This window comes from Neltuma alba, unplaced genomic scaffold, assembly GCF_004799145.2.
Source record: "Neltuma alba isolate B1F8T4 unplaced genomic scaffold, ASM479914v2 tig00010802_pilon, whole genome shotgun sequence".
Lineage (NCBI taxonomy): Eukaryota > Viridiplantae > Streptophyta > Magnoliopsida > Fabales > Fabaceae > Neltuma > Neltuma alba.
In genome coordinates this window covers 24,094-85,978 of record NW_021635616.1, presented here as the reverse complement: position 1 = coordinate 85,978, position 61,885 = coordinate 24,094, and the positions used below count along the sequence as shown (strand labels likewise).

General features: G+C 37.5%; 6 protein-coding genes and 1 long non-coding RNA gene across 9 annotated transcripts; 4 read left to right on the top strand and 3 right to left on the bottom strand.

The window, feature by feature from the left end:
• Window positions 1–1,587: 1,587 nt before the first annotated feature.
• Window positions 1,588–4,656, top strand: LOC114759163 (protein indeterminate-domain 12). The gene is made up of 3 exons (XM_028948264.1): window positions 1,588–1,914; window positions 2,008–2,404; window positions 3,682–4,656. Exons 1-3 carry the CDS (start codon window positions 1,746–1,748, stop codon window positions 4,466–4,468), a joined length of 1,353 nt encoding a protein of 450 aa, XP_028804097.1. The 5' UTR covers window positions 1,588–1,745; the 3' UTR covers window positions 4,469–4,656.
• A 4,061-nt stretch (window positions 4,657–8,717) lies between these two features.
• LOC114759224 (transmembrane emp24 domain-containing protein p24beta3-like) lies at window positions 8,718–9,883 on the top strand. Its single transcript, XM_028948354.1, has 4 exons — window positions 8,718–8,939; window positions 9,047–9,233; window positions 9,336–9,443; window positions 9,582–9,883. Exons 1-4 carry the CDS (start codon window positions 8,718–8,720, stop codon window positions 9,713–9,715), a joined length of 651 nt encoding a protein of 216 aa, XP_028804187.1. The 3' UTR covers window positions 9,716–9,883.
• A 6,683-nt stretch (window positions 9,884–16,566) lies between these two features.
• Window positions 16,567–34,680, top strand: LOC114759250 (protein SPIRRIG-like). The gene is given in 21 exon segments (XM_028948395.1): window positions 16,567–17,423; window positions 18,416–18,485; window positions 18,590–18,675; window positions 19,775–19,910; window positions 20,009–20,065; window positions 20,420–20,599; window positions 20,946–21,137; window positions 21,266–21,331; window positions 22,161–22,275; window positions 22,536–23,710; window positions 23,967–24,603; window positions 24,606–24,650; window positions 24,738–24,840; window positions 24,937–26,048; window positions 26,129–27,779; window positions 27,944–30,979; window positions 31,183–31,416; window positions 31,418–31,489; window positions 31,852–32,158; window positions 32,249–32,395; window positions 32,977–34,680. Coding segments are annotated over 21 exon segments (10,758 nt in total). The 5' UTR covers window positions 16,567–17,265; the 3' UTR covers window positions 34,156–34,680.
• A 6,756-nt stretch (window positions 34,681–41,436) lies between these two features.
• Window positions 41,437–41,966, bottom strand: LOC114759260 (uncharacterized). The gene is made up of 2 exons (XR_003741896.1): window positions 41,910–41,966; window positions 41,437–41,795 (listed from the first exon to the last, which is right to left on the bottom strand). It is a non-coding gene; the product is annotated as an uncharacterized LOC114759260 (long non-coding RNA).
• Window positions 41,967–46,249: 4,283 nt separating this feature from the next.
• On the bottom strand, window positions 46,250–47,418 carry LOC114759247 (uncharacterized). The gene has a single exon (XM_028948389.1). The coding sequence runs from the start codon at window positions 47,236–47,238 to the stop codon at window positions 46,597–46,599; it is 642 nt and encodes a 213-aa protein (XP_028804222.1). The 5' UTR covers window positions 47,239–47,418; the 3' UTR covers window positions 46,250–46,596.
• A 1,217-nt stretch (window positions 47,419–48,635) lies between these two features.
• Window positions 48,636–49,661, bottom strand: LOC114759248 (calmodulin-like). Of its 3 annotated transcripts, none has more exons than XM_028948390.1 (4): window positions 49,401–49,661; window positions 49,160–49,317; window positions 48,986–49,072; window positions 48,636–48,906 (listed from the first exon to the last, which is right to left on the bottom strand). In XM_028948390.1, the coding sequence occupies exons 1-4, from the start codon at window positions 49,477–49,479 to the stop codon at window positions 48,772–48,774; spliced, it is 459 nt and encodes a 152-aa protein (XP_028804223.1). In that variant the 5' UTR covers window positions 49,480–49,661; the 3' UTR covers window positions 48,636–48,771. The 3 variants fall into 3 exon arrangements, with proteins under 3 accessions (XP_028804223.1, XP_028804226.1, XP_028804224.1); XM_028948393.1 differs by having other exon boundaries at window positions 49,160–49,305; XM_028948391.1 differs by having other exon boundaries at window positions 48,986–49,063; window positions 49,401–49,660.
• Window positions 49,662–52,541: 2,880 nt separating this feature from the next.
• LOC114759249 (guanine nucleotide-binding protein subunit gamma 1) lies at window positions 52,542–55,499 on the top strand. Its single transcript, XM_028948394.1, has 4 exons — window positions 52,542–52,916; window positions 54,736–54,788; window positions 55,035–55,079; window positions 55,177–55,499. The coding sequence occupies exons 1-4, from the start codon at window positions 52,767–52,769 to the stop codon at window positions 55,259–55,261; spliced, it is 333 nt and encodes a 110-aa protein (XP_028804227.1). The 5' UTR covers window positions 52,542–52,766; the 3' UTR covers window positions 55,262–55,499.
• The last annotated feature ends 6,386 nt before the right edge of the window (window positions 55,500–61,885 follow it).

Here is a 61,885-nt window from a genome sequence, read left to right as displayed (position 1 = left end):
AAAAGGTTTGGTGCGGACCCTGGATTAAATGGGCCGTAGTTCATATCAAGGTTTGGTGTAGAAAAGGATTGGATGATTATAGTTATTTTGAGATATTCAATTGGTTCATATAGTTTAAAAAAAAAAAACACAAAAGTGTTACAAGTGTAAACTTCAAAACTCCAATTATTAACATATCCTATAAAATTCCGTGAAAAAAATATATAGTAAAATATCTACAGTAATTTACCAAGAAGAAAATTTACGATGAGTCGAACAATAGTAATACACTGTACATGAACCAAATTATACTACCAACAGTGCGGCCCACATTTAGTTTCTGAAAAATTGTCCACACCTCGCATTCTTGCCCAGTTAAAAATCCTCGATAGCGTATGAAAAACAAGAAAATAAGATCAAACACCAAGATGTGTAATGATATGATAGTGTATATGGTGGTGAAGTACTTTTGACTTTTATACATTTGGTGACCTGAATTTTTACGCGTATTGATGATTTAACGCACCATCATTGAATCGACTGAATAAATTAAATTATTATAACTTGAAAAAAATCACAACCAGCAAACTAGCGAATAGTTAACTATGATGATCGGGAAACTTATTTTGCTGGTAACTAGCCCTTCATTAATTCTAAGCAACAAATTAACGGAGCCGAGGAACGGATTATGAATTTACGTAAGCTAAAAGTCAATCAATGAATCAATCATGTCAGTCATGGAGTTACTTGTCTTCAACAATTCGCCCTTATTGGCCACACATTACTTTCAATTTTCCTCCTTCTTCATCTCTTTTGTTTTTTGTCTTTTTTTTTTTTTAATTTTAATTAATATCAGAGGAGCCTGCCATCCTTTAAGCCATATGATGAACATGAACTATCGATATATCTGTTCACAAGGGCCCATGGGATTTGGGTGTTTTATTTACGGGAACAAAAAGGGGAAGGAAAAAAAAAAAAAAAAAGACACTACACAAAGAAAAAGAAGGAAAGAAAGTTAGCAGGATCAAGTGAGGGTACAGGATGCCTCCTTCCTAGACCTTGCTCCTCATCAATCATCTTGATCCCTCTCTCTAAACTTCGCAGCCTCTTCCAGTGCGTTTTACAATTTGCCGCCTCCTCCTACAGTCTTGTCATATCATCTTCCCCACGCTATATTTAAAACACCAGGCCCTTAATTCGTGTGTGTATATATATATATACACTCATTCCTGCTATTTCTCTCTAAAACCACTAATATTTATAATTAGAAGAGAGAAAAGGGGAAAAAGTAAGGGGAAGGTTAATGGGTACCATAATTATGCTGAAGAAAAATCTCGCTAACATCTGTTTTCCACATATTTGATTGCATGGTGGATTCTGTGGAGTCTTGATGAATTGTAGTGAAAAGAGATATATATTCTTCTGAGGTGATATTGCAGAGTAGCTTAGACAAGCAATCCATGGCCTAAAAGAAAGCGGCTTGGAGAATCAACCATCATCATCATCCCTTCACGAGACGAGTTTTGCTTTGGCATCCCCAGTGAATGATTTCCTTTCCCTCCCACCTGCTCACCCCAGTTGATTGTCTTGTGGGCTCCGCTAGCTCACTACCTGCTTAATTGTCTGTGGGCAACGCTAGGATCTTTCTTCGGGGAGTCGCCTACTTCTTAGTTTTGTTCCGAGGTGCAAAAGCCTACAGGATTCTAGATAGTCCGGCAAATACATATCAGAATATCGCATCTATATTACTTTTTCTGCGACAACAAATGTTTTCTGCAGCCATGTCCAATTCCGCTTCTTTGTCTCAAGAAGCCACTGTCTCTTCTGGTACTATAGTTCAGAACTTTACTGCACCAAGTCATATCGTTTCGATGAGCTCTCCTCATCAGCAGCCTCAAAAGATAAAGAAAAAAAGAAGCCTCCCCGGAAATCCAGGTAATTATTGATTAATCCTTTTAGTTTTTTCCCCCCGAATATCTATTACTAGCTAGGCGTACGTCCTAGGTTTTCTTAATTTGTTAATTTCAGACCCAGATGCTGAAGTGATTGCGTTGTCGCCAAAGACCCTTCTGGCCACCAATAGATATGTGTGTGAAATCTGCAACAAGGGTTTTCAGAGAGATCAGAACCTTCAGCTACACAGGAGAGGGCATAACCTTCCATGGAAGCTGAAACAAAGGAGCAACAAGGAGGTGAAAAAAAGAGTTTATGTTTGCCCCGAGCCTTCGTGTGTTCACCACAATCCCTCGAGAGCTCTGGGAGATCTCACGGGTATTAAGAAACACTACTGCAGAAAACATGGAGAGAAGAAGTGGAAATGTCACAAGTGCTCCAAAATCTACGCTGTTCAGTCAGATTGGAAAGCCCACTCCAAAACCTGTGGAACTAGAGAATACAGATGTGATTGCGGAATCCTTTTCTCCAGGTAATTCCTCACTGACTTGCTCGTGATTTGAAGGTTAACCCAGTTTTCTCTTCTTAACTAGTTTTACTTTAGATGGGTTTCTGGTATGGTTCTGATCGAGAGTAAGCCATGGGCTTGCTTTTGGCTTCACCACAGTCATATGTCAAAAGAGGGCCTCTTTAATATTTGTTTTCAAGTGGTTTCTCTGTCTTCACACACGAGAATGGTAAGATCTAGACTTGGGATATACATCTGCTTCTCTGATGCAATATAATATATAACAGGTTGCATGAAATTGGAGACAGCTAATATATAAGTGTTTGTCGCTGAAGGATAATTAGTGCGCCATATATATGCGTGTTTTTATATATTTAAAAGAAAAACGGAACAACCATCTGTTCCTGAATCCTGAAACTGCCAAATGAATGTGCGGCAACCACGAAAAAGCACAATCGACATGTCCATCGTTTGTTTGCTTTACTGTTTTGCCCGTGAGTCGTGGCTCACTGGTAATTTTGTTTTTTCTTTTAACCTCACCGTACAATTCTGGGTCTGGCCTATGGATGCATACCAATTTAATAATGTTGTAGACAACACGGACATTTTTCGGGTGTTTAGATAGTGTTCAATTTCATTAATTCAGGCCAAAAACGCAGAAATTATGGCCGACTTCACCATAACCATCTCTTCCTCGTCAAGTTCCTCTATTTGCTGTAATAATTGTTAAGCAAAAAGAAGTAGAAGTACATATAATCCTTGAAGGATTTGGAAGAGTTATGTTTCTCTTCTTATATTTTACCAGAGAAGGGCGTTATTTGCTGAGGATTGTCTTCGAGCTGTTCATCATTGTGATTTCTGATAAGTCTGAAAACATTTCTGACATGCCAGTTGCTTTCTTGCTGCTTCATCAGTAGAGAATAGAAATACATATGGGTTTGTTCAATTTTTCAATCACACACACATATTCGTGACATGCATGAGCTCTTATTTCGAAAGACATTTTCGTCATTATGGCAAGTTTCCCAATAATTTATCAATATTTGAGCCCTGCATGAAGCAATCATCCATCAATATAATGGCCATTCTTCCCTCTCTCCCCTCCTTTGAGTTTGACCTGCAACACGAATTATTTATCTGCAACAAAAATTATTGATTATGGTTTGTTGCGTTTCAGCATTTCGACACTTGAATCACCGTGCAAACGAGACGTAATAATATGTCCTTATTTGTAGATGATTAATTTATGATTAAAACCTTAATTTAAAAAAATTGATTAATATTGTGTGTGAAAACCGCAGGAAGGACAGCTTCATAACTCACAGGGCATTTTGCGATGCCTTGGCTGAAGAAAGTGCAAGACTGGCGGCTAATCAACTAGCTTCCACGAACCCAATGTTATTTCAACCTCTCTTCCCTTTCCAAAATCAAATCATGATGAATCCCTGGGACCCATCCCAGGAAAACCCTAACCCTAGCAACTTTGATGCCGTCCAAATCAAGACGGAAGCTCAGTGTTTTCAGGTCCCATCCCTCTCTTCCCTGCCATTTCTTCAAGTGCAGCAGAATAATCAGAAGAACATGATAAACCCATTCTTAGGAACTCTCCATGTGCCCTCAAACGCCGCCACGTCGGCCCACCTGTCAGCCACTGCGCTTCTCAAAAAGGCTGCAACTCTGGGCTCCACTGCCCTCACAGGTCCAGGCGCTGCCGCTGCAGCTGATGGTGGACCACAGTCAACAATGGCTCACGTGACTCAGCCAAGCATGGGCGAGTTTGGACTTGGGACTCATCAGCAGATCGACTCAGCGGGTCACGACTACATTGGAGGGCTCATGAGCCGGAATGAAAGTGAGAGTCTGACCAGGGACTTCCTCGGCCTGAACGCCTATGTCGACGGCGGAAGAAACTGTGGCTCCGTTGACGTTAGCCAGCTGAACGCGAAGGATATGCTGATGTTCACGGGGGGCGTAGAGCATGATCAGTATCTTCCATACGATCACCATCATCAGTCTCTCTTCAGATCCCAACAAGATTTTGCATTCTTTGGGACCGTCACTGCGCCGGAGACGTGGGGGAGCTCTTGAGACAGAAAAGAAAATACTTCCAAAACAAGGAGGGTAAAATGGCCAACCGAGATTCTGCTTTTTTTCTCTAAACTTGTCGGTTTTCTTTTACTCAGTGCGTTATTTATATATTTGGATGTTATGATTATTTTTTGTTAAGGAAGTGTAACGCTTAATTGGTTATGATCAGAGCTTGCTCTTGAATAAATCATATAATAGCTTCAGTAAATCCAGCGGTGCGCAATATATATAATACGTATAGAATGAATGTGTCACTTCAATCAGAGGCAGGGGCAAGGAGGGGAGGAGACTGTGTGCATGTGTGTGTTTGCATGCGGAGAGTTAGTACATTGCGGGGCCTTTCAATTCTTGTCGGTATTATATACTTGAACAGATGAAATGTCACATGCAATATATTATGATGATGAATTGAATTGGATCCTTCATTTGTTGCCACCGCTGATCTGCTCTATTTTATATATATCTTCATTACAGATTGGTTTTTATGTTGCTACATCTCTTCCATTTCATTTGAAAAGTTTAATCATCTGATAATCTAAATGCTAGAGTGGCAATTCGAACCTCATGCATATATATCACACACTATCTCCGATCTTTTTATAAGACTTCATTTATAGATTCCGAACTTATTATAACACACACCACCAACGGATATTTAAACCGTACAAGCTGTCTATGTTTCATACATGGATCCCTTAAACTAGTGTTGAATATGATTAGAAGATAGTGCAATCAAGCCATGATTTGCCAGAGGACAACTTAAAAAATTGGCTCTACATACGTGCATTAGGTTTTTTTTTTAAAAAAAAAAATAACGTATAGTTGCATGAATGTGTTCTTTCACGGTAAATCTTTTACTCCTAAATTCCTCTTTGAACCACGGGCGCTCTGCAAAGTCCCCAACAAAAATGGTTAAGCGACTTCAGGAAGTAGTGGACATACTTTATATACCCTAACGCATTATGTTCAAATCCCAAGAAATTCTCTCTCCTTTTTTTCACGAGCGGCCTCAAACAAAGTAAATGGACTAATGGAACCTTTTCTTCTGAAGATCAGGAGCAAGAGGAAGCAGTGTATAATTTAAACCTGGTAGCTGCTATAAGCGGGAATGAAAAGGTTTCACGGTTTATGTGAATTTGTGCCAAGCGTGAAGGTGGTCCGACGTCATTTGTATACATAGTGGTACTAAACCAAAAGGGAAGAAAAATGTCAACGCGCACGGTCATATATATAAAAGAAACTCAATGAAACTCGAAATCAATGAATTAAGTTCCTCAGCAATTGCTCCAGCGTGTGTGCAGATTTGCGCTTTATTATATTCTGTGCACGCGACCCACATCGCAGGCTTATTACTAATTTTGTTCCGCAAAGGATCTTCTGTTTTTTTATCATTAATGTTGTTTATCATTAAACAGCTATTAACAATTCGAACTCTCTTCCTGCTTGTTATATGCTTTGCATGTTGGCACTTCGATTTTGGTTATTGTGATGCGAAGAGAGGATAAAGTAGGCAAAACCCAAAGGCATGCATGTATAAGATGGTACTATGTATATAGCTGAGCTCTCAGGCTCAGCATTAATTACCTCTGCCTGATTGAAGGATGGAGAAAGTGTATGGTCACGGTAAAAAATTGAACTTGAGCATATTTTCACCAGGGAGCAAGGGAGAAAAATAGAGAAAGAGCCTAGGGATTTACAAAAGAAAGGAGATCCCGGATCCGAGCTTTTTCAAAAGTACATCTATAATTTAAAATTTATAAAGTTATATAACTAGTTTGCAGTGCTAGATGGAACACAACACAAAACGTCCCATTTGCCTTGCTAAAAAAGACTACTTCTTTTCATAATATTCCTCTTCCTCCGTAAAGCCTGTCTTCTCTTCCCTCTTTTCAGCATGCTTCCTATGTCATCATCTTCCACTAGCGTCTCGTCTCATCTTGAAGTCAAGGCGGATAACATTCCTGAAAGAAAGTTTTAGGAAGACGTCAACTTGGGTTCAATCACCAATGACTACTGTTTCTTAACTTCACTCCCCCCCCCCCCCCGCATTAGCTTTTTATTTGGCTGAGCTTTAGTTATACGCTGCATTAAACGGTATCCAGACTTACAGATAAAGGTAAAGAAACTTTAGAACAGCATAAAAAAGCCTCCCTAGAAGTTATCCACCTCGCTTCCGCATATTTATGGACACCGTTATTAATTGCAGTATATCTTCCCTAGAAGTTCGATATATGTATGTTGAATGGTTAGCTTTATTTCACTGTGATCTTTAGGTGTGAGGAGAATATATCTACTTGGTTCAAAAAAAATTTTTGAAAGAAAAAAGATCTCATGACCAAACTGCGCATTTGTATTGTATCTCATTTTGTACACATATACACAAGAAAGTGAAACTCTCGATTATAATGCAAATGACGAGTCGTGAAAAGTAGAAACTCATGCACTGAGATGGCAGTGATGACGCAGAAAATTGAAAAGAGAAAGATGTAATCATTAGAGTATGTGTAGGGAGCCTGACTATCTCGGGGGGGGGGGTTTATGGGAAAGAAGAAAAGAGCCATTGTGTTCAAAATCCCCCGGATAACTTGATACTAAGAAATCAAAAGCAGGTATAGTCTGGTCAGACGATCATAATGAGAATTGGAGCCAAACAAAATGTGACGTGCGTGAAAAATTGTCGTACATGCTCTGGTCAAACATGCGTGATACGAATAAACCCTACTACCAGACTCGAAATACGGGGTCAACATATACTATCTGTCTGGGAGAGCAATTCTTCAGCCACAAGCAGTTAGTTTTCATCAGAAGCCCATTGCAAAAGGTGAAGCCTGTTTGGGAGAGTTTTGGGCCTCCGCACTTAATATTATGCCGAGGGAGGTGACTTTTTGAAGTACGAATCATGCTTATGATTATATTTGTAACATTATTCTCTCATTATTTTTCTCTCATTTCTTCCATTATTCTTTTATAATCCAAATAACATTTTATTCAATTTAAATTTTACAAACCAAGTCTTATAAAATTTAATCCAAGCACAATTCACATTATTCAATTATTAATTTAATTTTTGAATTGCAAATAAGTTATTTTTTTTTACAACTAATCCAAATGGATCCATAATGGAAGAAACATGAGATTCATATCAAAGCTAAGTAATATAATGATTGCCTCTGAGATAATACTGACACACCCGAATTTCATCTTCTTTTTTATGCTCATATCTTTTGATGAGCAGAAAATTCACCGCTTGAGGAAAATTAATAAGCCAGGAGGCTGTACACTTAAATAGGATTGTCTTTAATACAATATACAATATGATGGGCACTAAAAAGTACTAAAATTGTTTACGTAATTTGTAAAAAAGATATACTATTTTTATCCTTAATATAAGATTTTGTTTACCTTTTATTTTAGTCGTAAATATAAATTTCAATCTATTTTGTCTATCATATTTATGTATTTTTTTTCCAAGACAGTCCTTCTAACAATAGTAGTTTTAACCAATACACTTGACTGGCAAATATATTTTAGAAAAGACAATACATATTTATTACAAATAATTAACTTAATTTTTTACTTTAATCTCTTTAAATTAGTTAACTAGCTCTTATAATTAGAACTAGAGGTAGTAGAATGAATAATACAAAGAAAAAAGAGAGTAAATATATGCACTCTTCTCTCCACCTGACGTGACTCGGCCACGTCCTAAATTTGAACGGACCCATCATCTAAGCACGGGAACCTTCGATTCTAAGTGGGCCGATGTTAATGGGCCGACTCTAGTCCAAACTCTTCAGAATTCATGGGCTCAAACTTAAATACGTTGTTCTTTTTATTAAAAGGCCTCAAATTACCAACAAGAATCAATCTAATTCATAAGGAGTCAGTTTAAAAGAGTTTTCGAGGCTCAATTCACCAAATTTTTGCTTAAAAACAAAAGAAGGCCTCAAATTGCTACGAGCTTCCTAAACTTCGCTTGTGAAATTGTTTACGTAATTTTTGAAAATTGAATTTAATAACTTAATTATAAAAAGTTGACGGATCATGTACGGTTTATTTTTCGTGCACCTTTCGCACGTGCTCGCTCCAAGTCTTATTTTAAGGAAGAGGAATGCGAGTTTATAGTGATGGAGCGAAGGAAGGACCTGTTTAAACCGCTCAATTCCAGAAATTGAGCCGTCATATTTTCGCACTCGATGATTCAGCCCGTGCATTTTCTGTACAGATCCAGAAAACAAGTGACTCTGAAATGGATAGAAGGAAAACGTCCTGGTTTTCGACGATCTACACGCTAGCACTGGTGTTTCTGGGAAGCATAATCTGCCATGGGTCTGCCCTCTCCATCAGTCTCATCGAAATGGAATGCGTATCAGAGAACGTTTTACACGAAGGCGACACCGTTTCCGGGAATTTTGTGGTGATGGACCATGACATCTTCTGGAGCTCTGACCATCCTGGAATTGAATTCACTGTAATTCCCTTCCTCCATGTGAATCATTTCAGAATGATTTGAGTTCGTTGTTGTTGAAATAAGCGTTAGTTATGGTGCTTGTGGTTGAAATTATGAATTGTGCCCAGGCCACATCTCCCAATGGTCATCTGCTGTATGCTTTGAAGGGCACATCGGGGGACAAGTTCGAGTTCAAAGCCCGAGAAGGTGGAATATACAACTTCTGTTTCAAGAACCCCTCCTCAACGCCCGAGACCGTATCCTTCTACATTCACGTTGGCCACATCCCTAATGAGTCCGACCTTGCCAAGCATGGTCGCCTCCGCTTCCTCTCTCAGTTATTTTATCATATACACCGTCATCATCTTCGTCTTGTTAACCAGTCGCATTATGTTTGAATTGTGGTTGTGAATTCAGAGCATTTAGACCCTGTTCAGGTGAAGATCGCCGAGTTGAGGGAGGCATTAGAGTCTATTATAGCAGAGCAAAGGTATTTGAAAGCACGTGAGGCTAGGCATCGACACAGTAAGTTGCTTTTGTTCTCCCACACGAATAGTGCTGCTCTTCCAATCCTTATACATTCAGTCCGATCATTGTCAAGCTTTTTTGAACATTGATTTTGCTGTAATTTTTTTCACTGGTTTGATTAATTTGAAAGTGCAGCGAATGAAAGCACTAGAAGACGGGTTGTATTCTACACAATTACGGAGTATGTTTTATTTGCTTCAACGAGCATCCTCCAAGTGATATATATTCGTCGCCTGTTCAGCAAATCATATGCTTACCACCGCGTATAGTCTGCTCTTCGTCATCAATCGTACTTCTCATTCTGCCTTTTAGCAGTCCTTCTTGTACCTTTTCCATGTGATGTCCCATTGAATTTTTGGGCGCATGGTTCCCGTAGAACAGATTTTAATTCAGTCATATTTCCTAACTTGAATTCAAAATTTTCATGTTTACTTCAAGAGGAATGTGGATATGTATATGTAGTTCGACTACGTTGAAAGGTTTGTGCTGGAAAAGAAGAACTATTTGATCGGGACAGACTTTTTTGTTTTTGTCGTCCTTGTCTTTTGATTTTAGTGGGAACGTTAGTATAAAAAATTTCACGCGTCATGAACTTGATGTCCCGAATGAGGAAGTCGCCAGAGTGATGAACATGGAAGAATTCTGGAGCATTATTCTGATTCAATTTATCCTCGGAGTCATGGAACGATCTTAGTTAACAACAAGGGAAGAGCCGCAAAGGAAAAGAGGAACACTCAGAAAGGAAATTTTTCCTTCTTTTTTTTTTTTGCTAAGTACGAGGATTCTAGGGAAACAGATAAAGAAATTCCAGATGCTCAAGAACTATGGCCAAATGGAAGGAGAGATCATATATGAGACACTTTTATGATTTATCTCCGCCGCTTTCGGACGTCCTTTTTTTTTTGTGGTACAGCCATCCATACGCTAAACTATCTCCCAGTCCGTCCCTTCTCCCAAAGCCCAATGTAGTTAGCCTATTAGTGCCCCCTTCATAGTACAAGCCCAAGCTGATACTCAGCTGGTTCGTTATAGGCTACGGCACATCATCTGTCCCGAGGATCTCGCGTAAACGAAACGCCTCTTGGATAATTGACACACAACATTACAGTGAAGACCCATCTAAATTCTCATTGATATGGGATGGGCCGTGCACACACACGGGCCATTTTATACCTATCCACTGGAATTTTTTAACTTGAGTATCTTGAGCTCTTTTTCCTTTCCTTTTTTTTTGTTTTGTTTTGCTGAGATGTTGAGAGTTTTTTTTTTTTTTGTGAAGGAGTGTTGAGAGTTTTAATTCATGTGATTCAAGTGAGAATATTAAAATCAAAATCTCATGGTTAGAGTGGTTTTGTATCTTTTCTTGTTGTATGGGCAAAGAATCGGGCATAACGTCATTCTCGATAAACGGAGGGTTTATTGAATTATGAATTAACAAGTTGAGGGGAGTTGAGACGTAGCAGAGGGAAATCAAACGATTGTTAATAGCCTTCCACCGAGGACGAAATCAGTTGATGGCTTATTTGTGGTCAAAACAGGGACCAGGTCGAAACCCACGTTGTAATTGAAGGCTTCAATGCCAGGGCAAGCATCCTCTGGATTTCTTATTTAATATTCAAAGCCCAGCTTTCCAATATTGAAGGGGGGAATGATAAAACGTATGCATGTCGAAGTGTATATTTCTATGGCTGTTAAAATTGGAACGAGTCCTTTTTAAGAAGACTAACACCAAGTTGTGATTAAAAAACACTCCAATGCCGTGAATTTGTTAAGGTTCTCATGTCGGTGGTCTTGTTGCGAAAAGGGAAGCTGTCTTTCATGAAAGTCTTAGATGCTATTTTCTTCTCTAATATAAAAACTAATTAATTAATTTAGATAGATTAAGAAAATCAGTTAGATTAGTTATTTGTAATAAATAAGTGATGTTTTTCTTAAAATATCCTTATTAATGAAGTGTATTACCTAGAACTACTGTTATTATATGAACTGCATTTAAAAAAATAGATAAATATGAGAGATAAAATATATTAAAGTTTTATATTTAAGATCAAAATAAATTAAATAAGTTTTTATGTTACCTACCGGTGATATTATAATGGAAGCGATTTTCTATCCAAATCTATGGAAGTCCCTCTAGTTAGTTATATGAAGGTAGTTTTTTTTTAAAAAATATATGTATATTTTACTTATTTTATTAACTAACATTTCTGCTCCTTCCACTCACAATCTTAGGAGGTGTTTGGATGAAACCAAACTATGGTTTAGAGAATAGCTTCTGGATAATAGATTCTGGAAAAAATAGATTTTATGAAGAATAGATTTTGTGAAAAAGTAATTTTGAGAAGTGAAAGTGTTTGAATAGTTGTTATTAGAAGCACTTTTTATATGTACAAATTATTAAAAAAACATAAGTTAATATATAATTACATAAAACATAGATTGTATGATATATTTTAATTTGAACGAATAAATTGTTAATAATATATTCTTTTACCAACATAATTAATAATACATAAGATAATGTAATTAATAAATAATTAATATGTGTATATTTATTTATAAGATAAGATTAAAGTCATATTATTGTTGAGATTTATTCTAATAGGCACAATCATACTCTCTAATTTGAGCAGAAGCAGAATGGATTCACTTCTCCCGAAACTTTTCAAAATCATGGTTTCAACCCAAAACCATGGTTTCAGATAATTTATACCTGTTGGGGTTGTTTTTTCCTTAAACTATGATTTGGCCTGCTATCCAAACGGGGCTTTAATCAGACTCCCTCAGCTCCTCCTTTCTCGATAACCTCTCGGTTGCGACTGGCCGGAAGAGTTGCCGGCCATGAATACTATATTTTATATGAAATAAATTATTTTACATTTTACGGTAAATAGATAAATGTGCTGATATTGATGATTTTCATGGCGAAAAGAGGTCTTCCTGGCAAAAAAAAAAAAAGGCCAAAAAAGATATTTATAATGTCTGTAAAATGCATAAAAATTCAAAATTGAAAGAGGGGAAGACAGAGAGGAGAGAGAAGATATATTAAAGTTGAAATAAATATTTTGGTGGAAAAGAAGAAAAGTGGGGGATTAATTCAAAAGCCACCAGCTGGCTTGATCCCCGGGAAAGCAATGGAAAAGGGAACAGGATTGATAAAAAAAATCGAAAAAAAGAGAATGGAAACGGAAAAAGCGAAGAGGGGTGGGGGCTCCGCAACTGCCGCGACTTCCCAGTTTGAAGTGGCATCAACATCAGAGCACCGCCTGATGGGCTTTGGGCCCCACCTTCACGCGCTTCCGCCTTCCCCACATCGCGCTCCGACAACCTCCCTCCACCCCCCAAAAAAAAAAAATCAATCAGTACAGTGAATAAACAGGAAGTAGGAACGCAAATAATTCTAAATATTTTATGTAAAAATTCTCATTTATCTGCTATTGAGGGAGATTTTTGTTTTGATTGGCCTGATCTGTGTTATCCAAAAATCCACTGCTCATTTGCTGGTTAAGCTTAGTGGCAAAGCTTTGGGGTTTGTTAAGTGTTGCTTTCCGTTCCACTTTTCATTTTCGAGGCCGTCAATTTAAAGCACAAAATATCAAACCCCCCTTCCCAGATATTTTAACTGCAATTCACCCTCGTTCCCATTTATTGATGTCCCCTTCTTAGATATTTGCACTAGAATTCTTCAGCCATGATTTTTTTTCATCTCTAACAATCAATCCTTTTAACAATGGTTCGGTTCAGGAGAATCGAATCATTCATTTTACCATAATAGTCTCGAAACTTTTTAGCTTGCCAAAGCAGCAAGCAATTAACTGGCGACACCGAGTTAGTGGGAGGAAATGTCATGAAACCGATCGAAGCTGATGATAACTCCAATCCTGAGGTTTAGTGTCTCCGTTACGTAGATTCCGTGAAATACATGTGTTACAAGTTAGCAGAACGAACATTCCCCTTCGAATATAAAATTATGAGCGTAGATTTGAACGATTAAACAAATCACAGCGCATCTTCCAACCACCACAAAATTGAAACCTGCCAAGCCAAATTGAGCTCAAAGTTATATGGGTGTCCTTTCTACAAGCATGCCCAGCTTCTTCGTCCCAAATACGCGTCTTCTTCTCACCTAACTCCCCATTCACATTTGTACTTGAGAGGTTGCTTTGCCGCGGAGCAAAACCAAGCGAAGCATATTTGACACAGTCCCCGTTCATTCGTAGCCTTACGCCCATGACACTGCAAACTGATGCCTTCTTGCTTCATTCACCTTTCCATTAGGTCTCTTGTCAACCTCTAACCAACTTGACTAGTTTTTACCTTCTCATCCCTTTCCTCTTCGCAAAGCATTGGATTTTCTTTCTTTTTTTTTCTAGTCTCTATGGTCTTTAACATGTCCGAGACGGAAGGGCGAACAAAAATCGAAGAAGTTGAGGTATAAAATTGACTGCGATTTAAACTTCAATTTCATCTTCAAGCCGTGGGAAATTCAGCTTCACTGTAAAAAAAAAAAAAATGAGGCCATATAAATAAACATTATTTGACACTATTACCAATTCTTAATATAAGAGTTGGTCAACTAATCTGCGTATATTAAGAAAAATAATTAAATTAGTTATTTGTAATAAATAGATATTGTTTTTTTTAAAACATCTGTATCAATAATGTGTATTGGCTAGAACTACCATTATTACAATGACTATTTTAGAAAAAAAAAAATATGAGAAATAAAACCAGTTAGAGTCTTATATTTAAACCAAAATAAAAATCAAATAAAATTTTATATTAAAAACCATGTAGTATTTAATAAGAGGTACGTCAATCACCAGAACATGCATTCCCTCGCTGTTCATACGACACATAATTTAATATTGGTCGACGCTTGGCCGTCGACTGCAGTACACGTCGTTACTCGTTACGATCACAGCGGGAAGGAAGGGTGCGCATGGCACGTTATTAGGAAAGGCGGAGGGATTAAATGGGAGTAGCAATTTTTTTTTTTTTTCCTTAGGCCCATAAACTGCGGATCTATCATACATAACATTTAAAGTTATCTATAAACACATTCTATGTTAAAATAAAATTTTTCTTATATATTTATTTTATATTTTATAAATTATAATTAAAAGACTATTATCATGTTTCCTATCACGTTTGCAAAAATTGAGTGCAAAAATAGGCAAAAGATTCTTATAAGCGTGATAATTGATTATGTGGTGCTTGAGTTAACTTTTTGAGCTTATTTTTATAATACACGAAATAAATATTAAGAAGAGTTTTGTTTAAATCTGTCTAAAAATAGTTTTTTAAAAGAACTTTTAGGGGTCATCAAGCTCGTCCCGTGTGCATGGAGAGAAAGGGCTAAGCAATCTTAGTTCAGGTTATTTGACTGCAGTCAGGTTAACCACACCGTATCCTCTGTGTCATATGTGAATGCACAAACTTATTAATATCCCCGCCCCGTTGTTGCCAGGTCTCATTGTACTTTTACCCCATTAGTAATCGATTTTTACCCACAATATTCATATATTCAATAGCTAGTTTTCGTGCTTATTGTAGTCACGAGTATTATAATACCTATTAAATTCTAATCATTCAAATTTAATATAAATAACTAAAATTTAATATTTAATATTTTTTTTTTTAAATATTTTTTTCAATAGATACATTATCCAAAATAAATATAATATTTCAACTGTAACTTTTTTTTTAAAACAATTTTATTTAAAAATTACTAATTAAAAATTTTAAATTCAAACTTTTAAAACTATATCTCACCGCAGCAATGAGCATTATGGTGCTCATCACAAACACTTCAACTGATTTAACATATTTAATATTAACACAAACTTAACACAACTATCAAAGGGCCAACACGACTCTATCTTGACGATATTTTGGATTGTTAATGGCACGGTGGATTTTGAAATATGTGGATTAAATTGTTGATTTTTAAATTGTAGGGACTGAGTTGATAATTTAGTAAAATTATATGGATCAATTAATTAATTGTTTCTGAATTTTATTTCGTCCATAAATCCTTCTATATTATTTTTTTTAAATAAACATTTTAGTATATTTCTCACATGCTGTATTATTTGGAATAACATTTAAAAGTATTTATAATAGAACTCTCATTATATATTTACCTTAGGAGGTGTTTGGGCTTACTAAAAGTATTTTTTAAAAACATTTTTTCGTAAATTGAGATAAATTTATTCACATATTTATTTCGTACATTGCGAAATCATTTTTAAAATCATGGTTTTGGTTCAATTCAAATGCTTTTTTAATTTTATAAATTAGGATTAAAATCTATTTCTCAAAACATTGGCGATTGATTTAGAGAGTGTTTGGATTTAAAAAACAAAAATTATAGTTTTAAAAATACTTTTACGATATAAAAAATAAATATATAAAGAAATTTGTCTCAATTTATAAAAAAAGTACGTATAAAAATATTTTCAGATCATCTAAACGTCCTTTTAATGAATGAATCCAGTGTCACATCAAATTCAAATTCAAATTCAAATAAACAAGACAATAAAGAGAAAGCGGGGGTGACGGCACAAAAAGCCGGCCAGAACAAAAATCCATCTGCAGGTCTCAACGAACACGGAGATGTCGCAAAGACAGGATCCTCTAAACAACCTCAGTTAAGAATTAACCCTATTTTGCGGACCCAAAATAGAAATTTAAAAAACAAAAAAAGCCCCTGACTTTTCTCAGAATTCAGATTCACGGACGGTGTTCCAACGAGCGAGCTCCATGTGGATTCCTCGCTGACATGAGGGTGTTTGGCAGCTCGAAAAATGCTTCTCAAAGATATTTTTTAAACTAGATAAATTGTTTCGTATATTTAAGGGGTGTTTGGCAAAACCAAAATTTAGGTTTCAGAATCACTTTTCTGCAAAACGAAATAACTTCCTCCAATATTTACCTCGTAATCCGTAAAAGCAAAACCATGATTTGGTTTCTATCCAACACCCCCATAATCCGTAAAAGCACTTCTGAAACATATTGGTTTCTAACCAAACACTTTCATTAGTAAACCGTAAAAAAATGTGGATTCTAAACACCCTCGAGGTCTTGGTGCGCAAAAGAGAGTGCATATAGAGAAGCAAGAGCGACTGGGCAAGGAAGCTGCAAGTATATTCAGCGGACAGACAAACCCGGTGGATAGGGGCCGTGAGCCGTCTGAGACTGCGTAGAAAAAGAGAGATTTTCGTCTTCTTTCAGTCTTCACATATTTTCTTTCCCTTTTTCTCAATCTTATCTGGCATTCTCTCTATAACTCCATTGAGCTATCCGTGTCGATTTGTTAGCTCTCCCCTGCTTTTTAGGGCTGCCAACGCCGAAGCATCTCCCGAGAATTCAGAGAACTTCGAACTTTTGAAAAGAGAAAAGAGGTCAAATTTAGGAAAAGGGGATAACAGAGGATCACGAGAAGCAGGAACTCAGGAAGCGAAACTCACATCTCTGACACGCATTATTAATCAATTAAGTAAATTGGAATTGGAATTGGATTTTTTTTTTTTTAAAGATGAATTAGAATTTGGCGGATCTTGCCACTCTCGAAATTTAAGGCCATTTTCCAATCGGTCCACTTGCTGCTTACATTTGCAGCTATAATCACAGCTTCTTTCAAACTATTTCCCATACCTCAAATCCCTTCCCCCTCTTGAGGTGGGGGATATCGGGAGCTCAGAGATTCGGCGGAGGCCGGAGGTCATTTACGATTGTTGTGGGAATGGTTGGATCCGGTGAATGGTGATTGGATGAGAGAGCTCTGCATCTGTTTCAAGGATCGAGGGGGGAAACGATGAAATGGGTAACGTTGATTAAGGACTTCAAAGAGAAGGTTGGCTTCAGTCAAACACCTCTATCTGCTCCTACTGCCTCTTCAGCCTCTTCAGCCTTATCTTCTTGGGATAACAATGCTTTTTCAGATTCACAAAACTCGGGTTCATCTTCAGCCAGGTTCAATTTTTCTGAGTTCCATTTTATTTTAAATCGATCTGCATTTTTCTTTTGTCCCTAACATTAAGTTATCCGATTAACATTAAGTGAGATCCTCTGAGCATGGCATTGTCAAGTAATCGCTATAATAAATAAAAAGAAAAAAGAGGAAGGCTATGTGGTGTTACTCCTTGTCAATTCCATCTTTACCTGGTTGTTTGGCTGGGATGGATGCAATTTTCTTGCTTCTGCGCTCCCCTTGTCGGTACCTGATACCGCGACTGCTTGTCTGTACTTCTCTTTGCCGGTAGTTAGATAGTAGATGAACTTACACGAACATTTGCGTAACCATACAAGGGAAATAGACTTAATTAAATCCCAGATTGTCCATGTGTTAAAAGTTTTTTAACTCCTATTTCTCTCAGATGACAAAAATTTAGTTCAGCTAATGGTGGGGGAGAAAGCTACATATTATTGAATCTTCATGAAGTTTTTAGTTATTTATTTACTTTATATATGTATATATTTTGCATCCAGTGATGCGCCATGTTTTTGTGGTCCTGAATGTGATTGTACGTCTGATGTGCGTCGTGTTTACTGACTTGTACCCGGCCCCCCGGTTTCTTACCTTGACATCTTTTCAAGGGAATGTATAACTGACCCCATTTTCATGTCATTAATCTTACAACATACAATTTAGATTGCTGTTTTTAGAGGGTGTGAGAGCGACTTATGCATAGAATGGCTTTTATGTGGCAGTTGGCTTATCTGCTTAGCTACAACTTCATACGGTTCATGTCTATTTATTTATAGATGGAAGCGATTGATGATCTGAGTTAATGAAATTAAACCAATCAGTAATCTAACGAATCCATTTTGTTATAGAGAAAGCTATTGTTGGATGCTATCTTCTCGTTGCCTTTTGTTTTTGGATTTTTTCCACCTAAACATTTTGTGACATTTTTTTCTTATAACACTACATGTGAATATGACCTTTTGAAGCTTGAAATCAGGGACAAACATGAACTGGAACTGGACTTCAAAAGATTCTGGGAAGAGTTTAGGTCTTCCAACTCTGAGAAGGTTCTTGCTTGCATTCTCGATCTAATATTTTTACATGTCAATGAAACGGTTAATACTATAAATTACTAAATGCTGCTTGTTGATGATTTCTACTTTGCTCGCAGGAAAAAGAAGCGGCCTTGGATCAAACTGTAGATGCATTTTGTAGATTAGCAAAGCAGCATGTTAATGTAGCTCAGTTATTTGCCATGTAAAGAAACGATTTTTCTTATCTTTGCATTGCTATATGCCTCCAATTGTTTGAATCAGCAGAGTTTTTGAATTTTGATGAGACAGTAGCTAAGTTGGGTTGGATTAAGTAAATTTGCAAGTAGCTAATGTGATTTGGGTTAAATAAATTTGCAATGGTAATGATGTTTTGTCCTGAGCTCTTCTGCTGAAGAGAAAATGTTTTATCTTCAGTTGATGGGCAGTTTTTGTAGCTTGCATGTAATAAAGGCTCCAAAGTCATGTTTTAACCAGGCAGATGAATTACCTCTGGCAAATGGAAGATATTCCAAACACAAGATCACTGTTTTATGAAAATGCTGAACGCTTTTGTTCATATTGTTGTAACTGAGCCTATGTTAATTAGTGGACGTTTGGGTGATTTAATGAACTTTGAAGTGGTTATTGCTCTTTGCGAACCACAAGATCACTGTTTTATGAAAATACAGACATGGCTATTATTTTTATAAGAAAAGAGGAAATTGTGACCTTCTGCCTTTAATAGGTTTTGAGGGGCAATATCATAAAACGAATTAGAGATCTCGTACAAAGGCTCTTCTCATCATGATGTTTTCAATAACGGTCATAGGACTAGACCCTTTTTACCTTTAATGTTTGTAGTTCTAAAGGATTGAAATAATGATAAGCATGTTCTAACTTCTGCTCTGCCATTACCATCTCTACCTTTATATTTTGAGGTTAACTATTGTGAAGTAATGAATTTTAAGTGAATAGAACTATTAAGGATTCATGGGGATGCTAAGTGACCAGTCAAATTCTAGACTGGCTACTCTTCCATATGATCTTTTGTCATGTAACACTGCTGTCTGACTCTAAAGTGACATTTATTGCCATTTGTGGTTGATTATATACTCTGTTTAGACTCTTGCCTTGTGAGAATAATCACTATTAAAACAAGTTCTTTATCCCTTCTCTTCTTGCTTTGGTACTTCTCATTTTCTTAATTCATTTCTGCATGTATAGTATGAAATTGATTGCTTTGATGCTTTCTATGCAATTTAACAGGCATGCCACATTGAAGTTTCTTTGACTGACTTTGTGTAAAGTTGATGATTTTTCAGGTTAGTTGAAACACATCTATTCTCCTTTGTTGTTGGAAGAGCATTTGTAGCGGATATAGAGGAGTTAAAAACCAGCAGAAAAACAAGATCTCTGGATGCAGCTCAAGTTTTTGAGTTTTTTTCTGAAGTCACAAAGGTTTGTCTAAGATGCTTCTTTGATCTTGCTATTGCTTTGCTGGTTGTCTGTTTTTTTTTCTTTTTTTCATTTTGATTTACTGTGATAACTTTGTGCAGGATGGGATCACTCCTGGATCAAATTTGTTAACTGCGGTGGAAATCCTCGTATCTGGGGTATGCTTTCAAAGTCTTTTGGGCTAGGATGCTATATGTGATTGACTTCTGTTTTGTGTTAACGGAAATTTTATTTATCTAATTACAGTGATTTGGTGAGATTTGCCTTACTTCGTATATTAGTTTTTTCTTTCTTCATTTTTCTTTTTCTTCTTTATTTGGAGAAAAATTACATCCAATGCCTGTGTGCAAGTAACGTGTTAGTGATACAAACAAAAGTGATGGCTTATGTTTATTCTGTGTTGTGGTTGTACTTGGAGTTACCTAATGTAATTTGAAACTTATCATGCTTTTTTAATTCCATTTTGCTCATGAGCATCAAGCAGTAGTTCTTGTGTGTATGTTTTTTCGCAGCCTGTGGACAAACAATCTCTGCTCGACTCTGGGATATTTAGCTGTCTCATTCATAGTCTCAATGCCCTTTTAGATCCTGATACAACCATTCAAAGGCCAAGTGCTGTTACCAATCATGACGAACCAGTGGCATCACAAACAGGTCATGATAGGGATGTTGTAAAAGTTCGCCAGCTTGAGGTTGTGCCCCCTTTCTTTCCTTCATTTAATCTGTTTGATTAAATCCTGAATTTCTAGCTGCATGGGGTCTGATTCCATGCTTGTAAATGTTGTGGTTTAGGGTACACGCAAAAGCTACTTCACTTTTTGTCAGGAAGGAAGTTGAATATATTAGAATCTGATTGGAGGCCTTAATCCTAATTGTTTCATTGTATATTCTTTATACGGCCTTAGTGAAAACTCTTCCATAAAGCATAAAATCTAGAGATATATGATTTCCTTTATTTTATAATTTGGGTATTTCTGGGGTCTTTCAAGATCATATTTGCACACTTCGTTTATTTGCAGTCAAATTATTTATGTGCAGGTAGAAGGAAGTATTGTGCATATCATGAAGGGACTAGCAAACCATCCATCTGCAGCACAGAGTTTGATAGAGGATGAATCACTTCAAATGCTCTTTCAAATGGTTTCAAAGGGATCTTTGATAGTTTTCTCTCGATACAAGGAAGGACTTGTTCCCTTGCACAGCATACAACTTCATAGACATGCCATGCAGGTAAAGTGCGGTATATATTGTTCAGTGAAACCATTACATGTATATGCTACCTTGTGATGAGTTGTTTGAGTTGGCATTTTAATTCTGATGTTTGAATATTCATATTGCTGCTGGTTAAATTTTTGTAGATACTTCGACTACTTTTGGTCAATGACAATGGAAGCACAGCCAGTTACATCCGCAAGCATAATCTGGTCTGTCATTTGCTTTTAAATCTGATTTTTATCAGGCTTTTGCTTAAAGGTTGGGGTGAGGTAGATCTGAAGTTTGAATATTATGACAACGGGATCCCTATTTGGTTCACTGCAATTGGTCATCTAAATTCAAATGAAAATAACAAGGATTCCTGCAACATTATTCCCGTTGTACCATATGCACAAGATATTTGTGAAATGGGCTGTGTTTTGTAATAAATGCAGTTTTTTTCAAACTGCATATAAGGACAGATCATCCTATCTATGAACAAATTCCAAGTTGTGTAAAATTTAAAAAGGCAGTTTCTTCCTAAATAAAACAAAGAATTGTGAGTTAAGAACAATCCAAATTGTTCTGGATTAATCTACTTTTCTTGTTCAATTTGGACATTGCTCAAGGAAAGGACAGGGCATTGTCCAATGTTGTAGTTACTTTGAACTAATGCTGTATTATGCATGAAATCTTAATTTAACCGTTTTAAAAGTCATAAAAATATGAGACTTCAGAAAATTGATGTTTTATTTGTGAAGTTGTTTTTAACCAACATACGGTCCTGCATCTCCTCTGAAATCATATCACTATAGGGTCAATTGTTGTGTTAAACAATTCTTATTAACTAACAGTATCCCTTGTACAATAGTTATGTCAACTGCTGCTGCAATGCCACTCAGATGAGTTATCCATATTGCATATAGCTCTTAACTTGTACCATTGTAATATATTGATGCTATACTGATCATAATTTATAAAGTTCATAGCATCCTTTAGTTTATTTATTTCTTATTATTTTTTAATGTTCTCTTATTATCATGCATCTTTTCCATGCAGATTAAAGTTCTCTTATTGGCTGTGAAAGATTTTGACCCTGATTCTGGTGATTCTGCCTATACCATGGGCATTGTTGACTTGTTACTTGAGTGCGTGGAATTGTCAAATAGACCTGGTAATTTGCTAATCTGTTTTTTTCCCCCCTCTATAACTACTATGCAAGAGCAGTGAACATTTGCATAGTTATAGACAAGAAAGGCTAAAGGAGCAACAAGTAAGGTTTTCATAAATTTAGGACGGTGATTACTGTTTTAAATCTTGTTGGATATATTTCACTTTTAAGCATGGGCACCCCTAGTTAAATTTTGAAGATTTTTCTTTCTGGATTCATTCCCCCTTTGGGCAGTGCTGATTTCTTGTAAGTTTAAATTGTAGATGCTGGTGGTGTCAGGCTAAAGGAGGACATACATAATGCCCATGGATATCAATTCCTTGTTCAATTTGCTCTAACTCTATCCAACATGGCAGCAAGCCAAGGTTTTCAGTCTTTTCTATCCAATTCTCGTGCTGACCAGGGTGTTGCTTCTGATGGGTCCCAAACATTTGAGGATGGAGGACAAAATTCTGGTGGACAGGAGAATGCTACCCTGCTATGTCTTTCACCCACGTTGTCAAGGTTGCTTGATGTTCTTGTTTGTCTAGCTCATACAGGATCAAATGAGTCTTTGCGGGCTTATGGAAGCAAGGGTTCTAAATCTTCCCAAAACATGCCTAGTGGTTATAACAGAAGTCATACTTCATCTTTTGATCGGCTAGGTGATGAAGCATGGGAGAAGGACAATGATAAAATTAAGGACCTTGAAGCAGTCCAGATGTTACAAGATATTTTCCTCAAAGCCAGCAGTCGGGAATTGCAGGCTGAAGTATTAAATAGGATGTTTAAAATTTTTTCAAGTCACCCAGATAACTACAATTTGTGTCAGAAATTACGGGCTGTTCCACTTTTCATCCTAAATATGGCTGGCTTTCCTTCATCTTTGCAAGAGATAATCTTGAAAATTCTTGAGTATGCTGTGATGGTTGTAAATTGCGTTCCTGAGCAAGAATTGCTTTCACTTTGCTGCTTGCTGCAACAACCAATTACGTCTGAGTTGAAGAAGACAATACTTTCTTTCTTTGTCAAACTCTTATCTTTTGACCAAAAGTATAAGAAAGTTCTGCGTGAAGTTGGTGTGTTGGAAGTTCTGTTAGATGATCTGAAGCAACACAGGATTTTGGGTCCAGACCAACAGAATTTCGTTTCCAATCAGTTGGAGAGGAAGTCCAGCTCAACCAACTTCGAGAGACATCTGGACAAAAAGGATGTTATCATTGCTTCAACCAAGCTTATAAAATCTGGTTCCGGGACATTCCCCATTTTTGATTTTGAAGCTACAATTCCTGTTGCATGGGATTGCTTGGTCTCTATAGTCAAGAAATCTGAGGTGAATCAAGCTTCATTTCGATCAGCTAATGGCATGACTTCCATACTGCCTTTTCTGGTGTCTGGTGAACACCGTCTTGGCGTTCTTAGGATCTTGTCATGTCTCATAATTGAAGACGTTTCACAGGTTTGTCAGCATTGGCTACTTCATTTAATCTCAAGCTAGCTGAGCTGCCAGTAATTTTCAACAAATTTTCTGAGTTTTAAATTTTGGTTGGGTTTGACCATATATTGAGTTGTGATGAAGTTTATTAGTAGACAGATAATAACTTTTTTTCTTTCGGCCTGTAAATATCTCTCTGCATCCTGCATATGATTTGTTTATGTTGTTTTAATGTTCATTTGGACTCATTAAGATAATTATCTAATCTTAATTTTACCAGGCTCATCCTGAAGAATTGGGTGCACTGGTTGAAATTTTGAAAAGTGGAATCATAATACATTCTTCAGGTTTTCAGTACCGACTTTCCATTGATGCAAAATGTGACATTATGGGAGCTCTACAGCGGATCCTGGGAGCTAACCACTCTGCCAAGAAGGTTTTTGGTGAAGCCACTGGTTTTTCTCTTTTGCTTACTGCACTACATGGGTTCCAAAGTGAGAGAGGGGACCCGGATCAATCTTCACTTAATGACAGTATTAAAGTTTTTACATATTTGCTGCGTGCTGTAACTGTTGGAGTGTCTGATAATGCTGTTAATAGGGTGAAGTTGCATGAAATTATATCTTCACAAACTTTCTTTGATCTTCTCTCTGATTCTGGCTTGCTCTGCGCGGAACATGAAAAACAAGTCATCCAGTTGATGCTGGAACTTGCTCTTGAAATTGTGATGCCCCCTTCTTCAAAACCAGAGGGCCAGGCTGCTGATGAATCACCTCATAATCTTTTATTAACTCCATCAGGTCCAGTTAATCCTAGTAAAGCACGAATATACAATGCTGGTGTTTTCAGGGTTCTGATCAGTTCATTAATGCTTTTTACTCCCAAGAGGCAGTTTGAACTTTTAGATTTAATTGAAAGTTTGCTCGTGCTGGCCCCTTTAATCAGGAACACCTTACCTCTGTTGGTATGTACGACATTGTTTACTTTTACACAATTCCCTTGAATATCCGGATTGTTTTTAATGTTTTTTTTTAATTTGTGGTGTCTTTAGGCTGTGTAGAGCTTTTGCTGGAGACAATCTACCCTTTTCTTTTGGGTTCATCCCCATTACTTTCATATGCCTTGAAAATAGTGGAAGTTCTTGGTTCCTACAGGTAAACTTCATATTGTTCACCTGTTGTCTGATGTTTGTTTTGCCTATTTAATCTACTCCTGTATTTATATTTAACAACCAAGTTTCTGCTAATTAGGCTCTCCACATCTGAACTCCGCACAATTGTCAAATATATTCTGCAACTGAGGCAAAAAGATTCAGGCCATATAATTGTTGAAATGATGGAGAGGTTGATTCTCAAGGAAGACACAGTCTCCTCAAATATTCCTCTGGCACCCTTTGTGGAGATGGACATGAGCAAGATTGGGCATGCTGCCATTCAGGTTTCCTTGGGTGAAAGATCATGGCCTCCAGCAGCTGGTTATTCATTTGTTTGCTGGTTCCAGTTTCAAAATTTCATAAACTCACAGCCAAAAGAGGCAGATCTTTCCAAAGCTGTTGCCTATAAGAAGCGGTCTGGCCCGAATGGAAAGCTGCATGCGCGGTGTTTCTTAAGGCTTTTCTCTGTTGTGGCAGCTGATAATGACAACACAACCTATGCTGAACTTTATCTGCAGGATGATGGAGTTTTGACTCTTGCAACCAGCAACAACTTTCTATCAGTTTCTGGGTTAGAACTTGAAGAAGGAAGGTGGCATCACCTTGCAGTCGTGCACAGCAAGCCTAATGCTCTTGCTGGCTTGTTCCAGGCTAGTGTTGCTTATGTGTATCTTAATGGGAAGCTAAGACAGAGTGGAAAATTGGGATATTCTCCATCTCCACCAGGGAAACAATTGCAGGTCATTATTGGGACTTCAGCTGCTAATGCAAGAGTTAGTGACTTGACATGGAAACCACGCTCTAGCTATCTGTTTGAGGAAGTGCTTACTCCGGGGAACATTTGTTTTATGTATGCGCTTGGTAGAGGATATAGAGGGCTCTTCCAGGACACGGATCTTCTACAATTTGTACCTAACCAGGCCTGTGGTGGTGGTAATTTGGCTATCTTGGATTCTTTAGATGCTGATTCTAGTTTGTCTACTAATGATCAGAGGCTTGACGTTAATGGTAAGGTGGGAGATCAGAAGGTAGATGGCAGTGGAATTGTCTGGGACTTGGAGAGATTAGGAAACCTCTCTTTACAGCTTTCAGGAAAGAAACTTATATTTGCATTTGATGGAACCTCCACTGAATTTGTTCAATCAACTGGGTGCTTTTCAATGCTCAATCTGGTCGATCCTGTGTCAGCAGCTGCTTCTCCTATTGGAGGTGTGTAACAATCTAAAGGTTTCAGCTTTCTTTGGTACCCCAATTTGATTTCATTTTCACATTTGTTTTGCTGGTTGTAGGTATTCCACGTTTTGGACGTCTCCATGGAGATACTTATATCTGCAAGCCATGCGTGATTGGTGAGACCATCCGTCCTGTTGGTGGGATGGAAGTCATTCTCGCCCTTGTTGAAGCAGCTGAGACAAAAGATATGCTCCATATGGCCCTTACATTACTTGCTTGTGCACTTCACCAAAATCATCAAAATGTGAAGGACATGCAGACATATAGGGGCTACCATCTACTTGCTCTTTTCTTGCGTAGGAGAATGTCACTATTTGACATGCAATCACTGGAGATATTCTTTCAGATTGCTGCCTGTGAAGCTTCATTTTCTGAACCAAAAAAGTTGGAAGCTAGTCGGAGGACTTTGTCACCTGCTGCATCTATGCTGGAAACCAGTCCTGATGATCATTATTTCTCAAGGTTCCATGATGAAAATTCTTCACTTGGATCTGATGGGGAGATAGATGACTTTTCTGTACAGAAAGATTCGTTTAGTCACATTTCAGAGCTGGAAAATGCTGATATTAGGGCTGAAACATCAAACTGCATTGTCTTGTCAAATGCAGACATGGTTGAACATGTCTTGTTAGATTGGACATTATGGGTGACAGCTCCTGTATCAATCCAAATTTCATTACTAGGGTTTCTTGAACATTTAGTTTCCATGCATTGGTACAGAAATCATAATCTTACTGTTCTGCGGCAGATTAACCTTGTTCAACATTTATTAGTGACTCTGCAGAGGGGTGACGTTGAAGTGCCTGTCCTAGAAAAATTGGTTATATTGCTTGGAGTCATCTTGGAAGATGGGTTTCTATCTTCTGAGCTTGAAAGTGTTGTTAGATTTGTGATTATGACTTTTGATCCTCCCGGTTTGGTTACACAGCGCCTAATTATGAGAGAGTCAATGGGAAAACATGTAATTGTCAGAAATATGTTACTGGAGATGCTTATTGATCTACAAGTGACAATAAAATCTGAGGAATTGCTTGAACAGTGGCATAAAGTTGTTTCTTCCAAATTAATAACATATTTCCTTGATGAAGCAGCTCATCCCACAAGTATGAGATGGATCATGACTCTTCTTGGGGTGTGTCTTAGTTCTTCTCCAACATTTGCCCTAAAATTTCGTACAAGTGGAGGCTATCAAGGTCTGGCTAAGGTGCTTCCAAGTTTCTATGATTCACCAGACATTTATTATATTTTGTTTTGTTTGATATTTGGCAAGCCAGTGTATCCTAGGTTACCTGAGGTCCGCATGCTGGACTTTCATGCCCTAATGCCTAATGATGGGAGTTATGTAGAACTAAAGTTTGTAGAGTTGTTGGACTCTGTGATTGCGATGGTGAAATCTACTTTTGATAGACTGATCATGCAGTCAATGCATATCCACCAAACTGGTAATCTTTCCCAGTTTGGTGCAAGCCTTGCGGCTGAGCTGGTGGAGGGAAATTCAGACATGGCTGGCGAACTTCAGGGGGAAGCTCTGATGCATAAGACATATGCTGCTCGCCTTATGGGTGGAGAGGCATTGGCCCCAGCTGCTGCAACTTCAGTTCTTAGATTTATGGTTGATTTGGCTAAGATGTGCCCCCCTTTCACTGCTGTTTGTAGACGCCCAGAATTTCTTGAAAGCTGCATTGACCTGTATTTTTCTTGTGTAAGGTGTGTTTTATGATGGCTCCTTTGTTTGTTTTTGCACAATTTCTGCTTGATTGTCTACCTATTAACTTTTACCTGACTTATTGTGCAAGTTTTCTGTTACATGTGATCTTGGTATGCCTGAAGTTTGGCCTTTTCTATTGAGCTAAATGTTTGGTGCCTTACAGGGCTGCACATGCCGTTAAAATGGCAAAAGAGCTTTCTGCAGGGACAGAAGAGAAATCCTTGAATGATTGCGATGAAACGTGCAGTTCACAAAATACATTTTCTAGCTTGCCTAATGAACAGGAACAGTCAGTCAAAACCTCCATTAGTGTTGGAAGCTTTCCTCAAGCTTTGGTAAGTACAAGTTCTGAAGACATGGCTGCACCTGTAAATGCTGTGGTCAGTGAGAGATCAGAGAACCATGCTAGTACACTCCAACTTGGGTCAAACAATAATGATTGCCAAGATGTTGAAACTGTTCAGAGCTTGGATGATTTCAATACTGATCAGGTGTCAGGCTCCTCCAGTGCCAATGAGTTAAGCTGCTGTATTAATGACGCTTTGGACACTATCCAGCCAACAGAGTCCCAGAGTTCTGCATCTTTTACTTTACCTGATTCTCCCATTTTGTCAGAAAGGTCCAACTCTAGAACTCCTCTTGCACCTTCAATGCCGATTATTCCACTGGCTTCCTGGCTAGGAAGTGCAATCCACACTGAAGCAAAATCTCCTGTAGCAGCCACTCCTTCTGATTTGTCCATGTCTGCTGTGGAGTTGGGTCCATCATCAGAATTGAAGTCTAGTTCTCAAGATCTATCTGTCCCAAATGCTGACTTCATTGTCACCTCAAAGCTACTTCTAGATATAAATGATTCTGGATATGGTGGTGGTCCATGTTCTTCTGGAGCAACTGCTGTTTTAGATCTTATCGCAGAAGTTCTTTCTGATTTGATGACAGAGCAGCTGAAAGCGCCAATGTCCATAGAGAACATCTTGGAAAATGTTCCCCTAAATGTTGATGCTGAATCTGTGTTACTTTTCCAGGGCCTGTGCCTTACTAGATTAATGAATTTCCTTGAAAGGCGATTGCTGCGTGATGATGAAGAAGATGAGAAAAAATTGGATAAAAGTCGGTGGTCATCCAACTTGGATGCATTGTGCTGGATGATAGTGGATCGGGTATACATGGGTGCTTTCCCTCAACCTTCTGCGGTACTAAAAACTCTTGAATTCTTATTATCAATGTTGCAATTGGCAAACAAAGATGGCCGAATTGAAGGAGCAACTCCTGGTGGAAAGGGGTTCTTATCAATCACAAGAGGAAGCAGGCAACTTGAAGCTTATATAAATTCAATTCTTAAAAATACAAATCGAATGATAATGTTTTGCTTTCTTCCATCATTTTTAATGAGCATAGGGGAAGAGGATCTCCTTTCACGCTTGGGTCTGGTCAGTGAGCCTAAAAGGAAGTCATCTTCAACTTCTCAAGAGGATTCAGGGATTGACATCTCCACAGTCTTGCAATTACTGGTTGCTCACAAGAGAATTATATTTTGTCCCAGCAATACTGATACTGATCTTAATTGCTGTCTATGCGTGAATCTTATATCCCTTCTTAGTGATGAAAGGCGGAATGTACAAAATATATCAGTTGATGTCATTAAGTATCTTCTTGTACATCGGAGGGCTGCACTAGAAGACTTACTTGTTTCTAAACCTAGCCAAGGGCAACAGCATGATGTGCTTCATGGGGGTTTTGACAAATTATTGACTAAAAGTTCATCTGAGTTTTTTGAATGGTATCAGAACACTGAAGAGGTTGTAAATAAATTACTGGAGCAGTGTGCTGGCATTATGTGGATGCAGTATATTGCTGGATCAGCCAAGTTTCCAGGAGTAAGAATCAAAGGCATGGAAGGTCGTCGTAAGCGGGAAGTAGGCAGAAAATCCCGAGAAGCTGCAAAATTGGATACGAGACACTGGGAGCAGGTCACTGAGCGAAGATATGCGCTGGAATTAGTCCGTGATGCAATGTCTACTGTGTTGAGAATTGTTCGGCAAGATAAGTATGGATGGGTCCTTCACGCTGAGAGTGAGTGGCAAAGTCATCTTCAGCAACTTGTGCATGAACGAGGGATATTTCCACTTTGTAAAGCCTATGTCTCAGAAGAGCCGGAATGGCAGCTTTGTCCAATTGAAGGTCCATATCGAATGCGTAAAAAACTTGAGCGCAACAAACTTAAAATTGATACCATAAAAAATATTCTTGATGATCAGTTTGAATCAGTGGAGTCCAGGTCGTGCAAGGTAAAATATGATAATGGTCTCAAAGCACCTGAGCCAGACTCTGAACATTATTTTCAAGGTTTGACTGATAGTTGTAAACAGAATAATCTTGATGTTGGGCTTTATGATCCACTCTTCAATAAATTGGATAGTGTAAGAGATGCAATTCCTGATCAGAATGACTGCAATGATGACAAAGCTAGTAGTATAAATGAAGCAAGCCTATATTCTGCACTTGAGATTGGTGCCAAGTCTAGTGCAGTGTCAGTCCCGACAGCGGCACAAGAAAGATCTGATCTAGGATCTCCGAGGCCATCTGTGAAAGATGATGATGTTAAGATTAGAGGTGATAAATATGATAAAGAACTGCATGATAATGGTGAATTTTTGATCAGGCCTTTTCTGGAACCATGTGAGAAAATACGATTTAAATACAATTGTGAACGGGTTGTCGGTCTCGACAAACATGATGGTATATTCCTCATTGGTGAATTGTGTTTATATGTCATTGAAAATTTCTATATTGATGACTCTGGGTGCTTCTGTGAGAAGGAAAGTGAACATGAACTTTCAGTTATTGATCAGGCTTTGGGTGTGAAGAAAACTGTTAGTGATAGTGTAGATTTCCACCCGAAATCAAATTCATCATGGAGCACAACAGTCGAGTCCTCTGTTGGGGGCAAGGCTTGGGCTTATAGTGGTGGTGCATGGGGAAAGGAGAAAGTGCATAGCAGCGGGAATTTACCCCACCTTTGGCGCATGTGGAAACTTAATAGTGTTCATGAGATTTTGAAGCGTGATTATCAGCTCCGTCCTGTTGCTGTTGAAATATTTAGCATGGATGGATGTAATGATCTCTTGGTTTTCCACAAGAAGGAGAGAGAGGAGGTTTTCAGAAACCTAGTTGCCATGAATCTTCCCCGAAATAGCATGTAAGATTTTTCCTCTTATGTTTTGCTTTATTCTTTTACATTTTTCTTATCAATTTTCTGCCATTTATGATGTATCTGGCAATTGCTTTCCATGATGTTGTTGGACTGGTTCAATGTTTGCAAACTTAATTTTTTCTTCTTGGTGCTCTTGAAGCTCACATATGTTTTTCCTATGTCTGAGTTAATTATCTGCATTGTATCAGGTTGGACACAACTATTTCAGGATCATCGAAACAGGAAAACAATGAAGGCAGCCGTCTCTTTAAAATGATGGCCAAATCCTTTTCAAAAAGGTGGCAGACTGGAGAAATAAGCAATTTCCAGTACCTCATGCACCTAAACACCTTAGCAGGGCGCGGATATAGTGACCTCACCCAATATCCAGTCTTCCCTTGGGTCCTTGCAGATTATGAGAGTGAAAATCTGGATCTGTCCAATGAAAACATTTCGCCAGCTTGATAAACCAATGGGCTGCCAGACACCTGAAGGGGAGGATGAATTTAGAAGAAGGTTGGCTGTTGAGAGTTCTTGATTTCTTCTTGTGCTGCTAATTAAATATTTTTTCTTTCATCACAGAATGTTGCTTTGGGTTATCTCCATATAGTGCATTGTTAAGATGTTTTGTAGTTGCTAGAAGCACGTAGGTGGTGAATTACTAGAATAGGGTTGGCTTAATGGAACTTAAAAGTGTGTCAACGGAGGCATGACAAGTTAGAACATTATACTAGGACTTCGCATTTGCATTTATAATATTTGGACATGCTCTTAAGATGTTATCACAATTATATAATGAGAAGAAAAATAAGAGTATCTATGAATTTTGATCTTTCCCCATGTCTAATGTATCATGCTACCATAACTTCTTTCATTAGGTATGAGAGCTGGGATGATCCAGAGGTTCCCAAGTTTCATTATGGATCACATTATTCTAGTGCTGGAATTGTCCTCTTCTATCTTCTCCGGCTTCCCCCCTTCAGTGCAGAGAATCAAAAGCTTCAAGGTGGTCAGTTTGACCATGCTGATCGTCTTTTCAATAGTGTGAAGGATACTTGGTTAAGTGCAGCTGGGAAGGGAAACACATCTGATGTGAAGGAACTGATTCCGGAATTTTTCTACATGCCAGAGTTCTTGGAGAATCGGTTCAATCTTGATTTGGGAGAAAAACAGTCTGGGGAGAAGGTTATCCTAGATCCAATCTCTTGCTAAAATTTATGGTCTTCCAAAAGCCATTATGCAGTAAGAAATTTAACGATTACATTGTTCTTTCAGGTTGGGGATGTTATCCTTCCTCCATGGGCTAAAGGTAGCGCTAGAGAGTTTATCAGGAAGCATAGAGAAGCTCTTGAATCTGATTACGTCTCTGAAAATCTGCATCACTGGATCGACCTCATTTTTGGATATAAGCAGAGAGGGAAGGTGGGTGTTTTGGTAAATTGCATTGTTAATATTTAATTTATGCAGTGAAATGCCTTATCCACCGTCTCCTTATGGGTACTTCTGCACCTGAAAGGTTCTTATCTTGTTATTCCTGGGACATGACCATGATCAAAGTTGTTTTTATGCTTCCTATTATTTTCCAAATAGGGGAAAATGATCTATGTTTATTTAGCTCCACTCAACCTTATGTGAACGATCATTCATTTGCATCCATTCTGTTGGGTTGTTTTCTTATGCTGAGTTCCTAAAGCTTACATATCTGTGCCATGGTAATCACTAACCTGCTGCTACCCATTGATACCTTGGCTAAACCTTTGAATTTTTATTATATTAATGTATTGGTAGATGGTATATAGGCACAAGTGGAATGGACACATGGATAGAAATATGCAAAACTATGGGAATATGACCAGTTTAATCAGTATTTTTCTCAACCTATGTATTCCCCCCCCCCCCGGGGGGGCTATAGCCTATGTATTTGTCTGTCATCCATATATCAATCCAGGAATATTTTTTTTCCTCCGTTCCTAATACCTTTTCTTTTCTTGTGCAACTGAAAGGCTGCCGAAGAATCTGTCAATGTGTTCTATCATTACACTTATGAAGGGAGTGTGGACATAGACTCAGTTACTGATCCAGCATTGAAAGCATCCATTTTAGCCCAAATTAATCATTTTGGACAGACGCCCAAGCAGCTCTTTCTCAAGCCCCATGTGAAAAGGCGAATTGACAGAAAACTTCCTCCTCATCCTCTCAAACATTCCACTCATCTTGTACCACATGAGATTCGCAAGGGTTCATCACCTATCATGCAAATTGTTACTTGGAATGATAAAATTCTTGTTGCGGGTACTCAGAAGTTGCTTAAACCAAGAACATATACAACCTATGTAGCATGGGGTTTCCCTGATCTTAGCTTAAGATTTATTAGCTATGATCAAGATAGACTTATTTCAACACATGAAAATCTACATGGGGGTAGCCAGCTTCGGTGTGCTGGAATTAGCCATGATGGTCAGATTTTGGTTACCGGGGCTGATGATGGGCTGGTTAATGTGTGGAGAGTTTGTAGGTTTGGGAACCGTGCCTTGCGCTGTTTGCAGTTGGAGAAGCCACTTTGTGGGCACACAGCCAAAGTTACATGCCTTCAAGTTAGCCAACCATACATGCTTATTGTGAGTGGATCGGATGATTGCACAGTTATAATATGGGATCTGAGCTCCATGGTCTTCATTCGGCAGCTCCCAAAATTTCCTGCACCTGTTTCAGCAATTTTTGTCAATGACTTGACTGGAGAGATTGTTACTGCTGCTGGAATTCTTCTGGCAGTTTGGAGCATTAATGGGGATTGCCTTGCGATGATCAAGACATCACAACTACCTTCTGATTCTATTCTCTCAGTGACAAGTAGTACATTTTCCGATTGGCTGGACACAAACTGGTATGTAACTGGTCATCAGAGCGGAGCCATCAAGGTTTGGCAAATGGTTCACAGCTCTGACCAAAATAGCTCCCTTAGCAAATCAGCTTCTTGCAGAATGAGCGGGTTGAATGTTGGTGCTAAAGAACCCGAATACAGGCTGGCCTTGCACAAAGTTTTGAAGTTCCATAAGCATCCAGTTACTGCCCTCTATCTCACAAGTGACCTGAAGCAGTTATTGAGTGGGGATTCAGGTGGGCATTTGCTTTCCTGGACACTGCCTGATGAGAGCGTGCAAAGTTCATTGATTCGCGGGTGAAAACTGGTAAATTATCTCTGATTCTGATTACCGAAGCTCTCGGCCAGCCTTTAAACCTTGAGTTCTGGTCCGTATTGATTATTCAGGAAAACGGTTAAAGGAAAGAAAGCCGGCGTTGCATCGAAACAAGGTGAGCAAGGTTGACTAGGGAACAAGACTTCTATACGAGGAGCACCGTGTGTTAACTTGGTGGGTGAAGCAACTGATCAGGAGGCAACAATTAGATTTCGCCAGAGAAGCCCACTGGATTTCCTTCGATGGGAGAGAAAGGGTAAAAGAGAGTTTTGACTGATGTCGTGCTTTTGGGATGACGGAGGATATTTGATTTTGCCAGAGAAGTCCGAGGGACTCCTCTGATGTACATATTCGAGGCAGTTTAGTGTTAGACTGTTTAGTGTGTAATTAAATTGTATAGCGAAAGGCGTGCCATGAAATTCAGGGCCCAAAAACGAAAAAGAAAAGAAAAGAAAATTACGTGCTGTGAAATGGAATGTGATTTATGTGAGAGGTTTGATATACATATTAGATTTTGGGATCTTTTTTTTTTGGGGGGGGGGGGTTATCTCTTCCAAGTTTGAATAGTGAATGAAGGCCACTGTTATCGGCCGTGAAAAGGGCCATTTCATGCGCATTCGTATGTAGAAACAAAGACGCCTAGTCTTTTGAGTTGACTATTTCAGCTAAACACGGAGACTAACCATCCGCACAGATTTTGAGGTGAAATGGCTTAATAATTTAAGAAAGATAAATTGACAAGTGCTATAGATATGTTCAAAATTAATAATTTATTAAAAATATAGTTAGGACATAATAAATTTAAGAATTAATTTCTTTTTAATTTTTTTAAAATTATTGCTTATCGTTAAACCGTAAAATAATAATACAGAAACAAACATTTTTTTCATGTCACCTTGTGATATCATGAAGTATCGTTCCCTATTCTCTAATTTCTTCTCTATTGCTAACAGTGAAGACTCAACAGGGATTTCCCGTCTTGAACAAACAGGTCCAGTTCTCTTTTTGAATGCCATTCTTTTAGTTTGGGGTTTTTGTTTGATAATTCTCAATCAGTTTCCTTTCTACACGACATGATTGCTATCCAATCGTTAGCTCACCAGATTCGGTTATTTTCATCAATTATTTTCCGCTTAACTAAAACAACAATTTTTTTGGACCAAAATATGAAGCCCAGGCGATTCGGTACTCCGATCGGATAATAACTGAACTGGAAACTCAAGTTTAGGATGATCACGTTGCTGGGCAGCTATTGAACTGCTTGAAATTTACCAATATTTTATGATGAATGCAGCTTGGGGGTAACCTGCTCTATTCTTTTCTTTTTCTTTTTGACCAGAGGTAACCTGCTTTATTCTTAGAACTTTCCTTTCATTTTTTTGGCACGTTTTATGATGATGATGATGAACATACAAGCAAAGATGTGCACCACATTTATGTTGTGATGATCTGTACCATCTTAAAGAGAATAATCTTGGCAGCCTGCTCTTTTTGATTTTTTTTTTTTGTTTTCCTGGCTGGATTATTCAGTTGATTATTGACATTAAGGCAGTAAGTAACACATGGCGGAAAATATCTCGTCATTTTGTAGGCGCAGCCCATGCGTTACTTCCCTTTAATTTCTCTGATTTTTGCTTCTGAACAAAGTTTGAAAGAATATAACTGTGGGAAAAAAAGTCAAAGAACTCGCGACATCTCGCTCAAGTTAGTAAATAGTGGGCAGACAAACGGAGAAAACAATGTTAATTGGGTCCATCTCTGTAGAATTTACGACTCAGAAGTAAGTTTTGCTTCTTTTTTTTTTTTGGGCGAAACAATGGTATTTCCAGGTTACGTTAGATTTCAAACTAATTTCTTTCTGGTTTGGAGTGGTTAAGAAATAGTTCTCTCAATAAGTGTGTTTTCTGAAATTCAAATTTGTGTTTTCTTTCTTACAAAGGTGAGGTCGCTACCAACATCTTGTTGGTGAGTTTTATTTCCTCTTTGAATTCCAATTAATATAAATTTCTTATTTTAATTTGCCCCATTTTGCAAATCAACATGTTTGACTGTAACAAATGAAAAGTCTTAAATTTTATTAATTGTATTTTAAAAATTTAACAACGTATTTTTTTTTATACAAAAAATTTAAAAAAAGGTTTTATTCTCTCTCTCTTCATACTAGTTGCCGAACAAGCCCAGGAATCAGGATGGATTGCATTAAACACTCATTCATGACCTCCTAATTGCATTTATGTTTTTCGTTGGGCGATGCATGCCAAGAATAACTCACAACATTGCTGCACCTTTCGTCAAAACCAATGCACGAATTAGTTCACCAGGGAATTGAGGCGCAAAAGTACCCGTCCGATCCTCACCTGAAATTTGAACCACCTTAATTTTTTTTTTATAAAATCTTTACTTGTAATTATCTAACTATTTAATACATTTTTGTTATTTTTGCTCATAATTAATTTTACATATTGCATGAATTAAAAATTTGATACGTTCTTTTTTATATTTTTTCTCTCTTATTTGTTTCTTATAAATAAGAGTATACTTTGAAAAAAAATTATTTCTTATATGTTGATTACTTTTAATTAATTTTAAATATTTTTTTAAATAATATAATTTAGTTATCAAACTCTTATAAAAAAAACTTGAAGAGAGTGATAATAGTAGTAATAATTAGACAAAATTATTATTATTAGAAATGAGAATGTACGTAGAGAATAGAGGGAGTGCGAATGGGAGCGGCTTCTCTCCACTGCCTTCCCGTTCGCTGCCTGTCCGCTGCCTTCAACGCAGTGCCGTTTACCTGGGTGAAAGAGGAGCAATGAGATGTGATGGTCTGACACTCGCATACATGGAAGAGGCGGAAAAGCTACCAAATATATTACCCACCTGTTGGATCTCAACAATATAATAAATAATTAAATATATTTATTTAAAAACTAAGTCTCAACTGAAAAGTTGTCGTTATAATTTCACTCAATTTTTAATTAGGCTTTTCCATCTTTTATAAGACTTTTATAGTGTTTCTCAATGTAGCCATTAGTTTATATGGTCATAATAAGCTAAATAAGAAATTAAGAGATATATAAGTTTGCATATTATCCTCTCTCCCTTCTTTTTATAAGATCTTAAAATTTAAATTGGTTTAGTCCTTTTTACAAGATACTGTTTACTGTCCTTAAATGTTAAATATGTTTTTGTCAATTTTTTCTGTGAAAAAATAGATTAAAAAAAGGACAATTTATTATGTTAAGTTATTCAATCATATATAGTCATATATTTTATTTTAAAAAGTTAATGTTTAATAATATTTAATTTAAAATTTATATTTAAAAAAACAAAGTACATGATCATATGAGTAAACGAGTTAATGACTATACTAGGAAAAACTATAAAAATATAATAGAAGATAGAAAACCTCATTAAAAATTGGTTGAAATTATAACAAATGGTGAAATTAATTATTTCTAAGATCTAATTATTTTTAATTGTAAAATATAATTGATTTATTATTATAAAATGGATTAGAATAATTTACAAATAATAAATAGATTGTAATGAAAATCTAAATTTGTTGTTAAATTAATTATTTCTAAGATTTAGTTATTTTTAATTGTAAAATGTAATTAATTTATTATTATGAAATGAGATTAGAATAATTTACGAATATTAACTAGATTGCAATAAAAAAACTTGTTGTTGATAACAACAATAATATATTTCAGACAAAAAAACACAACAATAATATATCTAATTATTTATTATATTGTTGAGGCTCAACGAATGCGTAATATATTTGATAGCTTTGGGGCTCTCCGCTTCTCCCATTTATGCGAGTGTCAGACCATCACATCTCATCACCCCTATTTCACCCAGCTAAACGGCGCTGCGTTGAAGGCAGCGGACAGGCAGCGAACAGGAAGGCAGTGGAGAGAAGCCGCTCCCAGTGCGAATTAGACAAAATTGCTGCTGTAATGGAGAGAGTTCGGGAACAAAAGAATTGGGAAGAGATGTAAATATATTCTCAAAAGCAGCAACCGTACATGGAAAATCTCTCAACAATCGTATCTCTCTCCCCGCTTTCAAGAATATTCCTCAGCATCATCAGCAAGCTCACAAAAAAGCAACCCTCCATTATATATAATTATTATCATCGAATTAATTAAAACCAAATATTATATTCCTGACAACCATGCCTCAGCTAAAGTGAACTGCACTTTTGACGCCAACATAACAAAGTACAGATGCAATGAACACGGCGAAAACTAGTACCACTTTCCAAGCCAAAAACATGTATTTTGAAATAAAAAGCCAAACCCAGTTCCCAAACCATCCATATCATTTCTTTCTTGGAAAAGACACATAAGCAAGCTAGCTCGTTCACATAAAATACGTGGATATATATATGAGTAAGGCAGAAAATGAGAATTACCCACAATGTAATATTGAAAGGCAGATACCAGCAGAAAATGAATCACTATTCACAAACCCAGGTACGAACTGAATTGAGGGCAATGATGAATAATATACATGTGCAGAGTTGACCGTAGAATATGAAGGAGTAAGGATATGTATATATATGTTGTTCGTGATCCCATCAACAGGTGAAGCTGCCATATGATCCGATCCTTCCTTGACTCGCAGGAAAGTTTAGATCATGCTGGCAGCTTCAACTGTTACTGGTTGACGATAACCACAGAATTCATTCAAACTCGAGGCAGAGATGGAGAGGGAGGGAGGGAGATATGTTCTTTTGAGTGTGCATTAGAGATAGAAGGGATCGAGGGGTTATATATATTTATAGAGTCCAGAGAGAGAACACTCCAGGCTAGCATGACCGAGACCCAAGATATAATAAAATAAGTGAGAAGAATAGCAGAAGACAACAGGTGGCAGTGGTCCAAATTAAAGTGGACGGGATTTGAATATGTTAGGATAATTAATGAGCATGTTTCCACCAAATGACCACCAAAGAAAAAAAGTCACAAAACACAAGGCTTGTGGGGGACCATAAGTGCATGGCTTCCTCCAAATGCAACATCAAAAGAAAGTCATGTGACTCTCTTTCTCATCTCACCCACCCGTCATCCCTCATATTCCTCATAACCTACATTATCTTTTGTTCTTTTAAAGATAGAGAGAGGATATGGCTTTAGTCTCATTAACTTTAAATTAATCCAAAGATGCTGCTTCTTGTCAGAGGCTTGATCTAATCTAACCTTCTTACTGGTGTCAGCCGCGCATCAAAAGACACCCTTGGGTGTCTTCACAATATTGAAGCATGGAGGGGGAGGGATGCAGGAAACAGGAAAAAGAGGCCCAAAAATACAAATAGAAAAGGAAAGAAAGAGCATAGAGGCAACTTATACTCTGATAAAAGTTGTTGTGATTTTGACATCTGATTTATTTTCGACCTGTTCGCATCTCTTATCCTCTTTAGTAGGTCTCGGGTAGATAGAAAGGCACCAATACACGCACGCTGAGTCACTCTTTACAGCAGTATCACAACGTATATATAATATTCTTGTTTTTGTGTCTTTTTTTTTTTGGCATATATACCCTGTATTAGTATATTTCAGGTCAACTCTTATGTAATGGAAACTTAACAGGCTCAGACTAATTCAAATTAGAGTAACATAGACACCTTTCCCCGGGGGGGGTGACTCTGGCCCTTTGTGCTGTTGTGTTTTCCTATCTTGAACTCAAACCAGCAATTAAACTAAAACAATTCTCTCAACATTTCATCTAAGCACTCCGGGTTTGTTTTTGTGTCCATTTGTGACAGGCAAAATAAACCAATTGATTAACATACTCCTTTCGGGTCTGATCACATCCAATTAACTGTTAACCAATCCTCGTTTCTTTCTCTCTTTATTGGCCATACGAATTAAACACGTGTATGCATTGAAAGTTCATTGTTTTGTCTGATATAGTATAGAATAAAGATCTATTTTATAATATAATTTACTTTATAAAAATAAATTTTACACTTAGAACCAAAAAAATATAGCATCGACGTGAAAATGAAATAGAAAGAGTGAAATCACAGTTACATCTTTTCCCGAGCTGCGATAGTAAAATACGAAAATGATAGTAACGTAATTAATTTTTTTATACAGCCGGAATGATAGTAATGTACTTAATAAGATGACATGAAACTTGAAAAAAAATTTTGGAAAATTTTTTTGCAGGTAGAAATATATATCCTCCAGTACTGTGATCAAGAATCGAATCAATGAATTTAAATTTGACTAAAACAAGAAAAAAGGTTAAAAGATTAAAAAAAAAAAACGAAAACACGTTGTGATCATGGGGTCGGCAAATTAAAAAAGAAAAAAAGCAAAGTCACCCTAAAAAGTTTGTCCGCCAAATGAATGTTTAAAAAAAAAAACAATCAAAGCAGTAATGAGCAAAAAAAAGATAAATCCTTTTGTGACATTGCGTGAACAAACCGAAAGGCATTCCATGTTCCAAAATTTGGATCCGAATGATTTTGATTCATTATTACATGCGGTGGTGAAAACAAATGCTTGGATGTAGCAGGTTTCCAGCAAGCTTTTGGGTGAAAAAGCATTAATTAAATAATAAAAAGCGATGATGAAAGCAGCAAACTCATGACTTTAACATAGGCCGGACCATAAGCTTCACGAGCTCATGTTACCCAGTTTTAACTTTACCACTGAAAAATGACAACCTCAACAGAACTCATTTCTTGTAAGGCCCAAATTAGTCCAACATTCCCAATACACGTCACATCAATCCTCATTATCACCATCATGTCTTCCCTCCCTTGCTTATGTCTCTACCCTACCCATGCTCCAACAGTTGTTTTGTAAAAGCAGGCATATTTTAAGATTTGTTTTTCCTGATTTGATGTTTCCTTCATAATTTCCCCTTGCTTTAGTCTTGAGTACGACGACCCATTGTATATGAGCTATAACCCGATCTACCCGGACACCCTAACCAAATTTCTACGGGTTTTATTCTCTCTCGTGCAGTTCAGAGTTTTAAATTATTTAGTTCTTACAACTTAATGTTTAAGGATCCGATATTAATTTTAGAAAAGAACAACATCTAGAGAGAATGCCCTACCTATCGTTCCACCCGAGCCCAAGGCAGCATCCGACATTTTTGCCAGTTCCATTTACTTAAGGCTTGCGAAATAAACTTTCATAACGTTTTATCACAGCTCTAACGAACATTCAAATATTATTATGAAAACGAAAGAGCTGCCTTGCCGCATATTTGTGATGTAAACTGCGATCAGAAGGATTACTGCAGAACGGCGAAAGTGAATTTACATTTGACACAATGATTTATACAGAACACAGCCTAAATTTCCGATACAAAACATCTGCATACAAGGGAATTCAAAACACAGCCTTGAATATTTCCTGATACATCCCAGTTTTTTGTCCATCCTTTGTTGCCCACCAACATCGACCAACTCATTTAGTGGCCGAAATTACAGTAACGTGCAAAGTTCACTTTCGGTAGGTTTCAGCCGGCGAGTACTTGCTATAGAGTTCAAAAGCGATAAACCCGGCATGACCCAATTGTCCCCGTTGCTGCGCGAAGACTGGTTCAACATCGATCAGAATCACCTCAGGAATATTAAGTGATTGTGTAATCTGCCAAAAAAACAGGTAAACAAAGCACAGTATAACGTTGGACGGTAAATTTGACACCCATCTCCCGAGAGTATAAACATACTTTGCAAAGCGAAGACAACTGGTTGAGAATACCTAGATATGAAAATCACCAAAACCAAATATCTGAGTCGTGCAGCCATTCTAGGCTGATTTCAACAGCTCTTTCAGAAGATGCGGGATTTTCAACCTCGAAACTCGGTGCATATGGTGGATCAAGAAGAGAAATATGGCCAGAGTTATTCTTAAAGCGATTTGACGGATAAGAAACCAGAAAGGGAACTACTACTTATCTAATTAGCATACCATAATAACCTAATGCACTTTCACAGTTATGGAGATATTCAGCGGTTCATGTAACCCTAGGCATACATATGAAAAAGGTAAGCGTGGATCTACGTCCTTTGAACCCACACATCTAGGTCGACAGAAGCCCGTGAAAAACCATGGGGCGAAAATAAAAGAAGCAAAAACGAACCAGACATGTTAAAGTGAAAAGGGCAAGTATCGCACGCCTGCCATAATAGAATTTGGAACTCAGATGGAAAAGGAATATACGACTATGCGAACAGTGGTTTATTAAACTTGCCTCTTACTTTAAAGTTCAAGTGCTTGTGAATGAAAGGAAGGAACCGGGTCCCCAAACAGGAAAGAGTGAGGCTGTCACAGCATGACCTAGTCAGGATTAGCATTCTCCATCTTTCTCACTAACCAAAGCTAGATCATGCTGGCAGCTTCACTTTTTCCTTTGTGAACTTCCCTCCTTCATTAGCGACCATACGACGCTAGACATCTCATCCTTTCTTCCCACAGTAGGTGAAAAGAACTATATAGGCAATACTCGCAACAGCCACTGGCATGCTTCAACAGGACTCGTGCTAGACAGTCGAGCGAGGCGGGGCAGAAAAAGAAGTGAAGGTAGAGAATATATATATAGAGTGGGAGAGAGCGAGACCATCGATAAAGGGAGGGTTAGGTTATTAAAAGACAGAAGCCACCTAGTGAACCAGTAAAATAATGAATGAAAAAAGACGCAGAGGACAGTGAAGTGAAGGAAGAGGGAAATAAAAGAAGAGCTAAAAAAGCTAAAAAGAGAGAGAGAGAGAGGGGTGATGATGACTGTGAGGAGTTGTCTTAGGCTCAGAGAAGATAGAGTCATAGGGCGGCATGGCAGTGGCAGTGATGAAGGCGGATCCCTTCATCCTCTCTCTCTCTCTCGAGTCCATATGCGGCTCCAATCCCAGTCTCTCATCATTTCACATCTATGAACCCCTCATTATTAGTACATAATTAATATTAATCGTGATTTAAAAAAATAAAAATCCATGTAAAAACCAAGACATGAAATCACCTTATGGAACTTGCAAGAAGATGCGTGAAAGATGTTAGTCACATGGATGGAAGAATAACAATTAATTAAAATAACTGCCAAGGTGAAGGCTGTGCAAACAACAGAAGTGTACTACTGTGGATGCACATAGTCTACAATTATTGGGGTCCCAAGAAAAGAAAGAAATGGGAGTTGGTGAGAATTTCCATGCAAAATTTGGATGAGTAGGGGAGGTGTTGGGCTGTGGACTTGCTCACCCACTCACTTGTCAATTCATGTTGCGGGTGACTTCAATGTAATTTTCCAGCCATCGAGAAAGAGGGAAGTCGCAGCCAACCAGACCTCACACACTACACGTACCACGTCCTTTTCCTGTTGTTTGAAAAATGAAATTGTACCATCACTGAACCCAGTCCTCCTCCTGAATCCCTCTTTTTATTTATGGTCAACCGAGGCCCAAGTCCCATCCCATCCACGGCTCTATTGTGAGTAAAATAAATAAAAGACAGCAGGACGAGTTGTTTCGGTGGGTGTTTCTGGTTTGATGCTTTTTGTGAAGAATCACAAGGGGATCGAGAATATGAAAGTGATCAAGGGGTCATTATGCCGGGAGGATTCTTTTTGGGGTGATACGAGCATGCGTTGTGAGAGAGGATGGTGATTTTTGTGACAGCTAAGTTCTGCGGACTCTGATTCAGCCTCCTGGGGTTATAGGTTCCTAGGCCTGTAGTATATGGACAACCCCATTTAATTATCCAGTTGGCACTTCCCCTCTTCTCTTCCCTTGCCATTCAATTCAATCAAAGAGAATCTACTTGCAAATAAATGCCTTTATTTTTAGCAGCGGCAGTCGTCAAGACTCAAGGGGCTCTGCTTTCTTACTTCGTTTGCTTTGGTTTTTGAGTCCCTGCTGTTTGGTTTACTGCCGGAAATGCATGTCTGAAACAGAGCCAACGGTGAAGCCGAAGCCTATGGTTTGCCTTCCTGTTCGGAAACACATGAAAATGCGCAGACGCCCAGGAAGGCCCTGCTTTATCCGCTGGTTTCTTAGGTGTGCTCAACCATGTACTTGCAAACGAATTGGTAATTCCAAGCAAATTCAATCTGACATGTTCTGTTCTGCCACATCCGTCCTCCAACTGCTTCTACAAAAGCATTGCATATCATAAACTTCTATGCCTTGCGATTACTGACTCTAAACTCTGATTAGCGGTGACAATGTTTGACAACATTCGCAAAGGGATCAATTACTGCACATTTAACGGTTTGTTTAAAAACAAAAATGAAATCAAAATAATTTCCTTTGTTTTCTTTTGAAAAAAGAATGATCGTTCGGCAAATAGGACAGAGGAAAGGGACCGATTCTTTTCGTTTGTAAAGAGAACTTTTGAGTCCGTATTGTAATGCAAGTTCGCACCTTGCAATACATAGCCACAGCAACTGAATAATGTTCGGACCGGAATAATGTTTACGTCCTTTCATTCTTAAACCCTTTTAATAATGTTTACCAATTAAATCACCCAGTAATTTCGTAATTCAGAACTATTAGATGTACTGTACAAAATACAAAGGTTAAACCTAACTATATTTTGCCTTTTGGTTCTCGCTCTTCTCAAAGCAATATCATACCGACGTACTTAGTGAAGAAAATAAGAGTGCGAGAACGCAGGAAAACATTATTCTGAAAATAAAGGTCTGTATAATTTTAACTAAACTTAGGGGAAGTCTATATATAATGTACTCGCCATTTTATCACGTAAGAAAGTAATTTCGATTTGAGGATTAGGATTTGCAACAGGGCAATTGGGGTAACTTATATTTCACTAGGAATCTGATTAGTTAGCGGTTATTTTTACCCCCTTATCATGTACTATTGAATTAATCTCAATTTTAACAATTTTGTTCCTTTCATTTTATTTCTCTTCCGCTCCTGTACCAAACTGGTGAAAGAGCATAACTTCGACCTGTAGTAGCCCACTAAGTGGATGGCATTTCTAGCCCAAGCCCATCTCTGCCTCATTTGAGCTCTGCTGAAGTGTCCAAAAAAGAACCATCCCAATCCAATTCCTTAGTTAAGTCACCAAAAGCCTTCAGGAAAAAAAGGCAACGCGCTCCACCGAAAACAAGACACAACACCACAGCCTAAAAAATACAGAAGCCAGCACCTCCAAAAATCTAAGGATAGGCTCAAGTCTTCAACAAAACAAGTCGTGAGGCGCACAGAGACGGATTATCTGCTGATCTAACAATCAAAGCCATCAAAACTCAGACAATGAACTCCGCCAAGCAAATTTAATCTCGTCTATGTAAATACCTTATATCAGAGACTAAATATGCCCATTCAAATTAGAGACATGAAGGGTTAAAGAAGGCAAAAAGGAAGCCTTTAGAAGGAAATTACAATCTGCAATGTAGAAAATAGCTTCCTCACAGATGAATACCATATACTGAACCTTATCAAGGTTTGCAAGTTGCAACAAGGCGGAATGCGTACCTACTATTCCAACTAATGATGCCACCATGAATGAAGACTTCTCTAATCTTGTTAATAAAATAAGTTGTCAGAAAATAGTTCAAGATCTTGCAGTGAAGAAGTACCAATTTACCTGATTCATCAGCTTCCTACGTTATTCCTCTGACACCTGCGCCAACTAAAAAAGCTGTAGGTCAATACAAGGCCACGGGCTTCTCAAAATGAATTCAGGAAGAACAACTAGAAAAATGGCAGCATTGATGAGGGATGGTCCCGTTGATAATCCATTGAGGGATGTGATAGCCGAAACTAGGGAATTACTCTTTGGCGACTGGGAAGTTCAATTATATCATACTGGCAGAGAGATTCTTAGGTGTGCTGACTACATGGCAAGGAATGGTCACGATCACCACCAACTAATGCTTGTGCCGTCGATTCCCCCCCCCCCCCCCCCCCGGCTATTTGGAGATGATTATGCGAGATCAGCAAGAGGATTCTTAGCCTTAACCTTTTGAGTGGATTTAGGATCTTTTCCTTTCTTTATTTCAAGCTCCGGCTTGCCACTGTTATGCCCCCAAAAAAAAAAAAAAGGCAGCAAGCAAATGTTCACTTTTCAAGGCAAATCAGGAATGCTGAGGGCGAAATACTTTCAGGCATCAATCAAACAAAGTTGAAAGTTTTGTATCAATTACAATTCATACGGGAAAAAAAGGGGTCAGGAAAGGCGAAATTGTAAGTACAAGCCAATGTCTACGTCGAAATGATAACCAAAGAAAAATGCATCTGCACAATGTCCCTGTTCAAAGACGATTGAAAAATTCTTGGCTTCTCTTAGTATCAGTAAATAAGTCTATGACTACTGTGTTCCACAAGCAGAACAATGGACTCTAGCCAAGTTAGTAAGTAGAGGCGTTGGAAGTAATACGCCGATCAGCATAAGCTACTGCGGGTTGCGCTTCCACGATCAAAATAAGCCACAGTTATTTGGTCCCCTGTTGCTGCTCGCCCAGGATGCACTGCACATTCTCGTCCGAGCCAAGCAGTTCACTTGCCTTGTAATTTGTCACCCCTAATTTCGTACCATGAGACAAGCGTGCGGAGCCCATTTGACCCATCATCCGCAAACTCTCTTCGGGAAATGATGCCAAGTGAATCGATTTCAAAGCTTCCTTCAAATTCAACCCTCTTTCCCTAACTGCAATCCGTGCATCCATAAAGGGAGATAAACACTTGTCCCTGGCAAACCCAATACATTTCTCCTTCGCAACAGCAAAGCAGCTTTCCATTTCGCTCTCTTCGCATCGCTCTCGCTCTTTTAAATCGGTAGGTTTGGCACCCATCAGGGCCTTCCACCATGAAGGCTTACACTTGCTGGAAGCGCTGATGGCACACCCAATCCTGGCCCCCTCTTGACATTGTAGGATGATTTTGCGCTCGCAGGCTCTGTATGAGGAAATCCAAGCATGTGAGTCTCTGAATGCAAGTACAAACGAACCGGCCGATGGATCGTCAGATGGACCGGCTGGTAACGGTCCACGTAGCAAGGGGATCGGCCTGTCGAAGTTTATTACAGTTGAAGACGGAGAGTAGTCGTCGAGATCATTGGCTGCGGATGCATCCATTCCGATTTCCGAGCATTCGAGATTTTTAGGGTTTGGATAAAATCATGTGTCAATTTTAAAAAATAAATCTCAAATGAGATTATCCCAAAAAGCAACTTTGAAATTTAAAGTTCCGCTATGATACCAATCTCTTCGTGCTCGGTCGTGCGACGGTTGCCGCCGCCCAGCCACCCTCCGCGTTCTCTGATATACTAGAACCCGCGAATCATCTTCTGGTTCTGGTGATGTGGAAACGCGCGAAGCGATGTTAAAACGTAAAATTGGTTTATGATAATTTTTTTTGAAAAAATATTACAAGATAATAAATATATCTTTATCTTTATTATAAATATATTTACAAGATAATAATAAAGGTTTATCTTTTAATTAATAAGCATATTTATCACAACCGCAGGAAAAATATATACGCTATTCAAGATATAGGCTTTTCAATTTTAAAATTGTATTAGAATTTGTTAGGAAACTTAAATAAGTAATTGAAACTTGAAATTCAAACTCTTTATTTTCAAATAAATAATTTTGTTTAATAATATTTTTTAATGAACATTTTTAGAATCCGCGGAAGAGTTTTAGAATTGAAGGGGAATAAAGTTCTTTCACAACAAAAATTGAAGATGGGAATGAAATAAATAATTGATGTTGAAAATATATGTCTGGCTATGCTGAAAATTTTCATATCTTGCAAAAAAGTGAAAATTGTTCTTGCTCCGCATAATTTGAATGGTGAGAAAGTCGGTTAATTTAATCAATAAAATGCACAACATGGTGATGAATCTGTGTCTTGTCGGCTCTTAAATCAACTGAGCAAGGTTTTTGGATTGGGAAAAATATTACCAATTTAAGAACATTTAGGGTTTATTTGGGTGACTCCCAAAACCATGGTTTGGGTGGAATGTCATCCAAACAGTATCAATTTTGATGCCATAATCTGAAACCATGGTTTTGGAACCCAAAACCATGGTTTTCGGAGAAGTGAATCCATTCTACTTCTGACTCAAATTGGAGAGTATGATTGTGTCTGTCAGAGTATATCTCAACAATAATATGACTTTAACATCCCTTAATTAATTTTTTATAAACATATTAATCTTATATCTTATAAATATATATACACATATTAATTATTTATTAATTATATTATCTTATGTATTATTAATTATGCTGGTAAAAAATATATTATTAACAATTTTATTCCTTCAAATTAAAGTATATCATAAAATCTATCTTTTATGTAATTATCATATTAATTTATGTCTTTTTTAGTGATTTGTATATATAAAAAGTGCTTCTGATAACAACTATCCAAACACTCTCACTTTTCAGAATCATTTTTTTACAAAATCTATTCTTCACAGAATTTATTCTCTCCAGAATCTATTATCCAGAAACTATTTTCCAAACCATAGTTTGGTTTCATCCTAACACCCCCTTAATTATGGTATGATACAATGAAAGGAAGGATTTACAGAATAGGTTGGTGGGGCTAATTTTCAGCCAACACAAGTTTACTCTTGCTATGCACGGTGATTGAGATCAGTTGGCCATCATCATCCTTGCAAATTCTTCATAGCTAACCAGACCATCCCCATCCAAATCCGCCTCTTTAATCATCTGCTCTGCCTCTTCATCCGTGAGCCTCTCTCCCATGTTCGTCATCACGTGCCTCAGCTATCAAACACCCTAAACTTAGTCCTCAGTGATATTCTTGGACATTATTAAACAGGCAAACGTTGCATGCCATGCTTACCTCGGAGGCAGAAATGTATCCGTCCTCATCTCTGTCAAATACCTTAAACGCTTCTTTTAGTTCCTCTGTCAGATTTTCCTGTTGGAACTTAAGGTAATCTCGTCAGCCTCAACGTCTCAAAGCTTCAAAATTCTCTGGATACAAAGCAGTAACTAGTTTTAATTTGGATCTTACCTTCATTTTCCTGCCCATTATAGTCAAGAACTCCTCAAAATCTATACTCCCATTACCATCAATATCCACTTCAGTTATCATTTCTCGAATTTCTTCTTTTGTAGGATTTCCGTCTAGTGACTGCACAATGGAAGCCATTTCATCCACTGTAATAAATCCTAGACATCACCGGCCAATTCATATCAGCAAAACAAGTTATGTTCTTTGAAAATGTGAGAAGAAAAGGGGTAAAGGAACACACCATCAGAGTCCCTGTCAATGAGGCTAAAGGCTTCCCGGAAATCAGCGACCTGATCCTCTGTGAGTGAATCCGTCATCATCTACTCTGGCCGGGAGGAAACAAGGAAACTGATAAGTTGCTTCTCAATTGGCTTCTTGCTCGGATAGAAAGAAGAAGAAGGAATTTGGTGTATAGTTTTGAGGAGCTTGCTTCGTTGGCTTTCTTATAGGCGCACGAGTTGGGCAAAACTTGTAATTCCAATAGTCAAGGCACGCAGGAGGAAGAAACTCCAATTCAAAAAGCAGAAACTTTTCCGGAATTACAAGAGCATCGGCAATCTACTATTGGACAAGGAAAATTTCAATTCGACTGTCCGGACCTGCCCCACCATTTATTCTCAAAAGTCAATAGAATTGTGACTTTCGGCTTCCCCACCCACCACGTGCCACGGAAGTGATCATGGGCTTCCCCTTCAACCCCAAGAAATTACGCATACACACTCCCTGATGCTTGTCTACTCTGATATTCCCAGATTAATTAACAAATGTTTAAACACAGAAACGCTGGTATGAATATGTAATTACAACCTGAATTAGGTGACGAGGCTAAGCGTGTTGAATGTTTTTAAGATGTCAGTATTAAGCTCTGACCAGTTTAGTTTCATAGAAAGATGGCGTATCACCCAAGATTGACTTAAATTTATGTTGCTGGAGTTGTCAAAACAGACGTTCCATTCAATGCTTGTTCATATTTTGTTATTTTACTCGTCAGATCAAGAAACGCCTGGGGGGTTATATGAAAAAAATTACGTATTACGTTCGATAATAGTTAACTAATTTAATTTGAGTAGATTAAAAAAGTTTGTTGATTTAGTTATTTATAATAAATAAGTGTTGTCTTTCTTACAATACTCTTATTGATCATGTATATTAGTTAGAATTACTATTTGATGAAATATTAAACATACACTACCTCCAGTTATAAATATAAGAACTAGTTAACTAATTTGAGGAGATAAAGAAAATAAATTTAGTTAATTATAATAAATATATGTTATCTTTCTTAAAATATCTTTGCTAATCAAGTGTATTAGCTAGAACTACAATTATTAAAAATACTACCTTAGGGAAAAATAGATAAATATGAGAGATAGAATAGATTAGAGTCTTATATTTAAGATCAAAATAAAAATCAAACAAGGTCTTATATCAAGAATCGGAGGTATGCAACTATTATAAGCACTACTTTGAGAAACATGAATGAATATAAGAGACAAGATAGGTTAAGATCTTATTTATAATCAAATTAAAAGTCAAACTAGCTTTTGTATTAAACATCGAAGGGTAATATAACATTGATTTTGCACGCTATGCGCCCACGCAACCCACAATTGGCTTTTGTTTATGGTATGAAGCGAATAAGTGCCCGCATATAAACTGATGACATGGGGGCTGACAAAGAGCGGGAAGTTTCTCTCATCTCACGTTCTGAACTTCGGAAGTGTCAAACATCTTGACTGTTCTAACAAATGATGGCTGCAAATATAGGGTATCGTGTTTATATATATATATTTGGTCGAACAAGTTAATCCGAGTTCAGCACTAAAGAAATTAACGTTCAAACAATGTGTCGCCATTACATGCGTCACAGAAGTGGTCAAATAAGTGCAAAAGCCTACGGCACCAGCTTCATTCTACAAGGTTGACTTCTTTTTCTGTGATTCTGATAGTCAGCACGCAAAGCATAACACACACGAGAGCCGTTTTTGGGACACTGTATCTAAATGATTGGGCGGGATTGACCCAAAACGACAACACTATTGCTTTCTTAGCTCTCTGAGAAGATTTCTATACACAGCAATATTTGAACTGTGTCCACTGGTAACGCACAAACAAGTCAATAATTAGTGAAATAATTGATGGGGTCGCATCCACACGAAATTTGTTTGCAAAAAGGAAGCAGCTCATTTTAGCGACTATCGGCAATATTTGGATCCGTTGCTTGAATCCTAAAAATTTATAGATTTGGAATCCATTGGTTTTGAGCTCTTGGTTCTGTACTAGTGTGCTTGTTCACCAGCAGCATGTTTGAAGTCATCCCAGAAAGCCAGGCTAAATGAAAAAAATAACTAAAAGAGATAACATCTCTTGTCCAAAGCATGATATCATGAACAGTATGTACAAAATCTCAATGAAAATAATAAGACGCGTGTTTGGGTATCTGGATGCACCATCTGTGGCATCCCCTCGACTTCTAGAATAAACGCAGCCCGAGGAGTTTGGGAAGGAATTTGATTGTGAAAACGATATCCAGACCTTCGTTGTGACGCATACAAAGAACGCTGAAATGGAAGAATGTTCAGCCATACTTTACCCGTAATAACCTAATCTGCGTGATAGCAAAAGTGCCGAAGCCAAATTTGAAAGTCCCACGAAAAGTCTCGCTATGCTTGCAATACGGGCTAAAGGAAATATTGGATGGGCCACCTCAAATGATGCTGCTATTGGACCAGGTCCATCATGAAAGCTACCTCACACAAACTGTTCCATGTCATGAGCCAATAAATTAATATTTTCATAATTACATAATTATTTACTTAAAAATGACAAAAACTATGCTTTTGTATGAATACATCCATTCCCTTTAAAATAGTTTTTTTTATTCTTAAAATATATTATAAGCAATTATTTTATAATTACAATTTACAAACAAAAATCTGATTTTCAGTTCTGTAAAATTACTCGTCCTCGGTCCTCTCAATCAGGCCGAGCCACCCAATCTCAAGGCAAACGGCGTCTTTACGCCGCCGCCACCTGAAAAACCTTTTGTTGGATTTGTTTATCAATTGTTAACATTTGCAGAATTTCAGTTTAGACAAATAAATACTTTAATATTTTTTGCCCTGAAAACATAATTCTGTTTAAAGTCGCTTCTCATAATCTCACATGCAATATTAATAGCCATATTATTTATCAATTATAAATAGGACGATCTAATTTAACATCATAAATGATGTATGGTAAACGTGGGGTTGGTTATAAAAATGATTGCCGAGATTATTTTTAAATTTTTTAAAGGAAAGAACGTAATTCCAATTATCCAAAAAAATCATATAAAAATATTAAAGGCTCGCATTTTCATACAAAGAAAACCGGCTTTCGAAGAACAGAAAGTAAGGTTTGTAGTAAATACGCTGTATTTTGCTTTTGCTTTCCCTTCTTTTCCAGCTGTGTGTGTGAGAGCGGAAGAACATTCGAGCGCGCTTTCATCTTGTAGGAGTATGGATTCAATGTCGAGTGTCTCTGTTTAAATTCAGATCTATTAGTGAAAAAAGAGGGAGATGTTGCTGGATGAGCCTACTTGGGGTCATTTATTGCAGTCCCACTGATGGCGTCTGAAACGGCGTCGTCGTCTGCCGATGGAGAAGCCGTTGCTTCAGTAGCTACGCCGGCTGCAGTAGCAGGGCCTGACAAAAGAGGCAAGCATCGGATTCTTGCGGAAGTGAAGCGTCTTGAGCAAGATACCCAATATCTTGAGGTGATCTTTCTTTCTCAGTTACTCTTCATTCCCCAGCTTTAATTTATTTTTATATTTTTACATGTCTGTATTTATCAATCTGTTTGTGTAATGAAATCTGTTTCGCTACACATGCTGTGTCTCTAAACGCCATACTGAAGCTTGACCGTTCTTGGGTCTGTCGGAACTCACTTTTCCCGAGTAGTACGAGTTTCGACCAAAGAGATTCCTTTTGTTGCCGAGTTAAGAGCTTGACAGTTTTGGTGATACTTATGCTTGAAGCCCAAGTATTTCCAGTTCACTGAGTGGGCGTTGAGGTGGATAAGTCTTAGACTAATAGGTTCTTGGAAGGGAAAGGGACAAAGTTGTGTGCAAGAGCTTCTAGAATTTGCTTCTTAAATAAAGATGTAATTATAGGAATTCTCAACTTAGATTATGCTGTCATTATATATGGGATACAAAAGGGTGTTAAATTTTCTGGGATTTGGATGAAGATAAATTGTTGAACGGAATTTATTGGTTATCGGCGTGTAATTATGAAGTTTCAGGCTATAGTTCGCTGTGCAATCTGGTTAGGTTTTCCTGTCCCAAAAAAAAAAAAATCTGGTTAGGTTTTCGGTTTGTCGTATTAGGTTGAGATTTACTAAAGCACACCTTACATCCCCAGGACTAGAAAGGAGACATATCTGAACACGGACCTCCTTATGGTGCGCAATTAATGTGCTAAACATATGAATGTTCATACCATGGTCGAACAAGTCGAATGTTGAATCCAACAGTCGACTAAAAGAGATTTTAAATGTCAATTGATTACTCCTCAGCATCTTGTGGGTACCATCCGTAAGTCCCTGTGACTATGGCATCTAATTTGTTAGTCACGCAAATCCCTGCTAGCTTGTTTAGAAATTTTAAATTACCAGTGTCATCAGCATGACAGGGCTCTTAGGAGTCGTATTTATTTCAGAAGATACATTTTCAAATGCCAAGGAATTCTCATTCTAGCTGTTTCTTTCAGATTTCACGTTCTTGATAATTCACTGTGGAGAACTCTCAATATTTGATGCCTGTCTATGGTGATTTAAATGTAAAATTGCCGTTCTTAATATTTTTACCATATTATATACTCATAATCCTGCATTTTGTCAGAAAGGGTACGGTTTGCTGATTCACGACTGGATCCTCTATGATGATGACTAAAAATTTTATAAGAAATATCGTGCCTGAACACCACATCAAACAAGCATCACGGTTTAATAGTTTCAAATATTTTATATGCGGTTGTTTTTCCTGCCTGGCATGACGTACTTTGATGATTTGAAGACTTAAAATGCTATTTTCAAAATACACCAACTGCGGCACCGCTTTTTGAGGTGTAGAAGAACCAGATTTGGTGCATAATTCGCGTATACAGAAATTGACAGCAAAAAAATTCTTGAAAAATATGTATATAATCTTTTTTGTGATGAGATATTTCATGTATTTCCTTGTTGGTTCCCATTTGAAATGTAAATGGATAAGAGGATAAAAGACGATCTGTCTAGTGTCTGCCATTTGACTTCCAAGCAAAATTGTGTGTAATTTTCAGTTTTTAAGTTCCATAAATTCGACTAACTTCTCATTTTTGTTAATAATGGTTTACCTTTATCAAAACCTAATAATAACTAGGGGTCATCCTGCTTTGCGGAACTTTTCCAGTTGCTTAATTTAATGTACTGAGTTGATTGTTTTCTTTTAGTATATGCTTCCATTTATCTTCTGCAAAAAGGCCTCTTTTCATTATGCATCATAGACTGCATTGGACAATCCTAATTTGTTGTGTTTTTTCTTGTATTCCATCCAGGAAGAACTGGAAGTGCTTGGAAAAACCGAAAATGTGTCAACTATATGCAAGGAGTAAGTACAAAGACTGTTATCTAACATATGGGAATATTTCTTGGTACGATTAACTGTCTAACTTGAAGAAGTTGCTGTTGGCTTTGCCCACTAAGTTGTAAATCTGAGTTTCTTGGTTGATAAGCCTTTCCAACTTGTGGGATGGATGCTTCTCTCAAAAACGGTTCATTTGGTATGTCAATAATTTAGGATGCAATATTATTGCAAGGCTTATATCATTATATGGTTCCTCTGGACATGGTGCAGGTTACTGCAGAACATGGAAAGTAGGTCTGATCCACTCCTCCCAGAGTAACTTCTCAAGCCTGCATCATCATCACTTCTTATTCTATCTCGCCACCTGCATTGTCATCATTTATTTCTTTTCCTTTTTCTCTTTTTTGAACAGAATTCGTGGACCTGTGAACATGCTGTGGGATAGATGGTTTGAAGGGCCTCAGGATCCCCAATCATGTAGATGTTGGATACTTTGACAGGAAGCAGTCCTTCATTTGACTAGCCTGGCAAAAAGAATGCCTCATATGACTGCGTAACATAGACTCTGTTACTTGGTGCTGCATGGATCCATTAAAAAACTGGTGTGACAAAAAAAAATAAAAAATAATGGATCCTTAATTTATTACAGGAGATGCTGCTTCCAATACTGGTTTTGTAAATCACATTCATTAACTGAATTCAAATGATTAGAAGGATCACTTTTTGTGCTTATCATCTAACCAACTGAGAATGCACGCCAGTGGTGTGTGCACACAAGACTCGACATGGGGATGGCATATTTTGCACCCTTCAACCTTAAAGTGGTGGAATTAGGAAAAGTTATGAGCGAATCAGGCCAAGTCATTGTTAAATTTGAATGACCTGGTGTGAAAAAAAATATATTAGAAAAGGAAAATGAAACTGAGGGAAGAAGAGGGTAATAAATCTTGCAGGTTGTAAATATCGCAGGCCCTTAGTTAGCATTAGATCGGAGTTCATGCCTATTCCTGTTGTTTTTAGTCATCTAAATTTTCTTCACAGGAAGTTAAAAATTTGGGCACCTGATGGTGTTTATGAAATATTTAGACTCTAAAAATGAATATAAATAAATAAAACCGGAACAGCTTAAATTTTAAGCAACCCTTTAGACGCGGGAAACGAAGCGGGCTCTGATAAAAGGGTAGCGGATTTTCTTGTGTCTTTATCAGCTGTTAGCCTCTATCTCGAAATGGAAGATCGATGATATTTCAGAAGTAGAAGACCAACCTGCTCGGCAATAATTAATTGTAGGGCATGCCCATCGGGACAAAGAACACCAGTCAGAGTTTGAACATAACAGCGCGGAAAACGGTCTCCGTTCCCCTTCATTTTCAGCAAAAAGCAAATTAAATAGAGAAAACAAAACCAGAATATCTCATTTTACCACAAGTTGACTGAAAGAAAACAAAGACCGTTGCATCATCGTCGTCAGCGTCATCGAAGTTAAGAAATTAGGCTTATGAGTGAATACAATAATCCCATAAAATTCATGGGAAACGCCAACACATGATTATAGTAGTTAGTCTGTGTCTGGGTACGAAGTATGAAGCCATGTTGTTCGCAGCCTCCGATGAAGTCCCCCAATAACTAGGCACAGATGAGTGCGAAGAAAGCATGTGAGACTGGCTATTATCGAAGAGAAAGGCCTTTGCTTTTGCCTTTTGGCCACCATGGGTACGCGTCTCAAGTAAATTATAAAATTGAAACGTCCCTCTCTCCAATCACCCACCCATATGCATAATTTTCTATTACTTTCCCCTTACTTTCACTTAACTTTGTCCTCCCCTTACCTCCGTGGCATAATAACATAATCCAAATTTAGGGTTCTATCATGTTCTTTAATCCTCCAATTGCATTGAAGAAGGAGCCGAACGAGTATAACAAGCTCCAGCTACAGCTAGCATCACTAGAATAGGTTAGTAGTTTATTGCAATTGGCTAATTAATTGCCTTCCGTTGAAGGAAAATACCACCCGCCGAAGATATGTTTACGCTAATTAATTAGACTTAATTAATATTGTTCCATCTCTACTTTGGGTTAAACCTAACCCTAACCCTAACGCTGACCCTGCAATGTAATGGCATATTGGCACACAATCATCCGCTTAGCAGTCACCTTCAGTGTCTTTCTTCTCTGGTTCTACTGGAATGATTCGTATGCCTATGCTTTGGTCTATGCTGCTAGACCCATCAAGCCGATTCTTCCACTTCTTCCACCTTATTTAATTAGTTATCTATATAGGCCATGTATGGGTTGCCAATGAGGATTAATAAAGTTTATACTTTGATTATAATATTAGGCCAAAGCATATATACATATATATACACGCCCCTACCCCAGATAGTTTAACATTGACCTTCTATTCGTATTTAAATTAAAGGGCCCATTAGTAGTTTCGAACGTGTTTTTATGTAATCTTGAGTAGTTTGGGAAAGATTACTTCATCAAATATCAGTGGCTCCACGAGGTGTGTTTTGGGCAACAGCACTTAAGAAATTGAAATTATGGATTAAGCTAAAATTGTAAACCTGCAATAAATGTGGATTTAATAGGGGGAGAGTGCTGTTAATTGAATATGATAATGGCCTCAATTAAGTTGCTTATTTATGGTAGTCTAGCTGTAAGAGCTGATATAGGAACAAGAAGGATCTAAAGCGAAAAACATACTGATTTATTGTCAACTCACCCGCATGTCATGTGCATAGACTCATCTTTTCTTCTTTTTTTCTCTTATCAGTTATCATCATCTTTTTGTTCTTTTGTTTATCTCTTTCATGACAATGAGAAGCAAAAGAGATGCAAACGCATGTGATTGATAGGATGCTACCTTTATTTCTCTGGATAATCCCAAATCGGCCTCTCTTTTAGGATTTAGATTGTGCATGCATGATGATTACGCTATAGATACATCTTATAAAACCATCTGTGAGGGATCAACAATGTGGTGGCAAATTAAAATTGCAGGGACTAAAAAGAAGGGATTAACCTTCCCCAGAATAGGACAAAAGATGCCAAGCGCACATTCACATGAAAAGCTCTAACAGTTCTATATTCAATTTTACTTCATATCTACAAGAACATGGCTTGATTCATTCTCTTCTGCATATAATCATCCTTGTCATGTGGCACACATTCTCTTCTTTGACTTTGACTCTAATATAGCTACCGAAAAGATAAGCTTCAATATATCGTTGAATCTTCAAAGAACAGTTTAATTACGAAAACTGTGTATGCATGATGAATGATTCCTTGTTGCCGGTTGTCTGCAACATTAAGTAACTAGAGACTTAAGCAGGATTGTAATAATTCATTCCTGATTTGAAAGAACTAACAGCCTTGCTTTGGCAATATAGCTAGCCAATTTAATATATCAAGCCACAGTGCAAAATGAAATAGCGACGGGAGTGGCATTAAAAAGATGCCAAGATAAATAAACACAAGGAATTCAACAATTGTTTAGGAAGGGGTGTATATTTAATTATTTATATGTAAAAGAAACAAATAAAAGTGCATGTGAATGGGGGATAGGAATATAGCATAGTCTTCAAGAAAGTGGTCCAAGCCCAACTAGTGATTACTGCACCACAGAACAGGTGGAGGAATCAGAATCCTATTACCCCCTTCATGACTGAGTCATTCAGAATTGCCAAATCCAATTCTGCCAATCACCACATTTCTGCAATTAATATTAATATACCCAGAAAAGACTCTGCACACCCGCCATATGGGTATCTTTTTGGATATGCACACTTGCCTTGAAATAAATTATCATATGCACTTATTATCTGCATTATTTCCTCTTTCCTGTAATGGATTAGCAACATCTTCGTGAAAACACTGAACTTGGAGATTTGAGGCATAACCCACAAGTTGGCGTGATCTCTTGCAAGTCATTTAATGTCGAAGTTATCTTTTTTTATGTAAAGTTGGGAATGGAGAGGATTTTGAGTGAAAGCAGATGGTTGGGAGATTAGGGGAATATATGAAGTGGGTGAGAGACAATTGAAGATGAGATTGAGTGTCTCAGCGTTTGGGATCTGAGCTCTCTTACCGAATTCGTATAACCAAGGTTCTACATGGGAAATTGAGGATGATGGGGACCTCTCATACATAATCGTACATGTATATATTATATAAATACTTTTTGTGATGCTGCCCCCATGAATCTAATAAATGACAGTTTGTCAAAACAGTAATTTGGGAGGGCGTGTTTAGATTTCAGTTATGATGAAATATAGTTAAAAGTGAGTTCGCAGATCTGAGACGCATGTGATTTGAGAGAAAAGGTGAAAAAGGAAGTGGTGCTGCTAGCTTTTATTTCACAACAATCATAGTTAATAATAACACCAGAAACAGTGAAGGGCTTTGAACGATAGTGGGAGGGAGTAGGATCACGTGGAGCCATCAGAGAAGAAGAGCTGTATGGAAGACAATCCACATGGAATTTGCAGCTCGACCCCCGCAACTCTCTTTTCTTTTATTTCAATATCTCAGTTTCGTGTTATATTATACTAAACTAAACAGTTGGTCACAAGATGCAAAAGGGTTATGCTTTTCCTTTTATACATGCACAGTGGTTGATTGAATTTGATTGCACATAACGTTGAATAAGCCATTCATATGGTGAAGACTCAAGTCGCGGGATTTTCTCTTGTCGTTATTGCCATTCGGGGAGCCCTCGAGTCCTGACTTTAATTTCATCTTTTTATTCATTTTGGTTTATACAGGGCGCTCAGATATGCTAACCAAACGAGGGATTAATTTAGCAGATCGAAACATTTATGTGTTCATCTGGAAATTTTCTTTGCTGCAGAGATACGGAGTTGGTTGATAATTGACAGAGTTACTGCCATTCCCATATATATGCTTGCTGTTTAAGGAACACAAACTCAATATCTTAACAGCAATTAATTAACGTGCGTTGCGGTAATCATAAAAATTGGATTTTTAAAATTTCGATGACTGTGTTGTGGGTGAGGATGCATATGATGGATCACGTGAGAGGGGTGGGAGAAAATTGAAAGAGAAGCAAGGTATAAGTGAGAGAAGTAGGGTTAGATGATTGACGAAGTGGATGAGAACGTCCTTTTTCTGGATTGAGGCAGTGTGCGTACATGTATATATCTGACTAACATAATTGAGTCCGATCAAGCGTAACGGATAAATTTAGTGTGTGAGGGAGAGAGATAGACGGGGAAAAAGAGGAGATGGTAGTATACTAGTATATGACAGTCATTGATTGACGGGCCCTACTAACTCTCTCAGAAGGAAGATTCTTCTGATCTTAAGAATAAAAATGGCCTGAATGAACGGAGGAAATGCTAAAAGAAGCCGGAGAACATAGAGAGGGTAGCCCTCTTCTTTTTTTCTTTTTTTTTTATCTTTTTCAATTTTCCTGTTGGTATGGATAGAATATAATACTACTTTATTCCCTTGATACAGAAGTTAATTGAGGAATGGATTTGATTTTAAATATAATATATCAACCGACTTTGTTTTTTATTTTATTTTTTCAAAATATCTCTATTAATTGTAAAAAAATTTCCACTAAAAGATAATTACAGTCATCCAATATACTACCTCTTATGCTTAATACAAGAACATGTTTGACTTTTATTTTGATCATGAATATAATATTTAAATTTATTTTGTCTCTCATATTTATCTTTTTTTTAAGGCAATTTTATAATAATAGTAATTCTAGCCAATACACTTGATTAATAAGGATATTTTAGAAAATACAACACATATTTATTACAAATAACTAACTTAACTTTTTTTTTAATTTACTGAAATTAGTAAATTAATTTTTATATTAAGGACCGAAGATAATACATGATTAAAAATGATAATTTAGAGTATACTTATGACAAATTATCAATTTAATTAATTTTTTAATATCTTCAAAGTAGTCATATAACTCTTATATCAAAAAGACCATATTTAGGATATGATGAAGCTGTGTAAAATGAGCACGTATGTTTGCAATTTAACTATATGTGTGATGTGCATGCACATTAAGGGACATTCATGGACTTGCTTTGTGGCAACATGATGCTCTTTAAAAAAAAACAACCGAGGTACAAACAGAGGAGATTAGTACTACTTGTGGTTCTTAACACAAGAATTAATTGACTAGTTTAAGCAGATTAAAAAAAATTAATTAAATTAGTTATTTGTAATAAATAAATGTGTTTTTTTTTTAAAAATATCTTTGCTAACCACGTATCATTTGATAAAACCTTTAATACGTACAACAACTATAATAACTATCTTATAGATAAACATGAGAAATAAAACATATTGAAATCTTATATTTAAGACTAAATTGAAAACCAAATTAGTTCTTATGTTAGGAATAGGAAATAGTGTGTATATATATGTAGTTTAGATTTAACGTCAAGGTGGGAAAAGTATGTGGTGCGCATAGATGAGACGGGGACTCTGACTCGCCCAACCCACCGATCTCGCGCAAGAGTGACAAAATAATACTGCATCCCACATAGGAGTGGATGGATGTAACTAGCGAGCAAGCGGCAAAGCCTTTGAATTTTATTTTGGCGCCCTTGAGGATGATTTACGGAGGAGAGAGAGTGAAATATGTTTGTTTTGGGGAGAAATTTAAAAATAGGGAAAGAAATGAATGAATGAATGAAGGAGCAGCAGGAGTTCCAATATTACAAGCCTCCATAAGCGGTTCATCTTGTCCTTTCCCGTCCCTCACGTCCAACGCCTTCCACCGCTTTTCTATCTGTTCAAAGTGAAAAGAGGAACACATGCCAATGAGTTTGTAGCATATGATGATGATATGATTGTTACTTTAAGCAGGAGGATATGAGCTTGATACCACTTATTGTTTTTATTTTAAAAATTAAGAAAAAAAACATAGAGGACGTAGCAGCCTGCGAGTACGGGAGGCATGGCATTCCGTTACGGGGAGGGAGGGGCCAAAATGATTTCAGCTGCCTCGTGGGTGCTGGGATAGCATGTTTTGAATGGTACATGTCAGCAATGTCATGGGGGATAAGCGGATGGAGGGCCAGGATGTGTTGTTTCTGAAGTGACTGCACATGAGATGCGTT

Excerpts from the sequence above, each read along its gene's own strand:
- LOC114759248 (XM_028948390.1), bottom strand. The coding sequence starts at position 49,479 with ATGATGACGGATTCACTCACAGAGGATCAGGTCGCTGATTTCCGGGAA. Across the intron at positions 49,073-49,159 it reads TAATGGGCAGGAAAATGAAG|TTCCAACAGGAAAATCTGAC; the intron begins GTAAGATCCAAA and ends GATTACCTTAAG. Across the intron at positions 48,907-48,985 it reads GATACATTTCTGCCTCCGAG|CTGAGGCACGTGATGACGAA; the intron begins GTAAGCATGGCA and ends GGTGTTTGATAG.
- LOC114759249 (XM_028948394.1), top strand. The coding sequence starts at position 52,767 with ATGGCGTCTGAAACGGCGTCGTCGTCTGCCGATGGAGAAGCCGTTGCT. Across the intron at positions 52,917-54,735 it reads AAGATACCCAATATCTTGAG|GAAGAACTGGAAGTGCTTGG; the intron begins GTGATCTTTCTT and ends TATTCCATCCAG. Across the intron at positions 55,080-55,176 it reads TCTGATCCACTCCTCCCAGA|AATTCGTGGACCTGTGAACA; the intron begins GTAACTTCTCAA and ends TTTTTTGAACAG.
- LOC114759247 (XM_028948389.1), bottom strand. The coding sequence starts at position 47,238 with ATGGATGCATCCGCAGCCAATGATCTCGACGACTACTCTCCGTCTTCA.
- LOC114759163 (XM_028948264.1), top strand. The coding sequence starts at position 1,746 with ATGTTTTCTGCAGCCATGTCCAATTCCGCTTCTTTGTCTCAAGAAGCC. Across the intron at positions 1,915-2,007 it reads AAGCCTCCCCGGAAATCCAG|ACCCAGATGCTGAAGTGATT; the intron begins GTAATTATTGAT and ends TGTTAATTTCAG. Across the intron at positions 2,405-3,681 it reads TGCGGAATCCTTTTCTCCAG|GAAGGACAGCTTCATAACTC; the intron begins GTAATTCCTCAC and ends TGAAAACCGCAG.
- LOC114759224 (XM_028948354.1), top strand. The coding sequence starts at position 8,718 with ATGGATAGAAGGAAAACGTCCTGGTTTTCGACGATCTACACGCTAGCA. Across the intron at positions 9,234-9,335 it reads GTCCGACCTTGCCAAGCATG|AGCATTTAGACCCTGTTCAG; the intron begins GTCGCCTCCGCT and ends TTGTGAATTCAG. Across the intron at positions 9,444-9,581 it reads TGAGGCTAGGCATCGACACA|CGAATGAAAGCACTAGAAGA; the intron begins GTAAGTTGCTTT and ends TTGAAAGTGCAG.